This window comes from Tamandua tetradactyla, chromosome 21, assembly GCF_023851605.1.
Source record: "Tamandua tetradactyla isolate mTamTet1 chromosome 21, mTamTet1.pri, whole genome shotgun sequence".
Taxonomy (NCBI): Eukaryota; Metazoa; Chordata; class Mammalia; order Pilosa; family Myrmecophagidae; genus Tamandua; species Tamandua tetradactyla.
In genome coordinates, this window is record NC_135347.1 from 31,675,880 (window position 1) to 31,747,968 (window position 72,089).

Sequence of the window (72,089 nt, forward strand, 5' to 3'; positions counted from 1 at the left end):
ACTTTTTCTCAGAACTATGAAAGCATTGCTTCCTTGTCATTGAATTTACCATATTGCTGTTAAGTTTGGTGCCATTTTAATTGCTCTTTTCTTTCCTATGGGACATGTTTTCTTTTACCCATATGAAACATTTTAGAATCTTGTCTTCATTACCAATATTTTGAAATTTCATGCTAATGTATCTTGGTAAAAATTTTCTCATCCATTGTACTGGACACTTATTTGGCTCTTGCAATGTAGAAAATCATACCCTAGGTTCTAAATATTTTTATGTTATATCTTTGTTAATTTTCCTCCCATTCTATTCTCTGTTCTCTTTCTCTGAAATTCCTATTATATGGATATTGGACTTTTCAGACCAATTCTCTAATTATTTTTCTGTACTATTTTCTATTTATTTTTGTGCTGGTTTGAATGATGCATGTACCCTAGAAAAGCCATATTTTAATCCTAATCCCATTTTCTTCTAAAAGCCGTTTCTTCTAATCCCTATTCAGCATTGTATGTTTGAAGGTGTAATTAGGCCATCTCCCTGGAGATGTGATTTAATCAAGAGTGGTTGTTAAACTGGATTAAGTGGAGGCATGTCTCCATCCATTTGGGTGGGTCTTGATTAGTTTCTGAAGCCCTATAAAAGAGGAAACATTTTGGAGAACACGAGATTCAGAGAGAGCAGAGCAGAACAACCTAGCCACGACAAGCAGGGTCCACCAGCCAGCGACCTTTGGAGATGAAGAAGGAAAATGCCTGCCAAGGAGCTTCATGAAATGGGAAGCCAGGAGAAGAAGCTAGCAGATGACCTGTGTTCACCATGTGCCTTTCCAGATGAAAGAGGAACCCTGGCCATGTTCACCATGTGCCTTTCCAGCTGAGAGAGAAAACCTGACCGTGTTCAAGAGACCCTGAACTTCATCGGCCTTCTTGAACCAAGGTATCTTTCCCTGCATGTCTTTGATGGGACATTGCTATAGACTTGCTTTGATTGGGACATTTTCTCAGCCTTAGAACTGTAAACCAGCAACTTACTAAATTTCCCTTTTTAAAAGCCATTCTGTTTCTGGTATATTGCATTCCGGCAGCTAGCAAGCTAGTACAATTTTGTTCTATTTTCTGGGAGATTTCTTTAACTTAATATCCAAACTTTTCTTTTTATATAAGCTATCACATTTATAATTTCAAAGATCTTATTTCTTGAAAAACCCTTTTTAATATGTCTGTTCTTATTCCATGTATGCAAAATCATCCTTTGCTAATCAGAGGTAAGTAATAATAGGATTAATTTACTAATATTTTATTCTCCATTTATACTGTCTAGACTACTAAAATTTTTTATCTGTTATTATATCTACTTTTAATTGTTGATCCTTGGTTATCCATTAATAGTTAAGAACAAGACTGAGTGTGAACTCTGTTTGGCTTGGATAGGGTTTGGGAAATGGCCTTGAGTGTAGGTGATTACCAAGGAGCCAGCTGTTTAGCTGGGATATCAGCAACTCCTGGTCATTCTTTCTCTTTAAATAATCCATTTCCTCACAGAAATGAATCTCTTCCCCAGAAGCAATCTCCTCTCCAAGAGCTATGAACCCGGGTGCCAGAATTTTAAGTACAGAGTGAAAGAAGGCAAATGTATGCTTTTTATAAGGACATAATTCCTTTATTTAACATGACACCCCAATCTCTGTTGTGCTTTTCGGTCTTTGAATCCCTCTGATTCTGCCTCTGCAGAGGACAACCTTCCTTTCTTCTTTTGGGATGAGGAAGGGTAATTACCTGACTGTAGGTGGTTAGGGAGAAAATTGATTTCTTCTTATATAGACTTTCTACTGGCTTTTATTGGTATTTGAATGCTTTGAGCCTTTATGAGATACTGCAATAAAAACTTTCTTCAACTATTTTAATTCTGTTACTTTAGCTGTCATTTTTTTACATCCCAAGGTTGATATCTCTTCTTTAAATTGGTATCCCCCACTTATTTTATTAAAGAAAAAAAAAAAAAACAGCACTTACTATGAGCCAGAGATTGTTTCAAGTGTTTTACAAATACTAAATTCCTCAAACAATTTTATGGGATAAGCATTATTATTATCTCCATTTTACAGAGGGGGAAAGTGATGCTGAAAACAGTTTAGGAAATTGCCCTATCACAAAGATTGCAAATGGCAAAGCCAGGATAAAAAATTCAGCCAATTGGTCCCAGAGTCTGAGTTCTTAACTACTGCTCTAAGATGTCTCTTAATGGACACAATTCAGCATTGCTAACGTATGCCCTTGTCCTCCATTTATATACGCCAAAAAGAAGCAAACTCTTCTTATAAATTGCTCTTCACCTCATAAACTTTGCTTGTTCATCCCTTTACTGATCACTCCATCATATTTAATCCAAAATATTTCTAGTCCTTTAAAATAGAGTAAGAATGTTCTGAAATAGGTTATTATATATTTAACATCTAGTTCTGCTGTATATAGATATCACCCAACAACAAGTCAGTTGCATCAAAAGATGATACTTACTTCACACTAGTTCATCTATTTGTGACCTTAAGAATTTCTTTGACCTCAAATTCAACCCAAAGTATTAATTGGTTGTTAAACAAGGTAGTGCGCCATCGCCATGAATTAATAGAAAAGGCCTTAAAAAATACCACGAAGTTCTGCACTGCCCAGAATATGCTTGTTGTTAGGACCACATTTTAAATATTTTAATGTAATAAAGGGTGGCCAGGCTAGTAAGAAGTTACTGGAAATTCTTCAAAAGCTGAAACTCGGGGCATTTTCATCCTTAGGGCAAAGCAGGGGGTACTGGGAGAGAAGCCTGCCTGGGAAAAGTCCAAAATTAGCACCTCTGCATTCAATCAGCCATTGCTGCAGGGCTGCCCTGGCCCCTAGGCAAGTAATTCTACTCAGAACCATCATGGGAAAAGAACTTTAAGGAGAATGTGCTTTCCTCAGGCAAAGATCATCTGAAAAAGGATCACAGATTTTTTTCTGTTCTTGTAGAGCACCTCATATTGATATGAAGCAAGACCAGAATATATTTGGTAACCATACGAGATTGGCTTTGAACAAAAAAGTCTTGCCAATTATTTTAGCATAAATTATGTCAGTCATGTTTTATAACACTAAAATTTAAAGACATTTGCATTATGACATCACACAAAGAAATTCATCTTATAACGTTCTAAAAACAATCATTTGGGATTTTGATTGGAATTGTATTATAATGAATAATTGAGAGAGGAAACCTTTACAATCTTGAACCTTCTCATCTAAGAATTTGAAAACTAAAAATATGAATAGCTTTTCATTCCCTTTCTGCAAAATCATTTCCTCAATCAAAACTAAAATAGCATGAGGAAGACTTAAAATGGTTCTGGGAAGAAGTGAATTGGATAGGTAGTAAAGAAATAGCATAAATTAATGATTCCTTTCCACCTGGCAGAGCCATAATCATTTAGATAGTTAAGCAGCCATAAATCTCAATTTCTCAAGACTATTTTCAGCTTTTGTCAGAAGAAATTGAGTATTATTCCCAAGAAGCACGTTTAAGATACTTGATATAAGATGAAAGATATTTGATGATGTTAATAGAAGTTGGTATTCTTTTAAATGTAGAAATTTTTTATACAGGAAACTTTTCAATAGTGTAAATTACTTGGAGTATTTTTATACTTTTTGAAGATAATTCAGCAAATTTCCATTAGAAAGCAAGCTCCCAACATCATAATATTTTGCAATATAGGCATCAACTCTTTAGAAATTATAACAAATTATAATATTATTAATATTACAATATTCATATTATATATAATATATAACTTGTAATATTATGAATATTATATGAAATTAACTATATAATGCCCCTTAAATACTTTCCTTTCTCTTTTTCCCTCCCCTTTCTTTTTCTCTCCCAAGAATTAAACTTCAAGCTAATTTGATATTTCTTAATTCCATGCATATTTTATATTATAACTATATTTGTTACTTTTTAAAAACTTTATAGAAATTTTATTATATATATTCTATATATTATATTATATATAGAATATATATATTCTATATATTATATTATATATAGAATATATATATTCTACTACTCACTTTTGTTCAACTACAAGAAGTGTCTGGATTGAGATCTGTAACTCTAGTTAAATCATTTTCTTTATTGTTTAGTTCCATTGACTGAATATAACAAAATTTAGAGTAAGATTTCTCAGTCTTGGCACTATTGACGGTTTGCCCAGATAATTTTTTGTTGGGGAGAGGGTGCAGGGGCTGTCCTATGCATTGTAGGATGTTGATATACATTTAGATTATTTTAATGTATTCGTTATTGCAGGCAATATTGCAATAAACATTCTTACATATGCCTTCTTGTTTTTGTTTGTAAATAGCTGGAATGAAATATACCAAAACATAATGGCCTTGAAAAGGGGGATTTTATTAACTTACAAGTTTATAGTTCTAAGACCATGTAAATGTCCAAATTAAGGCAAGGCTATAAAAATGTCCAAACTAAGGTATCCATGGAAAGATAACTTGACTCAAGAAGGCCAGCTTTCTTTCTAAGCTCTTCAACAACTTCCCCAAGGGGTGTTTTTTTAATGCATTTCCAAAGGTCTCTGGCTGTATGGGCTCTGATAGTTCTGACCTTTTTCCAAAATTGTTCCCTCTGAAAGGTTCCAGTAAATAACCCCACCTTGAATGAGTGGAGACACATTGCCATGGAAACCATCTAATGAAAAGTTACCTCTTACAATTGGGTGGGTCACATCTCCATATAAACAATCAAAATGGTCCCACCCAGCAATATTGAATAAAGATTGAAGAACTTGACTTTTCCGGGATATACAACAGATTCAAACCACCATACATTGTACACATCAACATAAGTTTCTCTAGGGCAGCATTTTTCAACCTTGACACTATTGACATTTTGGAAAGATAATTCTTTTTTGTAGGATATCAGAAAGCAGAGTCTCTCCTATGCATTGCAGGGTGTTTAATAGCACCCTTATTTCTACCCACTAGAAACTAGTAGCAAACATTGTTAGAGGTCTCCGCACACTACTAAATGCCCTGTAGTTGAGAACCACTGCTTTAGAGTATACTCATTTAACTTGATTGCTGTTTCATAGACTATACGTATCTTCAACTTAACTAAATTATTACCAAATTGCTTTGAAAATGGTTGTAAAAATTTCCTTGCCACCATCAGTGTATGATATTTTCACTTCTAGATTTTTATTATGAAATATTTCTAACATAGAAAAAAAGACATATAATACAGATAAAAGATGTCAGTAATAATAATAATAATAAACACTATGTATCTAAAAACCAGTTTAAGGAACAGAACATCATAACAACTTTAAAGCCTGTGTCATCTCTGATTATATCATTCTTCCTCACTTCTCTTTTATCCAAAAATAACCACTTTCCTGATTTTTAAATTAATAATTTCCTTCCTTTTCAAACAATACACTAGCCCATATCTAAATACCATGTTGCATTTCATTATTTCATTTATATTTCAGTGCTGCATACATAGAATCATACTTCTAAAACATGATTGTTTTGTTATGTTTTTGTTTAACTTCATAATTTTGTTCAGCATTATGATTGTGAGTTCTATCAGTTCATGCAGATAACTGTAATTCATACATGAAGAAAATGTTCCATTATGTCCAGAATACCAGTAAAGCAAAAATTCAACTATACTCATTGTGGTATTTGTATATAATTCTAAGGTTTCTAAATCAAGTCTCCAAATAAAACAAAACAGACCTGCAGAAAATTAATCTAACCATTGATCTAACTTAGTTAATAAATATGGTCTTTAATGATCCCTCAGTTAAATAATGATCCTTCAGTCAAATTATTTTAGAAATAAGCTTTCAAGAAACAGAGCAATTAAATGGCCAGGTGGTTTACAAAGGCATTTAGTTGCATCATCTGTAATTTTCAATTCTTTATTCTGGCTCTTTCAAATCATCAAGCCACCTCTGCTTTAAGGCTCTCAGAATGAAACAGATGTGTCTTCTACTCCTTTTCCTGTCCTTCTCTTTGACCCAGTATACGGGATTGTGCTTTACACATAACAGAGTGAAAATAAAATGTTTCAATATATTTGGAGATAATGTCCTATTTAAGTATGACTAATATTAAAGCTGGCAAATTATTTTAATCTTAGTTGATGATTCAAGGAAAATCAGCGGGAAATGGCATTTAAATCAAGAATGCACTTGGATTCATCTTCTGCCGAAATATAAGACCTAAGTATATGCCTTCTCCTTGAATGTCATGAGTGTATTCATCAATTGTCAGTTCCTTCATGGACGATAGATACAAGACTCCCAGGAGGCAAATGGCTCCTTCAGAATAGCAGTTATAAAGATATGCTACTATAAAAGACAACGTGCAAAGGAAGAAAGGGAAATTGATATGTTTATGATCTCTCAGAGGTGGAAGAAAATAACTTGATAATGATAACGTAATAAGGTATTAGTCTGTGCACTTCTCTCACTCAATGCCAACCAATTGAGGAGCAGTTACAAAACTGACAATTACATGCATATCTGGTAAGGAATGTTATTAAACCTGACATTTTAAAAGTGTATTTCCCTTTCCTCTGAAAAGCACATACAAATGAAAAGGGATTTGAGACTTCTCATTGAACTAAATAAAGTGAGATAAGAGTTAGGCGACTCATCTACAATATATAGGAAAATTGCATGATCGATGCATTTCTAATCTGTATGATATTAAAAAAAAACAGAGCTACTTTTATGATGTTCAGTGGCTTCTTTATTCATTCAGACAGGAATTTTATAATTAATTTGTAGTCTAAAGTGAACTTCTTAATCCACACTAGCTATGACCAGGAACAGATAGCATGGTATCCCTTTTAGTTGTACTGCACAACTGAAAAAGGGATCTCAAAGGCAAAAAGATTGGCTTTAACTAACATAAAAGAATGCACTTCCAGACTGTTTATGTGGAGAGAGCCCATAATTAAATACATAGCTGTCTCAGCATCTTTATACTGTTTTACCAAGATTGAGATTATCAGTTCCATAGATCTTTTCTCCCTCCTCTATTTTCCATTGAACATATATGGATTTTTATTCACTAACTTTCAAAACTTAACTATAAAGCTACAATAATCAGGACAGTTTGGTAGTGGGATATTTGCATATATATACATTAATGGGATATAATCGAGAGTCCAAAACCTTTACATTTATGGTCAGTTTTTCAAAAAGGGTCAGTTATTGGGGGAAGGAATAATTTTTTCAACAAATGGTGTTGGGACAAGTGGATATCCACACACCAAAGAATGAAGTTGCACCCCTACCTCACACCATACACAGAAATGAACTCAAAATGGTTCATGGACTTAAATGTAATGGCTAAAACTCCAAAAGTCTTAGAAGAAAGCATAGAAGTAAATCTTTGCACTGTAGTAAGGCAATGTTTTTTTGAGAAATGACACCAAAACCTAGGTATCATTTAATCCTCAGACAGATATTATTGAATCCCCATTTGTTATATGCAAAGTTACTTACCCAAGACATTTAGCTAGTTAATTACAGAATTAAAAAGAATTCCCCAAAATCAAAGAATACACACACACACACACACACACACACACACACACACACACACATTTTTTTTGTGGGGGTGGGGTAGTGCCTGGACTGGGAATCTGATCAGGGTCTCCCACATAGAAGGCGAGCATTCTACCACTGAACTACCTGTGCATCCTGTACACACACACACACTTTTATTTGTTTGTCTGTTTGTTTGCTTACATGAATAGGCACCAGGAATCAAACCTGGGTCTCCGGTATGGCAGGTAAGAACTCTGCCTGCTTAGACACTGTGGCCCACCCCACACACACTTTTATCAGCATATACCATGCTAATATAGGTTTGCACATGCGATTCACCATCTGGAATGCCCTTTATTGAGCTGAAGAGATACTACTTATCGTTCCTGATGCAGTTTATGTTTTACCACTCTGGAAAGTATTTACCCTCGCTTGGTTAGTTGGTCACACCTTATTGTTTATTCCTACAGCACTTATTTAATTACTGTCGCACTAATTTCATTATATTAAGATTTTTATTTGTCTTTTTCCTCCACTAGACAGTGAGCATTTGGAGTGTATGGTATATGGCTTGTGATGACTTTTGCCTCTCAGTGCCTAACATACAATAGCAATACAATAAACTTTTGTTGAATATTCACTGAATTTTTTGTTGGAAAAGTGCAGCATTTTAATGACAATTCTTTCCTAATGTATGGTTCTCTCAGATTACCATGCATTAAGAGGTGGAAGAGAATGAAAAGACAAAGTTCATTTTGTACACATCCACATAATTAGAACACTGCTAAACTATAAGAATGCGTATATGTATTAATCTTAAGTAGAATAATGACTGCTAGAGCTCAGAGGCAAAACCCATATGAAGAAAATATTTTCACTTATGTTTTCCTTTAGTTATTATTAGAATTTTCATGGAAATATGTTTCAAAAATAGGAAGATGAAAATTTTTCTTTAAATTTTTGATATTTCAACCCTTAGTTTGTAAATATTTTTGAAATTATTGTGAGAAAACTAGTAAAAAATTTAAAAGCTTTACAAAAATGTTCTCTTTCTGAATCAGCTAAGATAAAGATTTAAGAGCAAACTGAATAAGGTACCAAGTCTTTCGACTTGAAAGCAAAGCTCACCAAAATATTTTTGCACATAAATTTTGTGATAATATTATATTGATAAATTTTAAGGCTTGCTAGGTAAAATTTCCATTTCTGAAAAAGTAAGATCCAAGTTTTACATGCAAAAACAGACACAGGAGTATGCACACACACACACACACACACAAACATTTATTCAGCTTGAATTATAAAAGAATGTGATATTTAGGGTAAGAGGGCCAAAGGACATTTCAAGCCATCATACTCCATAAAAAAATCTGTCGAACACCAAAGAATGAACCTATTAAAATTGTAGGTAATTTCCTCCTTCCTCACAGTAGAGACCAGATGGCTATGTGAGGTACAGTGTATTAAACCAAACACACATGGAAGGAATTGCCAAACACATCCAACTGGAACTAAATGGGATATTGTTGCACTATACAACAGAATTCAACATCGCTTCTCACTGCTTAAGCCAAAACATCCCTGTTAATTTATTTCTATAATGGAGTCTGGCAATCCTTCCTGGTAGTGATTTAGAATGTTACCCATAAATTTTCTTGCTTCTCAATGCTATTTTGCAGGTCTGGGACTCTTTATACTTTGATTCCCATGTTGATTCAAGTTATCAATCATGTATTATTTGATTGAAAAATGAAGACCTTGTAACTTTGTTCCTTTGCTTTACTGTGAAAATGATGGCAAGGCTTTCGAAATTTGGAAAAGAAGCAATTTCACTGGCTAGTATTCACCCACAAAGAAAACGTGATTAGCATTACCAGAAGTAAACAAAATCCTTATGCTAAAGCCTCATCAGCTTGGAAATGCTTGTAACCCCTTTGCAATAAATTTGTCAAAAGAAGGACCTCAAAGATGAATTCCTTGAGCTCCTATTTATTTACAATATTCTAATAACTTCCACTCCTAAAACCTAAAATTCCACTTAGTCTCTCACTTCTTGCCCCTTGAAACTAACACCATTTTGCTACCTTTCTCTTTATAGACTGATACCTGGATGATATTCTAGAATTTCTTAGCAAGTGACCAGGCTATAAAACTCTGGCCTTTGTCATCTAAATCAAGAAGGAATCATTCATCTAAATGGGTAGTTGTTGTTTTTTTTTTATGCCTTCTGTTATATGAATGTTTGAAGGGTGGAGATAGAGAATGTTTCAGTTTTGACAATTTTACCAAAATAACGTCACACTGTGGATATTCCTTTAGGATCCCAACAGTACCAAAATGAAGAACGTAAGGTCTGAAATACTTTTCTGTCACCTTTTCAATATAGTCAAGAAGCAGAAGGTTGCTCTTAGCCTCTTTGAAAAGTTACCTTTCTGATGAAAACTGATAATGCATATTAGAGCTGGAAGTAGGGGGCAACTTTCCTCCACAGAATATAATTTAGGATTTAGTTTAATACCTCTATTTGTTGACATCTAGACCATCGGACCTTACTCAGTGATTCAGACGAAAGGCTAAAAGGGCAATCGAAAAATGATACAGGAAAAATAGAACAGAAGCAGATAAAGAAAATAAAGAAGGGCAACTGAAAGAAGAATAGCATGTCTCACACCAGGCAGCTGCTTAACTGGTACTGTGTCACAGCTGCTCAAAAACGCTGGGTTCTTTATTCTCTTTCTCTGTTGTTTTGTCTTCCTGGAATCATAATACCATCTAATGCTTAAAGCTGTTTCTTGTTTTATCAGCTTAGTAGATCTTGACTTTCTACAGTTTAAACTTAAGAAAGAAACTTTCCTATATATCTAACTTTCCTCCTCTGCATCCACCATAAAATTTTGTCAGCTATAGCATTTCTTTGTCCCTGAAAAGTTTATATTATTTATATTTTTCCTTAACTCTAATTAAATCTTCTGTGTTTTTTCTATAACTTTAGTTACAAAATTTCAAAGCTAATCAATAGTGATTTAAGTGATGATTATATAACAATTTTCCTTTCCATAACTATTTAATGTATTGAACGCCTAGAGAGAAATGGAAGTGTGAATCATTATGCTTATATTACTCAAATGAGGTTCGCTTCAAATGAAAATGTCACTGAATTACTTTCGTGACTATTTTCATTTAAATAACAGACAATGCCAAGCCATAGTTGCATTGGTTAGGTGTTTTGATCATTATTTTCTTGTAAGGGCTTGTTTTTTTTTTCTCTCTCTCTCTCTTTCTTCTCATTGACTTATAACTTTACAATAACACTAAGATCCACTGTGGAAGTTTGCAGCTCCTATATACCCCAGAAAAGATGATGTTTTTAAAATCCATTAATGTGGATGCAGACCTATTGCAGGAAGGACCTTTTGATTAGTTTATAATCCACTGAAGTGTGAACACCTCATTCAAGATGAGGCTTAATCCTCTTACTGGAGTCCTTTATAAGAGGATAAAACACATACAAAGGCTTGGAGAGATGAAATTAAGAGACACTCACAGAGAAGAACACCAGAGAAGCTGGGAGAGGGACACACTAAAGCCAGAAGCTGAAAGCAATGAATCCTGGGAGAGAAGGACCAACAGATGTCACCATCTTCTTGGCCACGTGGCAGAGGAGTCCCAGATGCCGGCAGCCTGTCTTCAGGGTCCAGATTTTGTCCTCTTAATGCCTTGAGTTGAACATTTTCATAGCCTAAGACCTATAAATTGTAAGTTAATAAATCCCTATTGTAAAATGCAACCCATTTCTTGTATATTTCATTTCGACAGCTTTAGCAAACCAAAACAATATGTATCCTCTTAATCATACCATCTATTGCTGAAAACTATATTTTTTTCTTAAAAATGCCCCTCTTTTATCTCTCTGATGTTGGTTTCACGCTACATCTCCTTGCTATGAGTGTATTCCTTATTAAATTTCTTGACAATATTCTCAATGGCATTTAAGAAATAAGGTGATTTCTTAGGAAATGTGTGCCAAAATTCTGAAGGAGTTATTGCCTCATTTGAGATTCACTCCAGATGACCTCTTCCCAACCTTTTCACATCTTCTACTTCTTGCTACTGGAATTCCTTTGATAACAAACATCTCACTTGAACAAAGGTATAGCTAGGATGGTTCAAAATTGGTTCTCTTGCATTTTGTGTCCTCAGTGTGCAAATACATTACTGCTTGTGGGTGTGTGTGCATGTGTGTGAATTAGAATTCTAAATCCCAGTTCTGGCAACAGATGAGAGCTGCCTAAGTCCTAATGAGGGCCACTACACTGCATCAGTATCTGCATATTAGAGGTGTGCAATTTACTTATACATGAAACCATAGGGAGACGGATGGGAATGGCAGAAACAGCATATGCACTAATCATATCTACTATGAGTCTTTGGCTAAAAGCCCTGGATCTTGCTCCTTTGAAAGTCCTCATAATCCACAGTGATGGCCTAATCATCTGTCAGGAACAGAGAATTCGTACCTACAAGGCAGCTAACGGACCATCACAAACTTCCCCTAGTGGTTAAAGTATTGTGCTCCTCTTTCCACATTCTAAAGGGATATGTGTAGGTGTGGTGTGTATATTAATATGGAGGTTTTGTTTAGACAAATTATATGGCTTCATATTGATTAATCTTTTGTTATTTGCATAATTTTATAATAAATATAACTAATTTGAAAAGTTCCATTTCCGGTTCCGCTTATTAGGCCAATGTCAGCAGACTAAATGTACCACGGGTTACTTAGACACCACGCGTATTTTTGACAAACTACTAAAGCCTAAAGAAGGAAGGTTGCTGTAGTGGACATCATGGTGCACCACCCGGAACATTCATGTGGAATAAAGACCTTATTTCCCCAGCAGCTGGAAGAAGAGCCACAGGCAGTCCTCCCTGTCAGCCATCTGTAGAAATGCACTCAACCAAGAAAAAAACTTTTGTGTGCAAAATCCTTTCTCTTTCCAGGGGCAGCCTGCCCAATGACTGATCAGTGCAGGGCTGTAAAGACTCAGTCCCTTAAATGCAATCAGGACAGTTCTGATCTGCCATTCTAGCTCCAGATCTCCAGAACTGACCCTTTGAAGGGCTTGAAACCATACCAATATCTCTGTCTGTTCAATCATGCTTCCTTCCTTTCCCTTAAATGGGTGTCATTCCTAATGACACTCCCTCACAAATGTCCTGGATCCTAATATGAATCTTAGAATCTGCTTCTAAAGAGATCCAACCTGCAACAGATGCTCTTGCCCTCTGTCCTGCAGTCACTCCGTACTACCTTTCTCTCTAATCAAATTGGTACAGAGAGTATATCAGCAAATTTGCTTCACAAACTGATATTCAACCTAGAAATAAGATATGGTCTCCCCTTCTTGAAGGTATTCTTAATCTCTATTGCTGATTTTCTTGAAACCTCTTTTACTTGGCTTGGCAAGATAGTGAAAATCTTCCCTTTCTTCATGCCATCTAATTTATACTTTACAGTTGTAATTTTCATGCTCACTCATTCCTCCAAAATCACAATATAACAGACAATTTCTCCAAGGTGAATTCTCACTTCACTACACTCCAGGGGGGGCACCAGGAGAACCCATGATCTGGCAGTTTAGTAATCTCATGGAAGCACAAATTTCCTATTTCCATTTTGGAAGTATCTTCATTTTATAACAGTGCTTTGCTTGCTACCCTCCTTCACTTGTATAATTACTTTTTTGAGATTCACAGAAAAATCGTGCAGAAAATAGAGTTCCATATATACCTCCTGTGCCAGTTTTAAGCTGTTGTGTACCCCAGAGAAGCAAAGTTCTTTAATCCTCATTCAGTATTGCCGGGTGGGAGCTTTTTCATTGTTTCCATGGAGATGTGACCCTCCCAATTGTGAGTGGTAACTTTTGATTAGATAGTTTCCATGAAGATGTATCTCTACCCATTCAAGGTGGACTTGTTTACTGGAGCCCTCTATAAGCCGGGAGAGAAAGCTAGCAGACATCACCATGTGCCTTTCCAGATGAAAGAGAAATCCTGAAATTCATCATCATTCTTGAACCAAGGTATCCCTCCCGGAATGCCTTAATTTGAACATTTTTCACACTCCTAAAACTGCAAACTTGCAACTTAATAAATTCCCCTTTTTAAAAGCCACTCCACTTCTGGTATATTACATTCCAGCAGCTAGCAAACTAGAACACCCCTCATTATTAACACCTTGCATGAGATGGTACATTTATTGCAATTGATGAAGTAATATTATTATAATTGTGCTATTAACTGTGGTCCATTATTTACAGTAGGAATCATTATTTGTGATGTTTTAATGTTATTTTTTATGTTAATTTTTATGCTAGTAACATATATACTCCTTAAAATTTCCCCTTCTAACCACATTTAAATATATCATTCAGTGCTTTAATTATATTCACAATGCTGTGCTACCACCAACACAATCTGTTACCAAAATTTACCATCACCTGAAATAGAAAGGCTGTACAATTTAAGTTTTAATTCCCCATTCCCTACTCCCACCCTGGTCCCTAGAAACCTATGTTCTACTTTCTGACTCTATGTGTTTGCTTACTCTAAGTATTTCTTATCAGTGAGACCATACATTATTTGTCATTTTTAGCTGCATTATTTCACCCAACATGATGCCTTCAAGGTTCGGCAATGTTTTCACATGTATCAAACTTCATTCCTTTTTACAGATGAAAAGTATTTCATTGTGTATCTACACCATATTTTGTTTATCCATTCATTGGCTGATGGACACTAAGTTTGTTCCTGTCATGGTTAGGGACAGGTGTCAACTTGGCCAAGTTGTGGTACCTGTTTATCTGATTGGGCAAGCGCTGGCCTGTCTGTTGCAATGAGGACATTTCATAGGATTAGGTTATGATCACGTCAGCTACATCCACAGCTGATTCCATTTGTAATCAGCCAAAGGGGAGTGTCTTCTGCAATTAGTGATGCTAAATGTAATCATGGGAAGCCTTTTAAGGAGGACTCAGAGGAGACAGGTTGCATTCCTGCTTTGGCTGGTGAGCCTCTCCTGTGGAGTTCATCCAGGCCATCCATCGGAGTCATCGGCTTCGCAGCCTGCCCTGTGGATTTTGGACTCTGCGTTCCTACGGTCACGTGAGACACTTTCATAAATTTTATATTTGCAAGTGTTCCCCGTTGATTCTGTTTCTCTAGAGAACCCTAACTAATACAGTTTCCATCTTTTGGCAATTGTGAATAGACCATTTGTTTAAGAGATTATTCTTTCTCAATTGAGTGGACTTGGCAGCCTTGTCAAAAATCAAATGGTCATACAGGTGATGGTCTACTTCTGAACTTTCAATTCATTTCCATTGGTCAAAATGTCTGTCCCTGTGCCAGTCCCATATTAGTTGAACCACTGTAGCTTTGTATTAAATTTTAAAATCAGAAAATATGAGTCCTCCAAATGTGTTCTTTGGTAAGATCGCTTTGGGTACTCTGAGCTCCTTACCTTTTCACCGAATCTTAAATTTGATGATTGGCTTTTCCATTTCTGCAAGAAGGCTGATAAATTTTTATTGGGATTTCATTAAATCTGTAAATTGTTTTGTGTAGAATTTGCATCTTGACAGTATTTAGTTTACCAATCCACCATCTCGTGATGTTCTTTCATTTATTTAGGTTTTCTCTGATTTTGTTTTATTTTATAAATTTATTTATTTATTTATCTAAGCAATTTTGGAGTTTTTCATGTACAAGCCCTTTACACCTTTAGTTAGATTTATACTAGACATTTGATTCATTTAATTTCTGTTGCAGATGGAATGTTTTTCTTGATTTCTTCTTCAAATTGTTCATTAATATTGTACAGGAACACTACTAATTTGTGTATGTTGATTTTACTCTGCCACTTTGTTGGATTTGTTTCTTAATTCTAGTAACTTTGCTGTGAATTATTGAGAGTTTTCTGTATATAAGATCATGTAATCTGTAAATAAGAAAAGCTTCACTTTTTCCTTTCCAACTAGATGCCTTTTCTTTCTTTCTTTTGTTTAATTGCTCTGATTAGAATTCTCAGTACAATGCTGAAAAAATTGGGATGGTGCTAGGAGCATATTTGTCTTGTTCCTGATCTTTAAAAGGAAATTTTTCAACTTTTGCCGTTGAGTATGATGTTGGTGGTGGGTTTTTCATATATGCTCTTATCACATTGAGAAATTTTCCTTCTATTCCTGGTTTTCTAAGTGGTTTTTTCAAGAAAGGTGATGGAGTTTTTCAAAATGCCTTTTTCTGCATCAATTATGATAATAATGTGTTATTTCCCTTCATTCTGTTCATGGGCCATATTACATTATTCTCTTATGTTGAATCACTCTTCTCTACCTGGAATATAACCATACTGCATAATTCTTTCAATGTACTATTGGATTCAGTTTGCCAGTATTTTACTGAGGACTTTTGCATCCATATTCTAAGGATTACTGGTCTTTGAATTTTAGTTTCTGTGACATCTTTCTCTGGCTTTCATATGAGGTTGATGTTGGCCTTAGAGAATGAGTTAGGGAGTATTCTGTGCTCTTCAGTATTTTGGAAGAATTTGAGTAAGATTGGTAATAATTTTTGGGGTGTTTGGTAAAAATCATCCATAAATGCATCTGGTGATGGGCTTTTCTTTTAGGAGGTGTTTTACTACTGATTCAATTGCTTTACTAGTTATTGATCTGTTGAAGTCTTCTATCTCTTCTAGAGTCAATGTAGATACCTTATTTTTCCCAGAAACTTTTCCATTTCATCTATGTTACCTAATTTTTGGTGTACAGTTGTTCATAATCTCCTCTTATGATCCTATTTACATATGTTGGGTTGCTAGTAATATCCCTCCTTTAATTTCTGATTTTAGTTATTTATATTCTCTTTTTGTTTTTTTTTTTGTCAATTTAGCTAAATGCTTGTTCATTTTTTTGAACTTTCCAAAAATACAACTTTTGATTTGATTGATTCTCTCTATTGTTTTTATTCTCTGTTTTACTTATCTCCTCCCTTATGATGATGTCCTCTTTTCTGCTCATTTTAGACTTAGTTTGCTCTTCTTTTTTCTAGATTCACTAATTGTGAAGTTAGGCATCTGATGTGAGATCTTCCCTCTATTTAAATGTAATCATTTAGAGCTATAAATTTGCCTTTTCTGTATCCCATAAGTTTTGGCATTATGTATTTTCATGTTCATTTGCCTCAGGATATATCGTAATTCCCCTTGTGATTTCTTCTTTGACCCATTGGTTATTTAAGAGTACATTGTTTAATTTCCACATATTTGTGGATTTTCCATTTTTCTCTCTATTGATTTTTAGTTTCATTTCTTTGTGATAGGAGAAGATCCATTGTATGATTTCAGTAATTTTTAATTTGTAAGTTATGTCATAAAACGTAACTTGTTTTATGATATAAGATATGGTCTATTCTGAAGAATGATCCATGCACACAAGAAAAGAATGTGTATTCTGCTACTATTAGGGGAACAATCTATATATGTCTGTTAAGTATAGTTAGGTTAGAGTTTCATTAAACTCTTCTATTTCCTTATTGATCATCTCTCTAGATGTTCTAGCCCTTATTAAAAGTGGCATATTGCAGTTTCTGACTATTAATGTACAACTGTCTATTTCTCCCTTTCAATCTGTCCATATATGCTTCATATATTTTGGAACTTTTCCATTAGGGACATGTATTAGTAAGGGATTTCTAGGGAAACAGAACCAAGAGGAGAGATCTGTAAATATGAGATTTTATGAAAGTGTCTTACATATCTGTGGGAATGCATGAGTCGAAATTCCATACAGCAGACTGCAAACTAGCAACTCTGGTGAACGTTTTTGATTAATTCTCCAGGAGAGCTGGCTGGCTGAAGTAGAGATAAAAGTTCTCTCTTCTGACTGCTGAAGTCATCACCTCTCGCTCAAAAGTCTTCAACTGATTGGATTACCTCATTGTGGAAGACACTCTCCTTAATTGACCATAGATGTAATCAGCCATAGATGCAATCAAGTGACTGATTATTTAAGTCTGAAATGTCCTTGAAGTTAACAGTGCCTGTTTGACCAGACACCTGACACATGAGCCCAACCATCGCAGGGCATATATATTTATAATCTTGTGTCTTTGTGTTGAATTGACCCCTTTATGAGGGTATAATGACCTTCTTTGTCCTTTGTTCATCTGATATTAGTATAGCTGTCATAGCTTTCTTTCAGTTACCACTTATACGGTATATTTTTTTCAATCTTTTACAGTCAACCTACTTATTTAGAATTTAGAAGTGAGTCTCCTATAAATAGTATATACTTGAGTCATGCTTTTTTGATTCATTCTGCCAATCTCTGCCTTTTGACTGGCTAGGTTAACCCATTTATATTAAACTAACTACTGATAATGCAGGAACTTCTGCCATTTTGTTATTTTGCTTTTACATGTCTTATACCTTTTTCTGATGCTCAACTCTTCCATTAATGCCCACTTTCATATTTATTTGATTTTTTTTGTTTTGTACCATCTGGAGTCCCTTCTCATTTCTTTCTAAACATATATTTGATATATTTTCTTGTAGTTACCATGAGGTTTAAGTTTAACATTCTAAAGCAATAATATTCAATTTTATTTGATACCAACTTAACTTTAACAGTAAAAATTTATACTGTTCCCATACCCTTCTGTCCCACCACATTTTTATACTTATTACAAATTATATCTTTGTACATTATGAAGTTGGAATGGTAAATAGCTTTACTAAACATTTTTATTTACTTAAACTCCCATCTTAACCAGGAAACTACAAAGAAGAAATAAGAATCAACTGAGACAGGCTGATATGCCAAAGATCTCTTAAGGTGCTGAAGCCCTTGCAATAATAAAATGAATCAAACTGATGCCAGCATATGTGCTGATCTTCCCAGATAGACCCTGCTTGTATGAGTTGCTAGTTAATGGACTATGACCCAAAGATACCCTGCTGCAGATAACTCATGTTCCCCCTTTTAGGTCACATAGCTCACACTTCATTCACAGCTGACATCTTCACCCCTCTCCATTCATCTACAGCCTCCCTTTGTCCCAAAGGGACATATAAACTGCCTCCGTGAACCCAGGCCTTTATGGGTTTGGTTTTTTGTTCAATTGTTTTGTTTTTTTAGTTCTTCATGTTTATTTTGGACCCAGCCCTTTAGAACAGCTATTTATTTTTGGTGCTGCTCCAGCATGAAGAACACTTTAGCTCAATAAACTTCTTCATTTTGGTTTTCAGTCTGTTCATTCTCTTTACAGTATAGCAATGATGTATGTCAAAAAAAATAGATTTATCATTAATTTATGCAAATGCATTTGATCACTGTAAGAAATAAAAAGTGGAGTCACATAACAAAATATACAACAGTACCAACTTTTATAGTCATCCTTATGACTATATCTCTTTACCAGAGATATTTCTTCATGCCACTTTGATCTGTTCACTAGTGTCTTATTCACACCCTTTTCTTTTTTTTTTACTTTCTGTTCCTTGCCTGAATCATTTCAATTGTATTGCTTTCAAGATCACGGATCCTTTCTTGGGCCAGGGAATTTTGCATTTTAGTTATTATACTGTTGCAACCCTCCAGAGAATTTTACATTTTAGTTATTATGGACTTCAACGCCATTATTTCTATTTGGTTCCTATTGAGAATCTCAAAGTGATTCCCATTTTATTCATTCATTGTTCTCCTTATAACCTTAATTTTTTCTCCACCTTTCCCTTTATTTCCTTGAACTTACTGAGGATCATTTTAGTTTGTCCAATACCTAGTCCTCTTCATTGATGGTTTTTGTATGTTTATCTTGTTCCTTTGGTGGGCCATCAATTCTGTTTCCTTGTTTGTCTTTTTGCTGTACACTGTACATTTTAATATTTTTTAAGTTTTTTCTCTGGGATTTAGTCCCTGAGCTGTGTGTTCCTTAACTTTATATTTCACTAGTGATATGACAGAGTGTTTTTTGAGTGCCAGGAGTTAAGCAAAACAAACAAACCAAAGCAAAGACACTTTTCACAACCTTTAGAAATTGTTTCGACTTTGGCTGTTGATCACCTTCAGAGCTTAGCTCTCCAATAAAGATCAGCTCTAGGTGAATGCAAAGTGCAGGGTCCTCTCTGTCATATCTGAGCTTGCCTGGAGCCATGGAAGCTACTTCCTTTCTTGAGCTTGTGCTTGCTCATGGCCCTAGGAATTCCCCCATACACAATTCATAGGTATTTGAATGTTCCTTCTATTCCTCCTACAATATACTTTCAATGGGTGTTCCATTGCATGATTTAATGAAAGTAAATTATCCCAGGCTGCCTCAACTCAAACTGCCTCTGCCATCTGCAAGCTGCTTCTCTGCTCCCAGGACAAACTCTGGGAGGGCAAGATCAAGACAAGTTTTCCTGCTCAGTCTTTCAGACTTTCACCCAACAGGTTACCACTGATATACAGAAACCCCAGGATGTGCATAGGAGTTACCTGCTCCCTCTAAAACTGGGCGAGGGACACACCACATTGAGGAGTCGGGGGCGGTGGTGGGGAGAGCTAACCAGGAGCTTCTCCCATGGCTTTGGAAATTACCATTTTTTTTATTTGGCACTTGCCTAGTTACTGCAGCCCTTTAACTGTTTTCCATAGTTTTGAAGAATCATACAGATTTTAAGATTCCTCTGCGGCTTTTGCCTGCAGGGGTTGGAACAATGGCCACCCGTAGATCCGGCTCCCAGCCATCTGAAGTAGCTGATCAAAACCAGTGCTCAGTGATGACAGCATATACCCTGGAGTTTGGAAGAATAGGACTTTCTGTCCTACCATGAAATCAGTAAGGTATACTAGGAGCCCTAGCTGCAGTCTCCACAGCTGCTTGCCAAGAGGCTGAGGGGCGGGGAGGGTAAAATTCTCCAGTATTTACTGTAATTTACTAGCCTCTTCCTCTGGTTCTTCCTTGGATGACTTAGTGTTCCACTAGACTTTGGAGTTTCAATAGAATTGATTCAGACAGTTCCAACTGGTTCAATTGTTGTTTGGGATAAGGGACTACTTCCTGGAGCTTCTTACTCTGCCATCTTCCCACAAGCCTCCCCTCACTTAGTTCAGTGGGATGGGGCACCCCCTATTTCTCCCTCAGAGCATTCCTTCTTTGCCATTAAGAAAAATTTGGACATGAAAATTATTTGGAGAATATCAATTAATTTCATTTATCTGTCATACCCTTATTTTATATACACAAATATTCTTTATCTGACTGCTCTACTATCCATATTCCTGATAAGTCCTGTTGTTTTGTCACTCTGTCCCATGCTTTGTGCTCCCTTTTGCATGCATAAATAAATTTTAAAAAATAGTTCTACCATATTTAACAATGCAAATGTGAAATGCTACCGGGCTCTGCTTTTGGAGTTATTTTTCTAATTTAGTGACTATGTTGAGTCATCTTTTTAAATTAAAAGGCCCTGTTGTAATTATGGCTCGACATTATAAGATGGCTGGTGACAGTCAGGCATGCCTTTTCCCCCCATGGACCAATGTCCTCTATTCAAAGTTAAATGACCCCCACTCTCATTAAGAACATAAAGCAACTATTTAAGCTAACCCTCTAGTCTATGAAACTTAGGTCGTTTATATGTCACTGAGCCCCATGAATCTATGCGCAAGTAGTTTTTGTGGAAGTGACTGCAATGATTTGGCTTGTTTAGCTGTATGACATATACCTCAAACAATAAAAGCCCCTCCTTTACCTCCCTAATCACCAGGTAGAAGTCCATCCATTACCTATAAAATGCATGCTTTAATTTTAGACAAATATAATGAACTATAATAGCCTATCTTCCTATAGCTTCAAACTAGAGATTTATGATCTCTCTAAATAGCACCATCTAATTAAAGGAATTTTATCTTTGTTTCAAAAATATCTTTTTCGCTTAAATTTTTTATCATGTCTTCAGTGTTCTTCCTTTTTCAAAGTTCGTTTCAATGATAGTAGTCTTTAATCTTAAAATTCCTTCGTAAAATTGCTCCACCTTACTTATTAGATTCCAAGGTTTTTGTAACCATCAATAAAATGTGTCTCAGTAGGAAGCAGTCAAATAGACAAGATAAGCATTTCTTAATTGGTTGAGAAACTTTTGAGGCTTATCATTTATCATTCTCAGTTAACAAAACATTTCAGAAATATTCCCTTCAGGTCAAAGGGCAAACTTAATATAATAGCTAACCAAATGTTTATATAATTAGAGTTTCTAGTATTTTAGTTGCATGAGATATGAGTAGCACTTGCTAAAACATAACCCACTAAGAAAGGAAAAGAATTGAGAAAATGACTGTGCTGGTTTTGTTATGTGCCCCAGAAAAGCCTTGTTTCCTTTCCTACTCAAATCTTGTGAGGGCAGACCTATTGTTTAGGGTGAAAATGTTGACTGGATTGTTTTCACGGAGAATATGACACACCCAGTTGTGGGTGTGACTTTTAATTGAATTGTTTTCATGGAGATGTGACGCACCCAACTTTGGGTGTGGCCTTTTGATTACAAGGAGATGTGACTCCACCCATTTAAGGTACTTCTTGATTAGTTTACTGGGGTCCTTGCAAAGGGGTAACATTTTGAAGAGAGAGCAGAGCCCAGAGTTACAGACAGATGCACAGACCTGGAAAACAGTTGCTTCAGAGTCGAGAGAGATACAGACATTTGGAGATGCTTAGAGGGTTGACAGAGAGAGCAGATGTTGCCATGTGTCTTCCCATGAGATGTTAAGCAATCCAGAGCCCAGAGTTTTTCCCTGTAGCAGCTAAGTGAAGGCTCATGGATGCTTAGAGAGGAAATCACTGGAATCAGAAGCTGAAAGCAGTGGAATCAGGAACAAGAACGAGCAGGCTCCAGCCACATGTCTTACCATGTGACTGACATCATCCTTTCTTGAGTCAAGGTTATCTATCTCTGGATGCCTTAGTCTGGACATTTTTATGGTCTTAGAACTGTAAACGTGTAACTTAATAAATTCCCTTTATAAAATAGCCAACCCATTTCTGGTATATTGCATTCTGGCAGCTTTATCAAACCGATACAGTAACCTTGGCACAAAAGCAAAAGTGAGAATGGAGGCTTTTGACAGTGCAAAATAATACAATTGCTAGTAGGCTAAAGTTCAGGAGGAAGAAGCTATGGCTATGTTTTTTTTAAAAGACAGTTGATTGCATTTTCACATTATTGGATAAAGACTCTGGTTTTAGGTATGTGGCTCCGGATTTATGAAAAATAATAAAATAGTTATGTAGAATACTATACAAGTAATTTGAATTTATTTTGGAAGCTGTTTTGTTTTTTGCTTTAAGATGATTGTCAATGATGAAAATCTCAAAAGGCATGTGGAGCAATCTTGCAAAGGAAAACACCAGTCAGGACGGTGGGACAGAATAAAAGAGAATCATTTTTGGAAGTTAAGTTTAATGCAACTAGCAACAGCCTAGTGAATTTAATAGAAATATGCATGAATGGAGGGCTTTAAGTCAAATAACCCTCAAGAATGTTCTAAAGTTTATTAAAATAAACCTAAGGCAAGAAAGAAACAAAAATTTCTTATTCCTCTTTGCACGTTACCCCACATTCCCATCCTTGTCTTCAATGATAATTTCAGGTGGCTTTTGAAGATGTTCCTCTCTCTGAGGAACTTGAACCCCGTAAAATCATCTGTCTTAAAAATGCCATGGTAATTTTTATGAGACTTGCAAAGAAATGCATGTTAAAACCTCAAGTATTCTTCAGAAGGTTGAGCCATCCATTTTTGTCCTCCTAATTACCCAGTTACAGATTCACTTGTCTCTGCAGACCGACAGGATTTAAAGGACAGTTCTGCAGGCTTTCGACACTAACAGCTGTCACAGGATCAGCACAAGCTCTACACACCAGCCAGGCACACACCAAAGGCAGGTCGAGAACTAGGTTTGACAGATCGAACATTTTGTTTCTTATGACTAATTGTTTCTTCTTCAATTTCTTTTGACTGGCTAGTCCCACTGAAGTACGTGCTAATTTGAAACAAATGATCTGATTAAAAATTGCATTGAGAAAATTAGATTAGACCACAAAGATGCACAGGATTATTATGCCTTGTCTCTAATTTTTGCCATCAGTCTAATTTGTTTAACATTGCTCAAAATTCACTCTGATCCAGGCTTTACAGATTTTATTTCTGCTACATAGTAAATAATGATAAAAACTTAAATTTTGAAAATAATTATGTAAAAGAAACCTCAAATACATATGGTGATGAATTGGAACTATCTTTCCACTATGGATTAATATTTACATTAAACAACATTTACGTTTAAGAATATTTACACTTAAGACAAATCTGAAATGTCACTTGTTACAAGCCTCATAGAAATAAATCAATACTTCTAAATTACCTTGTGACAAATAAAAGACAAGCAAAAGTTTACTTTAAAATAATAGTCAAAAAAGATCAAAATACTATTATCTATTAGTAATTATATATTCTTAAATGAGCAAATTTTAGCTATTGAAGCATCACTTATTTTATATATTATTTTACTAATAGATGTCATGTCTGATAATTTGTAGCATGGATAACTGAAAAAAAATGAAAAGAAGTGTTCTGACTTATGGAAAATATTTTGCTTAATTCCTTTAAGCATTATCACATGTTATTTCCCAGTTATTTCATCCATTATCCTAAACTTATTTCCCTTTATTTAGTGGTCTAGTTATTTCAGTCTAACCTATAACTTTAATGCCATCCATTCCATGGTTGGAATAACTAGAATTAATTCCATGATTAGATATAATATCAGCAACTGTGGGGAAAAGTACTCTCTACATTTTTCATATACTAAACTATAGCATATTCTAGCATTCTACTAGTCAATAATATATCACAACATGGCCATTTTGCCTCAAAATTGATTAAATAATGACATCATATATCAAATGGCAAGGTGTTTTTTATATTTAAGATGCTGTAGAATTTTCCAAAATATAATAAATACATATCCAAGGTATAAAATGAGTTACACGTAAGTATTTAGTAGCCATTGTAAGTTCATATATCCAAATTTCAGAGGTAGAGCCTATGTTTCTGAGACAAATTCAAATGTTTTTAGCCCTGGGTTAAAAAATAATTTGTACTAAGACAAGAAAGCTTTATATGAAATATATTTGATCCTACAGGACATTTTTTTTTTTTTTTTACATAGGCTGGAACTGGGAATTGATGTGGTAGGCGAGAATTCTGCCAGTGAGCCACTGCCACACGGAGGCCTTTTTAACAGGTCAAGGTAATACTTAGAAAACCAGAGTGATACAATTATCAGCCTCCTGTCATAAGCAGTTCCTCAAAAACTGAATAAAGAGTTCCTTTCTAATTATGGAATACAAAGATTTTCCAAGTTGGCATTCTAGTATTAATGGTGCAGTCTTCAAAGACTCTATCTTCCCAAAATAGCATGCCCCTGACCATAGCCTGATCCTTTTCAATGGATTCTGGTCTCTTCTGAACACCTCCTTAAGCAGCTTAGATTGTGAAGGGTATAAGCAAACTTCAATTTTGAAATCATGTAAATAAGTAAATTATCAGTGCAATCTTAATTCTTAACACTTGCTTGATCCAACAGAATACATCAATCATATTTTCATGATAATTCCTCTCTTCCCTGCCCTCCTCCATATGCCTCCAGTGTTTTATCCCAATCTCAAGAATTTTTGCTCTGTTAACCTTCCCAGAATATATACATATATATAAAAAATATATGTGTGTGTATATATATGTACACACATATATATTTTTCTTGTGACATATAGCATATATACTAAAAAGCAATAAATTCTCAAGTACTTTTTAACAAGTAGTTATAGAACAGATTTTAAAGTTTGGTATGGGTTATAGTTCCATGATTTTTCATTTTTTCTTCTAGCTGCTCTAAAACACTGAAGAACAACAGAAATATCAATATAATGATTCAGAAGTCATACTCATTTTTAAAATCCTATTGTCTCTGTTATACTCCTCCTTCTCTTTAAATACAAAATATATATTTTTTTAACCTAGAAGCTTTGCACTTGTTTCCCAATTACAGTTACCAACCAAAATCACATTTTCCCAAATATGAAAGCCTGACAAGGAATTGCTTTGAATTAAGTCTCCTGTAGAGGGCAAAGAACAGGGATACATACAATAAGGGCTCCTCTTTCCTCTCTGATGCAATTCCATCTTCTCTGTAACACACCTTTTTCTCTGTCTACAGAAACTCTCTAGGGCACCTCATCCCGCTTTCCAAGGTTTCTTAGATGCTGCATTACTTGTAAGCTGATGTATTATTTTTAGCTGTTTTCTTAGCTCTATAATCTTTATCCAAATATTCTCCTGTCTTAATTAATTTCTCTGAAAGCTTTCCATTTTATATAATTCCACAGTTTACAGTGAGTTTTAGGTCAAGTTTAAACTCCCTTTACTAATTAATGGTTTTAGAATTACATTACCTATTTCAAACTTCAAAAATAAGAAATATTTAATCCATAATAAACGTATCAGAGACAAACAAGAATAATGAGTTCTTAAAAAAAAAACAAGAATAATAAGGCTATATTTGCTCAAATATGAGCAGTCAGTAAAACATGAACCAAATATTTACATACATAACAAAAATATAATATTTATTATTATAGCATTACCATTAACATGGTAATGCTTTCTTGTTGCACACCTGTCAAGGATTGTTTTAGCTTCTTGACTGCTGAAATGAATACCATGCAATCGGTTGACTTAAACGATGGGAATTTATTGGCTCACAGTTTTGAGGTTAGGAGAAGTCCAGACTCAAGTTGTCATCAAGGTGATGTCTTCTCCCAGACTCCTGTGTTGTTCTGAGGCTGGCGCCAGGTGAACCTTGGCCCTTAGCTTTCCTGTCATGAGAATGTACATGCCGGTGTCTCTTAGCTTCTCTTCTGAGTTCCACTGACTTTCAGCTTCTGGCTGTTCCCAGTGGCTTCCTCTCCATGCATCTTAATTTCATTCTAGTTATAAAGGATTCCAGTAAATAGAATTAGGAACAATCTTGATTCAGTTGATCACCTCAATTGAATGGTTGAGAGCAAAAACATGTTTTTCCAGGGTACACAGCCCCAAGCCAACTAGGAACAGCCACTCTACTGGATTATTTTCAGGGTCTATTTAATTTAATCTTTACCCACAACTCCTATCAAATGTGTACTCATATAATAAAGTCCACAGAGATTAATTTATTTAAAAATACAGAGAATGACAAAGGTAAGGTAAGGTTCACTAGAAGGATAGTATAAAGCTGCTTTCTAGTCTCTTTTTATTACTTTCCTCTAATATAATCTCAGCTGATATAGTCATTACTATTCTGCTTGAAAAGTTATAGTGTCAAGGAAGTCACTATGTAATAAAATAGACAATTTCAGTTTTGAAAGTTATTTGCTTTTTTTAAAACTATACATATTAAGTTTAAATCTGCATTCCCATAACTTTCATCCATCCATCTTTGTTCCTTTCAGTCTAAACCAAACAGACTAATCCTAGTCTTGCTTTGCTCACATGGTTGATTCCCTTTCACTAATTTGTTGAACAGACAAGACATATTCTGATCAAACGTATTTTATTATCAAAAAACAACTCACAGGTTTATTTTCCATTCCTCTGATATTCTATCTCTGCTTGTAACATAAAATTTAATTACTTTAAGCCCACATACAAGAATTTGCCTTTAATATTGCTCAAAATAAACTTCATGATCTGGGATGTTAATTCTAAGCCAATTCAGCTACTTTGTATAATACTCTCATCTGGTGCTTTAATCCAGAGCAGTGTCTCTCGCACACAAACATTCTATCACTTTATATAATGTAGGAAATAATAATCTGGGAAATGTATGTGTGTGTATTTACTTTAGATTTTCACTACAACTCACCTTCCCTTTAATCACCATTCAAGAGATACGTTAACATGTATTCTGGTCATGGATAGAACATACTGATAGAGAGTGCTGATGTTAAAAATTTTTAGAGATCCAAGTAGATACAATTATCAGTTGGTTGGGCTCCATTCTCTGGAAGGGAAACTGCCAAAGGCAAAAGCAGACTGTGTCATATAGGACAAGTGGATTAAGTTGGTTCCCATGTCAAAGATCCAAATTTGAACCTTGGGCTAAGGAGTGAACCCATTTGTACAAACACACATGGGCTCAGACATTGAAATCAGGGCCTATGAAGCTGTTTCAGAGCTGAGCAAATAGCAAGGAAGAACTAAAGCTTCATGCCAGGGTGGTAAATTGGAGCAATCAAAATGCCTTCCCTTTACATCAAAATGCTTTTAATGCTTTAGGGCATGGAAGATTGTGAAAGAGCAAAGTGTCCAAAAGTGAAGATACAGACATATAAAATAAACTTGGCAGCTCTTTTGTACCGAATTGAACATAAACTTCATAGAATATGTGCAATGATCAGATAAGGCCGCTCTGTGACTGTGATGGAACAAGACAAGAATAAGTCTATTCTGTGACCATGTCTGAAACAACATGGAGAAGATACTCCAGAACCACAAAATTAACTGCACATTTCTTCTTCCAACTGTTAGTAACTACTGCTTCATTAATGTTGATAGCTCTAGTCCTGCTTTTACATCCCCACCTCCATGAAAAAATTATCAAGAAACCCATCAAAAATCCTAGCAGCATCTGATCCAGAACTTGCCTTTGCACCCTCAAACCATCATTAAATATAATCTTACACAGTTCCAAATGCCTTAATAAGCCGTTAACAACTCCCTCTTACTGAGATACTCCATCATTCCTCTAGGGTAGATTCTCCTTTGTAACAGCTGGCTAAGTAAACATCACTTTGTTTGACTGCAGTTGTGTTCCTGTTGGTCTTTTACCAGTGGACTTCAGTAAAGAAAGGGGAAGGACACAGGTCAGAAAACCGAGCTGGGCTCAACCTTCACAGTCTGACGTCAGAGTCTAAGAATGCTTTAAGAATCCTGCGGAGGTGGACTGAATACATTTGATTACTGCTTCCACCACTGACCAACTGGGTGGACTTGGACAACTTGTTTACACTTGGATGCTCTTGTTTCTTTGCCTGTAAAATGATAGCAATAGTAACTGTCTTTGGTAAGGTTTTTGTGAGGAGTGAATGAGATAATACCTATAAAGTAAATGAGTTAATACATAAGAGCTTTAAAAATCATTGCTGCAATTATTAGTCTGATGATCGTTATTATGATGAAGCTATTATGCTCAATAGGATTATTAAGTACCGACAAAGCAAAGACAACAAGCTATTCTGAGGTTCCAGTTTGAATTTCAAAGCTAACATATTCAGTAAGTGGAAAAGTAGGACTTTGGTTCAAACACCAACCATGTTGTCAGTTAGTTAGCATCACCTGCTTATAGCACAGAAACTAAATGAAAAACTGCCCAATGGTACTGTTTCTTAAAAGATAAATTGACATCGAGCTATGAAACATACCCAATTTATACTTTAGTCAGTGTTTGGGGTACAGAGAAAACATAATGCAGTATCTCTTGGCACTGGACATTGAAGTCATCTCTAATTCTGTTTGCAGAGGCTAAACGGTTCTGATTTCCAGTATGAAACATCATTTCATAAACCCTGTGTTTGCTCTACACACTTATTTTAGCTGCCTAAGCTCCATTTGGAATTCTATATATTAAGCAGAGTCATCTTAAACTGCAAAAGAGCAAAAGAAATGCTCTTAAACTAAAGGCATTTTAATGCTACAAAATAACTTTCCTTTTCAATCTACTCTAATCCTAAGAATCAACAATTCCCAGAGTCCATTTAACAACGATTTGATTGCACTTTAGCATCTCTGTGGCTGCTGTTGGATTCATCTGGCCTCAACTGAGATTTGAAGAAATGAAATCAAAGCATGGGTTGGAGCATGAAAATTGTAAAAATTCTCAGAGTCCATAATATTACCAATGAACTGAAGGCCCATAACATCACTGATGTCCTCTGCTGAAAATCTGTTCCTTTTGCTTTGTTACAAGGTCTGCCTCCTTGACTCACTTTCTGTCTTTTACTTTTGGGTTTTCCTTTTCCTGAGATTTTAAAAGTGTCTGTTACTCTTTCTCTTTGCAGCTAATCTAATTAATACCCTTTCAATTCTGCACTTCAACTCCTTTTGTCATTAAATTCCCCCTTTTTTTCTATAAGCAATAATATTTTGCATTGTTTTTCAATTCATTCTCAGGCATCTGTCCATTCTTCGCCTGACTCTCACTCGCTGATGATCCTGCTCTTTTCAGTTTCTTACCCATGAACATGGGCATCGCTGTGAGAAGCAGATGTCAGCGGATCAGAGAGCTTTAGACCGGCAGAGCTGTCTAGGCAGTAACTTTCTAGGTCAAAATGGAGAAGTAAATTAGCCATACCAGAAACTGAGGTTAATAACAGCTTCCTTTGTAACTGCACTGACACAAGGGAGAATTACAATTACCATTTACAAAAGAAAGTCATTTCTACTATTAAGGAAACCCCATTCTACTGCTAAGATCCATACTGTAGATCTATAGTAGTGGGCTTGTCCGTAATTGAGTCTGCCTAAGAGAGAAAAAAAGAATGCCCATGAGAACGACCATTACATGCAATGAAGAGCTGGATTTCTCATGCAAATATCCCTGCTTTCTCTTGTGTTAGACCTGACAAGCAATCTGTGTGCAAAGTGAAAATTACAATTACTACTATTACTAAGAATAATATAGTAGAATTTAAGACTAGTGCTCAAAGTTCCACAAGTATTTTACTTCTTAATTTTCATAACAACTCTAGAAGAGGAGTATTTATTATTCAAATGTATTATTATACAATTTACCTACGATAAAATCAAGGTTTCAAGAAGCTGAGTAATTTACCTAAAGTCACACAGATTTTAGATGTGAAAAACCACTTCTGTTTGTCTGCACATACGAAGATATTAACTTGTGATTTGCACTCTCTTCAAAAAAATTTGCTATTCACATACACACAAACACATGCATAAAGTATATAGACAGTATTGCAAATAAATCTGAACAATTCTAACAAAACTTTTCTTTTAGATGGATGGAAAATGAGACTTCTATCCAGTTAGGTGAAATGAATATGCTACATATTATAATTAAGTAGCGAATTTCCTAACTATCTGCTATTGGATCAATAAATAGCAATCAATAAATATTGGAAGCTCTGTTGAATATATCTACTATGTGGGCCCATCTCTTAGCAGCGTCATGCCTTCTTTTACACTGAGCCGTAAAATGACATAAAATATACAAATCAGTATTTGCACTCTAATTTAGTGTATGGGTCTCAAGTCAACTAATTTTAAAAATTAGTTGAAAGAGCCTAAAATTATCCCTCTGAAGTTATACTGATGAAAAATAAAATTTGAATTTGTATAAAGTCAGATTATAGTTTGTGCTTTTTAAAATATATATATTTCAATATGTTTTATCCAGTGGTCAATTGAACTCATTCTAGCTTTTAAAATGATAAAATTCAGATGCAAAACCATCAAATGATCTGCATGAATCTACTGTAAATGATCTTAATAGTCAAGTCTGTAAAGCTAAATGTCACATGCAGACACAATATTTGCCTTTTCACTTTTGTAATGAGAATATTTTGGGGTAAAAATAAATTATATTTACAGAATGAATTACTAGATTTTGGCATTATTTTTCCCAATTCTGAACTGAGTTTATAGTGTTTGCATTTGGTTTGAAGTTACCATTGATCTGATCTTCATGCTAAATAAAATTCTCTCGAAAAGACTAGTGAAATACAACAATGTTAATTAACACTGGTTTTTAGAAAATCATGTATTGCGGTCTTTTTGTGGTTGTTCTTTGCTTTTAGTTTCTTTTTTTAATTTTAGTCACATGACCATTAAAATTAAGATATGTTTCTACTAGAAATCATGTCTGTAACAGAGATGATTACTGAAACTGTTTTATAAAAATTAAAATTATTTTCTTTCAAAGAGTTTTAGTCATTATCTCATGTTTTCTTGACCACACAAAATTCAGAAATTTCATCTCCATTTTAGAAAATATTTGAATGATTTCAGTTAGGAAGCAGGATAAAGACAAGATATAAATTGCTGCTTTTTCATTAACACTGATAAGACGAAGTCTGCTGGAGAGCTCAGATAAAACTGTTAATTTGACTTTCATATAATGTGTGGTTTCTTTTTTAAAAATAATTCTACACACTACAATGAAATTTTTTAAAGAAATAAAATAACTGCGAAGGGGGTAAAATTATTATCATTTTCAAATGATTATTAGAAAATCAAGGCAATCTAAAATAACTGAAAAACTAGAAGAGTTCAGTAGGGAACGTACACAAACAATAACTTTTAGAATATAAAGTAGCAATAAAATTAATACACAAAAGCAATGATAAATAGATGTTAACAAAGCTAAGAAATGTGTGGAAACTTAATAAATTTTAAAAAGACATGAAAAAATACCAAAGGTATGAAGAAAGACTAACTATTGTATATGTAAATTTCCCATAAACTATCCAAAAATATTATAATCCCAATTAAAATATAACTTTTGTCAGAACATGACAAGCAATTAGACACTAAATTTGAAAGAAATAAGAAAGTTAGTCATAAGAGTTCTAAACAATAATAGCATTTAGGAAAAAATAGCCCCAACTAATAATAAAATATAGTGTTGAATTAAGGTAAGTAAAATAACGTAGCATGATGCAAGAATAGACAAGCAGATCATTGAAACAAAATAAAAAATTCTAAAATATGGATTTGGTATATGATAGAGATGCCAAATAATCATTAAGAAAAAATAGATTTTTAAAAAATACTATATTGAAATGATGAAAAATAAAAACAGATCTCTACCTCATTTCCTATTTTTTTAAAGTTACTCATGAAAGTATTATTGTGAAATAATGTAAAACTACTAAAAGAAAAATTGCATAGCCTTAAAAACTAAACCTGGAGACAAAATTTATGGCCTGAGAAAGCATAAATCTTAAAGTCACAGAAGAAAGGTTGGCTACATTTACTGAAGTGAAGTGTCATCTTACATGGGGTTTAAGGCATAGAGACAGCCCATTCATTCATCCCTTTATTTCACCTATTATTCATTGGATAAATATGCATTAGGCATGCAATATGTTCCAGGTACATTTCAAATTTGAGGGACAAAGCAGTGAGCACATTAGGAAAAATCCCCTAATAAATTACATATCTTATGTAATTTATTTTTCAATAAGAAGAGACAGGAAAAAAAAGTGGGCATATAATGTCAGATGTTCATAAATGCTGTCAAAGAAAATTAAACAGGACAAAAATGGTACAATAACTATTTGTTGAACAAATGCAGGAGATTAAGAGTATATACTATTATCAAGAGTATGAAGAAAAATGTATTCCTGTATATTGTTGGTGGGAATAACCATTAGTAAAATCTCTTTGAAGAGAAATTCACCAAAACGTCAAATGTGCATACCTTTTGACTCAGTTGACTCAATAATTCTGCTTTGAGGTGTTACCCTACCCACAAATTTGTGCACAATTCAAAGATGTGTACAAGATTGTTTGTACAGTTGTTCATATTAGGAGGGGAAAAAAAGACCTATAAACAATGTCAATGTTTTTCAGTAGGCAACTGATTAAGTAGAATACGGCACTTTCACAGAAGACTATTACATCTGTATAAAAGAACAAAGTAGTTTGTTTGCTTTTCTGAAAACTCTACAAGATGTAATGCAAATGATAGAATCGTTTGTATTGTTTTATCCCACTGATATAATCCATATGTTTGTGTATATGCCTGAAAACTTTCTGAAAGGATAAATGAGGTTAATTCTGGGGAATTGGGTGGATATCTTGAGAGTGAAGTTGGACACATTTTTCATTGAACTGCTGAAATTTTTACTATCCTCATTGTTATTTGCATAAAAATAAAGAGAAAAAGTTAAGCATAAGGCAAATTGTTCATTTGTTCAAAAATCTAAAATTACTTCATGATATGTTGCACAAAATTAGTAATCAAAATAAAAAAATTTGTCCTATGAGGAAGGCCAGTATAAATAAAGTAAGTCAACAAATTCTCTGTAGATTCTAATTATTTTGGCTCAGTGACTATATTAAGCACATTAAAGCAAAATCAGAAAATTACTATTTCAAATTGTGATTTAAAAAAACAGGAAGACTGACTATAAATAAATAAGTGTCATTTTTAAATAATACAGCAGATTCTGGATATGACACTGATTTATAACATGCTTTATGTCTGGGACGTAACTTGTGTGTAGCATTCACTAGGCCTCTGTTGCATTACTAATACTCTTATTAGAGATTGTGATTCACTCCATCCACAAATTTGGAGTTACTAAGATGCTCATATGCCCCACACTTTATGAATCTACTGTTTGGCAGACTCTCGCCATAAGGTTGTATTTATAAAGCTATTGTCAAATTCTGGGCAGCGGTGGCTCAGTGGCAGAGTTCTCACCTGCCATGCTGGAGACCCGGGTTCGATCCCCAGTTCCTGCCCATGTAAATAATAATAATAATAATAACAATGACAATAAAAGCTATTGTCAATTCTTACTCTGGTAAGAATAGCTGTTGTGGTAGTGAAAAGGTATTCACCTAAAATGACAGTGGTTCATAGTCCATAGTAATCTACATGGACACACGAAACAAATGCTTTAAATTGTGCAGACAAAATATATGATTTTCCCACTGCTGTAGTACAAGTTGATAAATAATCAGGAAGTTCAGTGAGTTAGAATTGGTAGAGCTGACACTGTTCTCGTTCAGTGCTCTGGCACTATAATAGCTGATTTTATTGGAAATAGTAATAAAAGCTATATGAGAAAACATAAACTATTTTTCACTTCCAGCCTAATCAATTTCTGATAAAGCAATGCAAATGCTGTGTGTTCGTTTTATTTATTCAGGATACCCCATGAGAAGCTATTACCTGAATTTAGGGAGACGCTTAAAGACAGAATATTATCTGATAATGTCAAGATGCTGATAAAGAATCTTATATTAAAAAGTAAATAATATGTAGCTGATTTTAACATCTTATGGATGAGCCTCATTTGAAGGAATTTTTTCATATGGAATTTTTACCCAAATTGATCAGTCATTTCTACATAAATTGCTTCACAAGTATAGGAAGCATGATTATTTTATGAATTGTAACATCTCAACATGAAAAAAAAAACCAATAGTATGATATTAGATTTACTATTGAATATTTTTGTTAACAAAATTCTCACAGAAATACAGCCATACAGTAGACTCCTAAATGCCAGGAAATCTGACATGCAGGTTAAATATTCCTTGCGATAAAAACTGCTAAACTATCCTCTGCATAATTTTTCACACTGAGCTATAATACAGAAAATGATTTGTTAATAGGATAGGTAAGTCCTACTAAATCATGTATTACCTCCTGTAGCTGACAGTTTTGAGCTGCTGGGTCAGCCCAGAACTATCCCTTTTGCTCTTACTTTGTAAACATGTTTCCTTTTGTTTATATAAATGCATTTTTGAATCTTGTACACATATAATATTCAATAATATTCCTTTAAAATAATTCCCACAAAATTATTCATACAGTATCACGCTACAATCAAATATACAAATATGCAGCCTCTTTGCCTTATCCATGCTGGAGCCACAGACTCCAAGCTTGGCAGAGAGAGAAAAGAAACCGGAACTGTGAAAGGCCATCCAGTTACAGAAACTGTTCATCAGGAAAGTGCATTGGAATTCTGGGCAGAGTGCCAGCAGATGGCAATCTCAAGCAAGGGCTAGGCAGAGGCTGTAAGAAATTGGGAGTGGGATAGATTATAATCTAACTGAAGGAATAAAATTGCAAAGGTGATCATGCGAAACCAGAATTCTAGGAATCTTTGCATTTATATTAGGTTTCCAGCCTTTAACCAGAGTTAGGATGCAGTATTCCAGGCCTCCCACGGAGGAGACTTTCCAGAATTTAGGAGGTGCTTAAGGATGTCAGGAAAGTACACTGCAATCAGAAAAGGATCTCAGTGTGGATTAGAAGTTGAGGTATTCATCCAGGTAACTGACAAGACTTCTGTGTGAGGCTGAAGGCTTGGTTCAACCTCTGTCTTTGCTGCTTGACTGCACTAACCTGGAAGAATAAGGATTGTAATCCTTTATTCTCTGAAGCATCTCTTCCTACCTTGTAGAATAAAAAACAACTTTTATTTCTTACCTTTCTTTCAAATCTGCAGCATTTAAGGAAAGATTCCATAACTGTAATTAAATTGTTTGTATATGTCCCATGGTGCTTCTAACAGAGCTTCACAAAGAAAATAAATCTTTTAAATAAATGTTTATTAATATTTTTCAACCTTACTCTATCAACAAACTTATGTTAAACCAGTTTAATATAGATAACAGAGACAATGGATTTCTTAATATCATACTATGGAAAGCGCTATTATTTTAGTGACATGTAGCATGAAAACTTTTTCTTAAAAGATCCCAAATTAATTCTGCCAGGGATTCTCAATTTATTTAAATACTGAATTGGAATATTGACCAGAAGACCTACTACACAACATTTTAATTCAGTGCTGTTTCAGTCCTTTACTGTCACTAATGCATTAATGTTTCCATTGGTGAATACCGAAAAAAGTGGTAGCTATGAAATTGTGTAATGGATATAACAGACATGGCAGTTGAAGGTAGAAGCCACCCCTGAATAAATAAACATTTGCATAAAGCATCAAGACAAATATACTTATCTGGAGCAAAGTACAATGAACAATTCTCCTTATGATTTATGGGATTCCACTGGGGAAAAAAAAAGTATTTCTTCATGATACAGAAAATATTTTACTAGTAAGCAAGGGGCTAATTGAAGGAACATGGTCAAGGGTGGTAGGTTCTAGATTAGATGGTGCTGCCTTTTTAAACATCTATTTGTAATATATTTGGGGGCATTTTGATTTTCCTTCAAGTCTGAATTTCTCTCAGTGGAGAACAGATCCTCCTGGGCCTTTAAAAATGATTTAATTCTTAATACCAAAAGCTCAGCAGTCTTAAACAGTTCTGCAACACAAACCACAGCATATGGGTTGGGACTGAAAGTACTGCGGTGAGAAATCAGAATTCTAGAGAGATGGTCTTTGGTGTGGAGAAAGGCTGTAAAATGATGATCATTGTAAATGATGAGTTAATAACATCCTTTTTCAACTGTCCATGTCACTCTCTCATGTGTAGGTGGTTCCTTTTAGAAATAAAGATGCTGTGGCAAGTTAAGCAATAAGAATCCTGTGATTTTACAGGAGGTAATAAATCTAAACTTGTGTTTTAATATCCAGATTTAACAGCTAGTACAGTAATGGAAATTGCTTTTGTTGCCTTGAAGCCTATTTTAGTGACAATTTATAAGGTCATTCAGGGCATATAAATTTCAGCAGGTCATGCATATTGACTGAATGGTGTCAGGCTGACCCATACAAAGGCGACTTTAGTTCTGTAAGAGACCATGTGAAAAATCTTCAAAATATACCAGACCAATTCTCAGCCTCAGAGAGGTTGCAGGCGATCCCTGGTTAGCACAACGGAGGAAGAACACAACGTAGGTGTTTAATCAGCAGTGCAATGCATGGATAAGAGAGCTTTATTTAAGAATCATTACACTCATCACTCCAGTATAGAAAGGTGCCTAGCTATTTCACAACCAATTTTAGCTGGAAATTTTAAATCTCTTCACAAGTAAAAGAATAAGAAAAGTTTCAAACAGGATGCTGTCATTACTTCATAGAGTACAAAGATCACATTTACCAATAGGGAGAGTTGATGATCCCCCTAAGAATAAGCTGCCACTGGCAAACTGAAAATGTTCCAGTTTGGGAACAGAACTTATATTCTACAGCATCCTTATACACGGAAGGAAGACTACAGACCTCTACTCTTTTGGTTACGTATTTTGGATTTCTTGAAAATGCCCATACCCATCTGTTTTATCTACCTTGCACAAAGAATTATAGCTAACAATGACACTAGAAAGAAAGTAAAATTCCAAAGCAATTGGATAATTCATTGCACTAAGATCATTCATTTATTCATTCATTCACTAAATAAGTATTGAAGCCCTATGAATGCCAGATATTTTTCTAAGTACCCAGAATACAGTAGTAAAAAAAAAAAAAGCAAAGAAAAAACACAGTAAACAAAGAGAAAAATAAATCTGCTTTCACAAAATTTACCCTAGTGCATATTGACATTTTACAAACAATTAAATATTAAAATTACAGTATATTATTGGTGAACAACATATGAAAAAAACAGTAGTTGTAAAGGAAGTTTGGGGTACAATTACAATAGGATGATCAAAGAATACCTTATTAATATGTTACTATTCAAGGAAAGATCGGAAGGCATGAGCAGAATAAGTCATGGGTGCATATAGACGATTCCAGGCTGTGAAAAAGCAAGTGAAAAGCTGTGAGGTGAAAATGTGAACAGTATGTTTTAGGAATAGCAAAAAGGCCAGTGTATCTGTAGGGGAGGAATCAGGAAGAACATAGAAAAAGATGAGGTCAGGGAGGTAATGGGCGTGGCAGTGTATGGGGGAAGATTATGAAGGACACTGTGAACCATTACAAGGATTCTGATCCTGCTCTGGGTAAGATGGGAAGTTACTGGGAGGCATGGAGCAGAGAAATAAGTGACTTCTCTTATATTTTTAAAGGCTCTCTCTGGCTGCCGCATTGAGCTAGTTTGTAGAAGGATGTATTAGATTCCTGAAGCTGCTGTAACAAATAACCACAAACTTGGTAGCTTAAAACAATAGTCATTTATTTTCTCACAATTCTGAAAGACAGAAGACTGAAATCAGGATATCAGTGGGGTCACTCTCCTCCAAAGGCTCTAGGGGAGAAACTTTCATACTTTACAGTTCCTGGTGGCTCCTCAGCTTGTGGTAGCATAAATCTAATTCCCTTCAGTCTCCACATGGCCCTCATCCTCATATGCTTCTGTTGTATTCTCCGCCCTCCTTATGTAGACATCAGTCATATTGGATTAAAGCCAACCTTAGTCCAGTATGATCTGATCTGAAAAAATTATACCTGCAAAGACTCTGTTACCAAATAGAGTCACATGCAAGGGTACTGTAGGTTAGAACTTAAACAGATTTGTGGAGATGGGGGGCATAATTCAACAGACTACAGAGAACAAAGGGCAGAGCAAAGAGGACAGTGAAGTTTTTTCAATAATACGGGCAAAAGATGATGGGCTTGTACCAAAGTGGTTTCAGTAGAGATGGTTAGAGTTGTCAAATTTTGCTACTTTAACACCTGACCTAACAGGTTTGCAGTTAAATTAGGTGTGCAGTGTGAAAGAAAGAGGAAACGCAAGAAGGACTGCAAGGTTTTGGGCCTTAAGAATTTGAAGTCTGCAATCACCCATCACTTAAGATGGGAAATCTATAGGCGGATCATATTTAGCAAATGAATATCAGAAGTTTGGCTTTGGATGTTTGAGATGCTTATTAAATAAGCAAGGTGATGCATCAAAAAAAAAAAAGAAAAAACTGTGTATACATATTTGGTTATTGTAATACAAATCTGAGTTGGGGAAAAACATTTTGGAGTCACCAAATGTATAGTTCAAATTTAAAGCTATGAGAAAGGATAAAACTAAGGAGAGTGTATAGAGAGAGAACAGAAGTTCATGAATGGACCATGAGATGCATTAACATTAAGAATTTGAGGAGGTATCAGAAAAGAGGAGGTACCAAGTGAAGTAGGATAAATAAAAAGAGAATATGGAATTAAGGCCAGTAAGGGGAGAAGATACTTAAAGAAGAAATGCTCAAGTTTGGCAAATTATTCTGATAGATCAAGCAAAACAAGAACAGGGAATTGAACTTTGAAGATAACAATGTAAAGATAGTTGGTGACTGCAACAAGAACTGTTTCAAAATGTTGGTGTAATACAAATATTGTAGAAATTATAAGAGGAGAGGAGTTGGGAAAATGAATAGAACCTCATTTTTTTTTCAGGTGGTTTTTTCATAACCAAACACAGAAATGGAGCAGTAGCCATAAAGGGATGCCCAATTAAGAAAGAATTTTGGACTTCTGGTTGATCAAGATGGTGTCATAAGATACTCCAGGATAGCATTCCCTCCACAGAATCTTGGAATAACTATAACAAAAGCTGGCAGACCCATCTTCCTCAAAATTCTGGAAAACAACAAAAAGTTTGCAGTAACTGGGTGAGTCCCAAATCAAGAACACACAACTTTTAAAATAGTAGAAGCTTATGGTGCATTTGGTGATGTCTCCCCAACTCCTTCCCTGTGAAGGAACCAGCCTGGGCTCCCACTGTGGGTCCCTAGCCCTGTTCCAGAGGGAGCAGAGTAACCCTTACATGCATGCTGTATGTCAGTGCCAACCTATTGAGTGGCAACCTGAAAGACTGAACCAAAAAATTCTTCTCTCACTCATACTCCCAATACTTGCCCTTTGGGCAAAAGTAGCTTACAGATGCCAAAGCAGTGTAAGAAACAACTAAATCAAAGTGTCCTGGAGAAAAGGATTACCAACTTTAAGATAAACCATACAGTACCTAGGTAGAGAAGACTTGAATTCCTGCAAAGTAATTTCTAAGGCCACAAAAGAGTACAAACCCAGGACATGACATGGGCTCTGAAAAGTTATTAAGGACACAACACTTCACTTTTGCCTCTTCTGCCTAGGCTGATCTTGATAGAGGAGCTAAACTCTAAAAGGGATCAGCAGCCAATGCAGAGAAAATTTGCAAAGATTGTGAGAGGTGTTTTTTTTTTTTCATTAGTTCATTTGTTTTTCTTAATTATTGGTGCTGAAGTAAATGTCTGCATATCACTAGCTTAATAAAATTTAAGGAACAGCAGATCAGGAACAAAATCCCAGAGTTAACACTCTGTAATATTAAAATATTCAGTGTGAAACAAAAGATTACAGGACAAACAAAGAAACTATAAACAATTGTCCATTCAAAGGAACAAAAAGAAAAGTTCAGAAATTATCAACAAAGACCAGACTTTTGGACATAATGAGCAGATTTTAAAAAAATGATCTTCAGTGTGCTCAAGGAGATAAGGAAAAGACAGAGCAAAAACTAAAGCATATCAGGAAAACAATGAATAAACAACATGAGAATCTCAATAAAGTGGCAGAAATTTTTAAAAAGGAACAAATAGAAATTCTGGAACTGAAGCTGATAACTCCTAAAATGAATCATTTTCTAAAGTGTTTCAGCAGCATATTGGAGCTGGTGGAAGAATGAAACCATGAAGCTGAAGATAAGACAATTTAAATGGTCCAGGCTGATGGAGCAGAAAGTATAAAGAATGGTAAAATGTTCATAGAGTTTCAGAGTTGTTGCCTGCCATGCTGGAGACCCAGGTTCAATTTCTGGAGCTTGCCCATGCAAAAAATATAAAGTTAATAGAGCTTATGAAATCGTGGAACTCTATCTAGCATAAAAACATATACATTTTAGGAATCCCATGTGGAGAAGAAAGAGATACAGCAACAGAAGGAATATTCAAATTAATAATGACAGAAAATATCCCAAATTTAATGAAAGACATGAATATATCATTCCAGAAGCCGAACAAACTGTCACTGGACAAAGGATGTGGATTCTTCTGCTCGACGTGCTCAAGAACCAATTTCTGAGACACCAGGGTTTCAAGAGAGAGATAGAGTTTTTAGTAGGTGCATAAAAGGAGAGCAGATGGCCTATTGGCCCAAAATCTGTCTCCTTTAACTGCAGTATGTAAGGCAATGGCAGAATGAGGTATAGGTGACTTGTAGGTTAAAGTCTAAGTTACTACACATGTCAGGCAGGCCCTTGGGTTATCAAGATTACTTTGGATTTGGGTTTGGCTTAGTTCTGGGCTGACCCAACGCCCTTCATTAATAAATATTAGGGGCTGTCTTTAGCAATTACAGGACTCTAAAATTGGATAATTGTGTACAAATGAAAGTCACAAGGTCTTTACAATCATGGGGGCAGAAGATAAGGGCTATATAATCATTATCAGAGATCAAGGCAGCTGGATTACAATTTAGAAATTTCAGGTATTCCCTCTGTCTATTATGATAACATCTAAAAGCAAAAAGGAATATCTATATAATGATTCAGCAATCAAAGTCATCTCTTAAATACTGATTTCTTGGTTACAAAACTACAACCAGCATGAACTGGAAGAGAACCACGCCCCAACACAGAGTAGTCAAAATGTTGAATGTTGCAAAAGATGAGGAAAGAGAGGGGCAGAAAGAATATACAAAGAAATAATGACAGTAAACTTTCCAAACCCCAGCAAAAAAACATGACTATGCACATCCAAGAAGACCAACAACCCAAACAGGATAAACTTGAAACCAACATGCACCAACACACATTGGTCAAACTGTCAAATGCAATGGATGAGGAGAGAGTTCTGAAAAATGCAAGAGAAAAGCAATGTGGTTTGTACACGCAAATCTTAATAAGATTAAGTGATCACTTCTCATCAGAAACCATGGAGGCAAGAAGGCAGTGAGATGAAATACTTGAAGTGCTGAAAGAAAATATTTTCTAATGGAGAATTTTATGTCAGCGAGAGGTTCCTAATGAAAAACATTTTAAATGGTAATGGGTATATGGGAAATCTGAATTTTCTGTATGATCTTTCTATAAACCTACAAATTCTCCAATTAAAAAAGCACACATTAAGGTACCATTTCACACCCACTTGGTGGTTACTATTAAAACACAGAAACTAAAAATCTTTGGAAAAGATGTGAAGAAACTGGAATACTTGTTCATTGTTGATGGGAATGTAAAATGGTGCAGCCACTGTGGAAAACAGTTTGTCAGTTCCTTAGAAGCTTAAATATAGAACTATCATGTGACCTGGCAATCCCATTTTTAGATGTTATCGAAAAAATTTAAAGTAGGAACTGGAACAGATATCTGTATACCAATGTTCATAATTGCATTATTCACAACTGCCAAAAGTAAGAAATAACAAAAGTGTTTTAGTCTCCTGGCTATTAAAATAAATGCCATATGATGGGTTAGCTTAATGACAGGAATTTATTGGTTCATGGTCTCAGAGGCTAGAAGGTTTCTTTCCTTAGAGATTGGTATGTTCTAGCTGGCTGGCAACCTTTGAGGTTCATTGGCTTCTCCACTGTATGACAATGCACATGACAGCATCTTCTCCTTTCTCTTCTGGGTTCTGTTGACATCAAGCTTCTGACTGATCCCCATGGCTTCCTCAGTTTATAAAGGACTACAGTGATACAGTTTTAAAGTCCAGCGTGATTCAGTTGGGCCCATCTTACCTAAGTAAACTTATTAAAAGCTCCTATTTATAATGAATTTTCAACCCACAGGAATGCATTAAGATTAAAACATGTTACTCTCAGATGCATAACTAAGCCACCCCTCTAGGTCCATCGATAGATGGATGAATGAACAAAATGTGGTAAATGCAGTCAATGGAAAATTCAGCTGTCAAAAGGAATGAAGTTCTGGGTGGTGCAACAGTGACTCAGTAGCAGAGTTCTCACCTGCCATGTCGGAGACCCAGGTTCGATTCCAGGAGCCTACCCACGCAAAAAAAAAAAAAAAGGAATGACGTTGTGATATAGCTGACAATATGACAATATAGATGAACATTTAAGACATCAAGTTAAGTGAAGTGAGCCAGACACAAAAGGAAAACTAATGTGTGATCTCACTGATATGAAATAATTAGAATAAGCAAATTCATGGAGTCAGAAAGTAGAATAGGAATATGGTTAGACAATGGTGAAGTCATGCTTCATTTGTACAGAGTTTCTGTTTGGGGTGATGAAAAGTTTTGGTAAGGGATGATGGTGATGGTTGCACAACATGAATGTGATTAACACCACTGAATGATATATTTAAATGTGGTTAGAAGTGAAAAATTTTAAAGTCTCTCTCTCTCTTTCTCTCTCTCTCCACACGCATATATACATCAAAGGTGTACATATAATATTGTGCGCAGGTGATAGCTTTGTGTCAGACACTATTCTAGGATCTCGAACATAATAAATCATTTTATTTTCACAATCCCCCTATGAAATTGGTATTGTATTATTCCCATTAAAACAGATTAAAAAACAGAGGTGGAGTTTTGTTTCCTCATGCACAGTGAGGAAGTAGGAGAGCCAGGATTCAAATCCAGGCAGACTCATTGGAATCGTTTCACTCATCTGCTCATTTAGGTAGAAATACATGACAGTGCAAACGACTTCTCTGCTATGGTCCGACACACACCATTTTAAGCCCATTAGAAAACAAAGCTATTAGGAATAGTAAGAAAATGGAAAAGAGATAGTAGAAACACTTCATTGATTTTAAAGTGTTTCAACTACCAGTGATAAGGATTTATATAATTCAGAGCACCTCAGTGATGCATGCAGAAGTAAAACGGTGAATAAAAATATCAACATTTCTAGCATCATCAATCACTGCAAATGAGTCAGCAAGCTTGAGGTAATCCTTAACCAGCAATATTTCTAAAATTGGTCATTTAAATAAGGTAGAGAGTATAATTGAACTGGACAAACCTAATGATATTTATTTTACTATCTTCGAACAGAATTCTGAAGGAGATAAAGTCAAGATGAAATAAAACTGATTCTGTTCATCATCAAATAAAATTGCTCTCACCCTAAAATATTATTTAAACAAAATCATTTCAGCACAATGAACTAAGATTGTCACTATTATTTTAAAAGGTAAAATTGAGTTCATCTTTTTAAGCTTCCAGATACGCCCTTAAATAGAAAATTGGTATCTTATTATAAAGATGTAATATAACATTCAAGTTCTTTTTATATTCCATAAATAGCACATACTTGTCTTTTTCTCTCATCCTTTCTCACTTTGTCATCCAAGATTTTATGAAGACTGGGGTTTTTTAATAGAATGGGGGTAGGGTGGTTTGCTTTCTTCCAACTTCTCTCTCTGTTCTTCTGAAATTCCAGCAGAAACATGGGAGTCAAAGCTATTAAGTGACTGTGGTCATGGAGATAGCTGATAAAATTGCAGTGTAGTCACTATTCACCAGGGCGTGTATTAAGGAATTATTACAGAGAAAGTGTATAAGGGAGAGTGGTTTGAAAATGCTTAATGTTACTGGAAGCTTATGGGCCTACATGTGGAACAAGGTGACAATTTCAGCCTAAATTTCAGGATCCCCAGTGCTTAGAATGGAAACTATCTGGTTATGCCACCATTAAGCTATTTTATTACAACATTAAAATGAGTAATTTATGCATTTAAGTTTATGGGTAAAGAACTTAGCTACCAGCAGTAAATTATAGCAATAAAGTAGGATGCCTATGGAATGTTATTAGAATTCTAGAGCATTTGGAGAAAGTATGGTGCCTTACTCAAAGATCGCATCAATAATAGGTAAGGCAAATGTTAAAAGTAGTGATAAAAGGTGGTTTTTATAATGCATTTATAAAATAAGGAAATAACTATAGTATTACATCTGGAGTTGAGAAGTCTTTTAACAGTGATTTTAATAGAAGTTGGCACATTCAATTCAGGTACACACTAAGCCTGGACATAGATAATAGTTTCTGCATTGAAGATGTTCTTGGATGGCTGCATGATGTGGTGAGCCACCAAGCGATCCCTTGGAATACTCTGGCATATCCCACAGCAGCCTTGGCACATTCTCTCTGTCATTAATGACAGAGAGAATAATAATTATGCTTAATCTATGAGTATGGAACATTTTATATATTTTATATTCTAAATGGAAAATCAGAATCCAAGTTTCCTCTGAAGCCACTCTTCAAAGACATTTTCAGTACTTGAACAAAGATATATAATTTTGCATATGTTTTTGGCAATTCAATTATACATCATCAGCCATTTAGTAGGCTTAAAAACTCTCAAAAGATATTTTAAAAATACGTGAAAGACACTTTGCTCACTTTCAATTCTTAAAAAGAATAATAATAATTTCCTCCCAAGTCCGTGTGCATTTCTTTAGCTTCTGGATGGTGAGGAAAACTTGTCTGATCTTTGAGCACATACATTTGCTTAGATTTCTTTCTTAAAAAACTGATTACACAGGCAGAACTAGCTCAGGTTAACAACAAACCAGAAGCATCAAACATAAGAGAAAGAATATTTAAAATAATTTTACATTTTAATATATTTTTCTGAAATGATTTGGAAGAAATCAGAGCTCTCTTACACTTCCTTACACAATTTTTACAGCTCAGGACCACTCGTGCCTGGAATTAGGTGTGCCTAATTCACTATCCTCTCTTCGGTACTTGGGCCCCTGGGGGATTCCACCCAGACTGTGGTCCTCCTCAGCATCCCTGCCCTCCAGAGAGTCTATCCTGAGACTCTAGGTCTCCCTGATTGAAGGGGAGAGATGAGCGAAATAAAATTGCACTTAAAAAGACATTTTATTTTATTTCTTCACGACAGGTTGTTTGTTTGTTTTCATGTTTTTAGAGACATTACGTTCACTCAAATATGGTATTTCAATAGCCAAAAGAAAAATTTCAGAAGCCAGACTCTGTTTAGTGCCAGAAAAAGGAAACTGAATTGTGCATCTTCAGGAATGAGGCTTTAAAACCTTTATCCTAAAGGTAACTTACTACGCTCTCCGGGAGGCCATTGTCAAAAGACTTGTGGAATTTCTCTTTGCATTTTCCAGTGGCTTTGGTTACTCTGAAAGTAAATTTAATATTTTGATATAGCCAAACCATTTGGAAACAAGTCTCAAGATTGAGCATGGCATTAACTCACTGGGGTAAAAATCAAAGCATGCCTACGATGTAGCGAGATTAATTTTCTTGAGCTACACATGATATAGCTCAGAAGACAATTTTAAAACAGAACTTAATATAGACAGACAAAGAGAAAAGCAGAGAAAGAAAATAGTTTTTCTACACCACTAGCATCACTGAAAGAAGTATATTACCTCCAAAGAGGAAAACATTATTCTGAGCATATAAATTGTAACATGTTTATTTTTTATGAACCAGTATCATTACTGTATAAACAGACTCTCCATGATTTATATACATCTGAAGCTCCAGGAAGGGAATCTGCTTTCTCAGCAATTAAGGATTTTATCTATAAACTCAAACGACCTGGCACCCACCTACGAAGATATATATCTGGCAGTAAGCCATAGATTTATTGAGCCACAGTTTACTAAAAAATAAGGTTATAGTGTCTTCTTATTTAATAAATTTTTAATTTCAGGATGTTATTATGAAAAAATATATTTTTACTTACAAAGCGAGCATCAAAAAGGGTTACTAATTTCCATGATATTAGTTCATTGAGAGCAGATACTTCTGTTTGGTATTTTCAATAACAAAAGCAATAACTGTATTTACTACAAAAGCACAGAACAGTGAAAACTTCATTAATGGCTCTATTCCGCATGAATCTCTTAATCTAAATAATTAGACTGCGTGTTCTGTGGCTTTGGGATTTAAAAGTAATATTAATTGACCTAGAAATGTGTTAAAATGTTGAGTAAGAGTGTCCTCAGGCAAATGGCATCGTGGATAATTGTTACAAGTTAAATACATAAATATAAAGTAAAATGTGACACCCTAAAAAATAAAACAGGAAGGAAAACTGAGTTCTAAAAGCCAGTAATTTATTTTCACACCCAAGTGACTTTATTGAAAAGGTTTATGCCATTTCTGGTGATGATAAAAGTCCACGATGTTATTGAGGGATTTTAAAATATAGCAGGCAGAAGTGTCAAAACACAGGTCAGGAATGATCAATGATTAGTCCTAGGTCCTGTACAAAAGCCTACATAACGGCAGAGCAAAAATTAAATTTTTGAGATGTATGCTGTACTTGAATTCTGCTTTTTTTCACCTCCCCCAGCCCCATCTCATGGAATAAAAATATCCTGGGCAGCATCAGTTGAGATGACTCATTCATTAGTCAGTACATTTCCCAGACATCTAAGCTGGCAGCTGCCGCCATCACCTTTCCTCAGCCGTCCTGAAGGGGATCTGTCCGGCGCACCTGTTTGGTATTCTGAACAGAATGACCCTTGAAGAATTTCTATGTACTCCCGGAAGGCCATTTTTCATCCTCAATCCAAAGGACCTAAACTTTCTGGCAGAAATTTACTTTTATCTTTTCAGTCTACTGTGGACTACTGTAATTACCACAAATGTACAGGGCAGTAGAAAAAGTAGCCTTTGTCTTGTTTCCTTTGTATTTATTTACTTCCTTACTTTTCAACCTTCAGCCCAATTTAGCATTTCTTCTTCATTTGGCTGACAACTTATCTCTCTCCCCCATTTTCTCTCTCTCTTCTAGCTCTCTCTTAATTCCTTCTCTCTCTCTTTTTCCTTCTGTTGCTGGCAAGAATATTTACACTTTGATCAACAGCACTTACACACCTAAAAATCACCTCACTGATAGCACAGGGGAGAAGACTATTGCAGAAACAGAGATAAATAAGTAGCCTCATATATTTTCTACCAGTTAAAAGAGCAGCAGGAGACCAACTTCCTATCAACAAGCACCAACATTTCTTTAGTTAGAGCAGAAATCAAATTGAACACATCTATTAGTTCAGCTTCTGATGGATGAATAGGTGTCCCCAAGATTATTGAGGTAAAGTACTCCCAAACTCTAGTGAGCCACAACATTAAACAATTATTCCAGGGGCTGCATTTTATTTCCAAACCTCAATAAATATTGCAATTTATTTTATAAGTAAAATAACTCTGCTTTTGACAGTTCTGTTCTACAATGAGGGGAAACTGTATCTGCCCTGAGAATTCATATACAATTCATGTACACTGTGGCCATAAGCACAAGGAGGAAGCCAGCGGCCATGATCATGACTCAGAAACTAAAATGCATTTCCCAACTCGTGAAGAGGAAGAGGGAGAGCAAAAGAGAAGTGTATTAATAAATGCAAATTAGTGATAATGAACCACCCAGCATATCTGATTAGGATTGTACAGCTTGGAATTTAAGTCTCAACAATAATTTAATTTACTTTCTAATTTTGCCACCTATTTGGTTACAGTTATATTCCTTTGGAATAATATCCAACACGATCTTTTTTTTTTTGTATGCTCTATGTCAGGGTCACATTTCATTATTTCTCCAGGTGAGTATCCTGTTATTGCAGTACCATTTGCTGAATTCTTGTTTGTGTATTTTGCTTGTTTATTTGTTTTGGGGGAAGCGTATGCACCAGGAATTGAGCCTGGGTCTCCTGAATGGCAGGTGAGAATTCTACCACTGAACTACCCTTGCCCCCTGCCATTATGATCTTTTTATAATGTAATTTAATCTAGAAATCAATACATGGGGTAGGCTCTGTGTTGGACGCAAAGGTAGAGGTCACATAAAAGAGGTTTCTTATTAACAAGGGGTCTCCCAGGCTAAGGTGATACTATTCTCCTCACTCTCCTTGCGACCTTTACACAAGTATGAAATAATAAGCCTTTTCCCTTCCAGGGAATTCTGGGTGTCTTTCCAAGCAGTGATGATGAACAATATGCCCAACAAGACAATGGAGATACAATTACATAACTTATTTGTTATATTCATTTACTGAATAGTACTGTTTTAGTTTTCTAAAGCTGCCAGAATGCAACACAATAGAGATGGATCAGCTTCTGCTTCTCTTATTTTTTATTTTTTTGTGTTCATTGGATTGGTCTATAATAAGGGGACTTACTTAGTTACAAATTGACAGTTCTTCAGAGGAAAGGTAGCTAGCTTTCATCTCATTTTTTCTATCAATTTGGCACACAGCGACGTCTGCTGGGCTTTTCCCATGGCTTCTGGGTTCCCACAGCTTTCCCCAGGGTGATTCCTTTCTGCATCTCCAAACTTCTGGGCTGAGCTGTGAGTGCTGAGATGAGGTATGCTGAGCTGCTTGGGCTGTGCTGAATTGAGTTCCCTTCTGATCTCTCTCTCTTTCTCTCTCTCTCTCTCTCTCTCTCTTTTTTTTTTTTTTTTTTTTTTTTTTTTTTTTGGTATGGGCAGGCACCAGGAATCGAACCCAGGTCTCCAGCATGGCATGTGAGAACTCTGCCTGCTGAGTCACCATGGCCTGCCCTGACCTCTCTCTTTTAAGACTCCAGTTAATTAAATTAAATGTCACTTATTGTGGAAAGTACTCCCTTTAGCTGACTGCAGATGTAATCAGCCATAGATGAATTCCACATGCTGAATTTTCAAGTTCACAGAAACAAAACAGGGCATCATCACCTGGCCAACTTGATAACTGAACCTAATTACCACAACGACCATGTTGATTACATTGACTTAACTAATTATGTAGGAAGAGCAAATGACCAGGTACACCCTATAGCGTGTAAGTTCAAAGTACTCCTTTTTTAACAAAATTTATTTTATTTATTAAACATACCAACATACAAACATAAACATTCTTACCATATGATCATTCCATTCTACATATATAATAAGTAATTCACAATATCATCACATAGTTGTGTATTCATCATCGTAATCATTTCTTAGAACATTTGCATCTATTCAAAAAAAGAAATAAAAAGAAAACAAAAAAATTCATACATACCATACCCCTCATCTTTTCCTTTCATTCATCACTAGCATTTCAATCTACTAAATTTATTTTAACATTTGTTCCCCTTATTGTTTATTTATTTTTAATCCATATGTTTTATTCATCTGTCAATAAGGTAGCTAAAAGGAGCATCAGACACAAGGTTTTCACAATCACACAGTCACATTGCAAAAGCTATGTCATTATACAATCATCTTCAAGAAATATGGCTACTGGAATACAGCTCTACGTTTTCAGGCACTTCCCTCCAGCCTCTTCATTATACCTTAACTAAAAAGGTGGTATCTATATAATGCATAAAATAACCTCCACAATAACCTCTTGACTCTGTTTGGAATCTCTCAGCCACTGATACTTTATTTTGTCTCATTTCACTCTCTCCCCTTTTGGTTGAGAAGGTTTTCTCAATCCCTTGGTACTGAGTCCCAGATCATTCTAGGATTTCTGTCCCATGTTGCCAAGAACGTCCACACCCCTGAGAGTCATGTCCCACATAGAGAGGGGAAGGGCAGTGAGTTTGCTTGTCATGCTGGCTGAGAGAGAGAGGCCATATCTGAGCAACAAGAGAGGTTCTCTTGGGGGTGACTCTAAGGCCTAATTTTAATAGGCTTAGTCTATCCTTCGTGGGGTTAAGTTTCATATGAACAAACCCCAAGATTGGGGGCTCAGCCTATGGCTTTAGTTGTTCCCACTGCTTGTGAAAATATCAAGAATTCTCCACTTGGGGAAGTTGAATTTTCCCCTTTTCTCACCATTCCACCAAGGGGACTTTGCAAATACTTTTTTATTCACTGTTCAAATCACTGTGAGATTTATCAAGGCATCACTCTAGACAAACCTATAAAATCTCATGCCCTACTCAAGGTTCCACATACTTATGGTGTTCAATTAAGCTGTCCACATAAGTTATATTAGGAAACGCACTAGTCGAAATATAAATTTTGTACCAAATAAACATTTTTTGCTTTAGTGTCACACATAAGTTTTAAAATATTAATTACCATCTGTTTTCAACATCCTGTAGTATTGACATTCCTTTGTTCTTCCTCATGCAAAAACATTTTTAAATTTGCACATTTAGTCACTATCATTATACACTCTAGGCATTCCTAGATTATACTATCTCAGTCTTTATCGTGTATCTTTCCTTCTGACTTCATTTGTACCCCCAGCCCTCCTCCCTCTATCATTCTCACATTCAGCTTCATTCAGCATTCTAACATTATTGTATTACAGTTAGGTAGTATTGTGCTATTCATTTCTGAAGTTTTACAATCAGTTGCATTGCACAATCTGTATTCCTTCAGTTCCTTTTACCCAATATCTATCCTATTTCTATCTCCTGATGACCTCTGTTCTCAACTGAAATTCTCCAAGTTCATTCATTAATCTTAGTTCATATCAGTGAGACCATACAGTATTTGACTTTTGTTTCTGGCAAATCTTACTCAGTATAACGTCCTTAAGGTCCATCCATGTTTCCTTCAGATCATAAATCTTTCACCTTTTACAAAGTGATCCTCTTATCCATAGTCTACCCTTTCAAAGCAGCATTTTTTCCTGTGATACTAAACTTCTCAAATGCCACTCCAGAAGACCCTGCACGTGCACCAAAGTTTATCTAACAAAGTGAAGTAGACAATTGTCGGCCCACCTTTTAATTACTTTTTCCTTCATTTGACAATGGTTTTATTAATACAATACCATTACAATACATTAGGGTTCCTTTTGCCAGGGAAAATAAGAGTAGACTATGGGAAGTGGCAACTTTAAACAAAAGTTTAAGTTTTCTTTAACTTATTATTTCATAGTTCTTCATTGCCTTTAAATTTACTCTTTGGTAAAGAAAAAAAATGGAACTCATGCTACTCTTCTCTCTGTTTTCTCTTCTTGTGTTTTGTCTGACTCTTCCACACACTTATTTTTACCCTTTCTTTTACTCCATAAGATCTCACTCTAGCAACTCAAGTCCTGGCTGACCTGATATTGACCTGTGCATTTTTCCCCTTTAATTTACTAACCTTTGGATGTGTTTTCTTCCCTCTACAGAATAGATTTCCCTCCCTGATGGATATTTCCCTGCAGCCATTGCTTTTTGGCTCATGGAGTTTCGCTGGTCATCTTTTTGTTTCTGCTTCAAAGCATCACCTTCCTCATTCATTTCCTTGTCCTGCTTCTTGGGCCGCTTCAGGGGCTGCTTCTTGCCCCTTTCGTGGGGATACTTGGCGCCCGCCGTCCCTTCCCCACACCCTGCCACCCAAAGCCAATACATGCAGTTTCATCAAGACAGTTACGCAGCATTTTGATTGTGAAATGATTTTACAAATTTTAGTTGGGAAATATCCATCACGGCGTGGCTGGAGCAGGTCTGCCACCTGCCCGGAGTAAGTGAGCTGCGCGGTCTGGACAGAACCATGTCCGCTGCGCCGACCGGCCCTAGCCCGCCTCGGATTCAAAGCTGAAAGAATGGATTAGGACTAGGGCTGCGCGTGGAAACAAGCGCCCAGCCTCCCGGGCAGTTCAGCTGTCCCTTCAGTAGGAATGTTGCTGAAATGGAAACAGAAATTCATTTACCTTAGACACGGATTCATAGACCTCCAGTGGGATTAAGAAAACTGGCAGAAAGTAAACTGCTCCTGTGTCTGAGGCCATGGTGACCCGTGCTTCCATTCCTGATTAAACCCCTGGAGTCCCTGCCGCAACATTTTTTGCCACCTACAGCTAGAATGAAGTTTTGTCTTGTAGTCTCTTGTACGTTGAAGAAGAAACTTTTGTAGAAAAAAGGAAACCACACAATGGCTCATTTCTTGTTAATTCTCACTCAGCCATTCCTACCTTAACTGTGAGATCAGAGTAAGCCCCGTTCAGAATCCTTCCACAATCTGCTTTTCAATCTCTGCTCTGCTTCAAATTCTGTACCTCTTGGAATTAAGCCAACACATTTGGGGAAAATAAAAACTAAATATATTAAAAGACTAATGAGTAGACCATGTTTTTATTTATTTGTTTTACAATCTGTGAGGTACATTTTTGTTTGCTTCCTAAGGATCAGCTTTGAAAAAGGAAAGAATGAATTGGGACATACTAAGATCGTGGAAGAACAGATTTGTTGAGTCACTTTTCTCTTAGTTCCCCCAACATGTGACCAATGCCACACATACCCTCCCAAGAGACAGCTGCTGATTTTTTTTTTTTTTAACATAGACAAATGTCGGGAATCGAACCCAGGTCTCCGGCATGGCAAACGAGAACTCTGCCACTGAGGCACCGTGGCCTGCCCTGATGAATTTTTTAGTGCTACAAATTGCATCAGCTCCCAACTCTACCTCTAGGGACAATCACAGATCAGTTGAGCTTATGTCACAATCTACAATTCATCTTTGATAGCAAAATGCTTCATTAATTAAAAAAAGGAAAAATATCATTGCTTGTGAATAACTAATTGCCTTTTGTAGAAAATTAACTTCTGTAAATTAAAGGGAAGATAAATATTATAGTGGTTAAGAGCATAGACTTAAGCTGAAGCCAGATCTTGGTTTTAATTACAGTTCTAATATTCACTCACCAAGAAAACCGATGCGTTCATTAGTTTCTGAGCCTCAGTTGTATCATCTTCAAAGTGAGGATGATAAGCTAGCTACGTCACAGGACTCTTGCACAGGTTAAATAAGAAATCAAATAAAGCAGTTAGCACATAGTCTATTTAGTGTTCAATCAATTCTATTTTTATTGAAAACTTGGTACGTATAAACTTTCACAAAGTGAAACATTAATAATTAGTTGATAGCCAAAGAAAAAGTTATTTACTGAGTCTGTATTTATGGAAGCCTTTACTATGCCTAGTGTTATAGTAATTCTAAACTATAAAAGAAAGTGTAAGCAGCAGCTCAAATTTTACCTGGTTCAATTAAATGAACTCTTCAGCAAATGGCAAGAATAGAATTGTTTTTTTCTTATTTTGGTATACCTGGAGCCTTAGAATCGTAATATGGTGGCTCAAAATGAAGTCAAGAGAAAGATGCAACACTTGTAACTCTATTTCAAATCCAAATTGTCCAAACTCATCTTTCTTTCTTATCAAAACACCTTTTCTCTTTTCTATGTGAATTGAAACATTTTAATTGCTACTAATAAACCCTCATGTAACTATTGAAAAGCAAGTACCCAGCCCCTACCATCATACTTGCATGCCCATGATTAATTGCCTCTCTAACTGACACTCTCAAGGTATGATATAGATATTGTTTCTCCGGAGAAAGTGCTAAAGTAAGGAGTCTCTTCATTCATCCAATTAACAAATGTTTATTCTTTCCTTTATTTCTTGAAAGTAAAACCATGAAAATCCAAAATGTAATCATTCTGTAGATTTTCAGATTTCTAAATACTATCTTGCTTAGAGATTTATTAAAGCATTGATAAAAATGTCTATTTCTAGATAAAGAATTATTTTTCTTTCCTTCTTTCTTTCATTTGTTCATTCATTCTTTCTTTCTTTTGTTCATTCATTCCTTCTTTCTTCTCTCTTTTTTCCTTCTTTCCTCTCTCCCTTCCTTCCTTCCTTCTTTTCTTCTTTCCTTCCTTCTTTCCTAAATCAACAAAACAAAGAGAAGCACTAACATATACAAAGAGAAGTCTCCTCCTCCAATAAAACCTCACTTTACATGAGAATCAGAACTCACTGTTCCTGAGGATTTGAAAATGTTAGCCCTCTAATTCTCAAAAATTAAGTGAAAATGGTGCTACATAGAAATAGATGCTTGGGGTTGGTTCTGAGTATAAATATACCAAAAAATACAGTATGAAAAGGAGCAAACAAAATTAGAACTGGTGCCCCTACACTAAGGCCAACCAGTTTCAATAATAACATTATTTTAACTTGTGATGTGGGTACCTTCATATCTATTCACACCTAATTTATACCCTTTAATGAAACACATGTACTCCCCAACAGTTCATTTATATACATCATTTTGCTCATCACTTGTAGCACATTAAATTTGGCTCCATTACTATCTTTTCTATTGATGATAAAGATAAACTTTGATTTTCATAAAACACTTAGGCTTACTTTGTACACTGAATGAAAATTACATCCTAAAAGCTATCTTAAAAACTTTTTGTGATTAAAATGGAACATCTGATTCAGGAGGGATAAGGCGGATATCTTAATCCAGTGTTTGAAGAATGAAATAGAAGACCTTTAACACTTTTAAATGTAAAATATCTGTACAGATGAGGGATTATACCACAGTTAAGCTAATTATGGTCACTGAAGAAACCATCAGAACTATCCATTCTTTCCCTGACACAAAGTGTATTTTAATACTCCAGATGAATTACTGATGTTGTGTGTAGTGAAAGTGCTAAATAAATAATTCAATTAAAGTTTTTATTGCAAGTATTCTACAATAATATAATGTGATAATATAATAACAACCTAATTCTTATTTGTCTGCAGGTGACTAAGATTGTTAACTTGGTTCTGAAGGAATACACCATAAATATGAAAGCTTTGTTTTTAAAAAAAAAAAGTGATAGGTATATCCAAAAGAATTGAAAACAGGGACTCAGATATTTGCACACTGATGTTCATAGCAGCATTATCCACAAATGCCTACAGATAGAAGCAACCCAAACGTGATTAACTGATTAAAGAGCAAATGAAATTATATATATATATATATGTGTGTGTATATGATGGAATATTATTCTGCCATAAAAAGGAATGAAGTTTTGATTCATGTAACAACATGGATGGACCTTAAAAACATCATGTTGAGTGAAATATGCCAGATAGAAAAGGGTAAATGTTGTATGATCTCACTGATATGAATTAATTAGAATAAGAAAATTCATGAAGTCAAAATCTAAAATACAATTTACCCGGGGGGGATAGGGAATGGGATGTTAAAGCTTAATGAGGGAAATGTTTTGATAATGGATGGTGAGGATTGTAGCAGAACATTATGGACCTAATTAACAACACTGGAAATATATCTGGATATGATTAAAAGCAGAAATGTTAGATTGTATGCATAGTAACAGAATACAATTTTTTTTAACTGCATAGAACCATGCTACACAAACAGTGAACCCTAAGTAACTTAAACCATGCACAATAGTTAATAGTACAATTGTAAAATGTGCTAACAAATTGTCACAAATGTTCCACACCAATGCAAGGTGTTAATAATAGGGCGGGGTATGGGAGTCCTAGGTTTTATGCCTGATTTTTCTGTAAACCCACAACTCTTCTAATAAAGGAAAAAAAGAAAGAAAGTGATAAGGTGGAACAAAGCCCACCAAAGCTCCCAATCTTTCATAGTTACTAATGTTAGTGTCAAAGCAAGTGAAAGGAAAAGCTTTGTTGATTGTCCTCATCTATGCCATGAATGAACTAGCTACCTAAAGTTAGTGTAATTCTATAGAGGCTTCTCATAAAGTAGTAGCAATCTATTACAGACTCACCTAACAACTTATACATAGAAAGAGTGGTCCAAAAATCAGAACATTCTTCTGGATGAGTTCTAGCAACTGGTCCAAAATTCTTTTGAGTCACTGTCTCTATAGTACAGGCCAACTTTCAGGTCCATATTAGAATAGCTTCCTTTTTTTTTTGTATGCTGTATGGTGAGATCACATCACATTTCATTATTTTTCCATGTGAGTATCCCATTTGTGGAATTTTGTTTCTTGTTTGTTTTGCTTGTTTGTTTTTTGGGGAAGTACATGGACTAGGAATCAAACCCAGGTCTCCTGCATGGCAGGCGAGAATTCTACCACTGAACTACCTTCGCACCCCTTAGAATATCTTCGTTCACCTGAATCTTAAGCAGTGAAAGACAAATAAAGGTAAGTCCCTCATGTTCTTCAGGTAGCAATGTTTGGAGGATGGGACTGCCATTGGTTATATTATAATAGATAAAAGTAAGTCATAGGGAAGGAGCAATAATCACAAAAGCAGCGCCTTAGATATTCAAACTGATCTCACAATCATACTTCTTAAATGATGAGCTAAAAGCCACCCCGACTTCTCCAGCTCTCTTGGAACATGGAAAATGGGGGTTGTGATCTTTTAGGAGTCATCACAGGATTATGTCTCCTGAAAAACACATATATCCTGAGAGGAAGCAAACATCTACAGTTGGATCTTCCACAATGCAGCTTAGGGGAAATAAAAGTTGAGTCATTGAAGGTATTTATATCTTGCCATTTTTTCCACATATTCATTGATGTCATCTTTTAATTTTAAATGTCCAGTGCCAAAAAGTGCTGAATTTAGTAGTCGCACATGGTTAGGCTAAAGATTAAGTAAGCTGTAAATTATTAAGATAGTCCTCAGATGTTGTACAGCAAAAAATTACTTCAAGATTAAGAAATTTAAGAAAACGTTTGTCACAAATAAAGTAAAAAGGATAATTTCCATAATAAAGATTTCTTATAAATAACTTAGAAGTAGTAAAAAGAAGAACAAAGAGAAATATGGGCAAAAATATATGAACATGCAAGTTACATAAAAGGAAATACAAGTGGCTTAAAACTTTTGAAAAGACAGAGGGGCAGGCCATTGTGGCTCAGTGGCAGAGTTCTCGCCTACAATACTGGTGACCCAGGTTTGATTTCTGGTACCTACCCATGCAAAAAAAAAAAAAATTATGAAAAGATGGTGAGTAATTTTTCAGTCATTATACAGGCAAAACTGATGATAACCGTGATCAGTGAGCATAATTAGCATGTGGAGAAAATAATATTTTCATACATCTAATTTGAGGAAGGGGATATTAATGTGATCTTTCTGAGAAGACCATTTGAGGAAATCTAGCAAAAAAATAGAGTATATAGAAAGTTTGTCATTTTTTCCAACCACATTTACTGAATAATTACTTTTGTCCTATTGATTTCTCCTTTAGTGTTCATCATAAACAAAATTTTCATATGATACAAGTTCTCCTCTATATTCTGTCTTTATTCATATATTTTTAACTCACAACCTCATTGAATGCATCCTAAAGCTATACTTGAGGAAGATTTCCAAGATTTTACATCATTATGCAAAATTATGCTCATTGTATCATTTCTGTTACAATATATCTGGAAACAAGGGTTAAATTGCGTCTTTTTGAGATTATCATCAGTTTTGAAACCATAAATATTGTGCTTCTAATTTCATGATATTTCTTATTTCTCACTCTCTAAGTCTTTTCCTTGATGCTTCTTAACATCTCTATTGTCATTCCCTTGGTTTCTTTAGTTGAATTGCTATTCATTTCTCCTTCCGTGTTATTGCTGAGAAAATACTCAAACGTTAGCTTGGAGAAATTACTATTAATGGTTACTGTGACCCAGTGACACACCTATGACTTTAGAGCATATCACTTAGATGTTCTGTGCCTGTGGTTTCTCATTTTCTAAAACTTTTCATAATAACACTGACCTCCAGAGTTCCCTAAACAGGCTATGAAACTCATTACTCTTCTTAAAACATAGAACAGTTATTTTAGCTGAAAACTCAAATGCTTCCCATCCAAGGGCTTGCATCCTGTTATAGTCAAAGGGTGTTTTTTTTATGCTAAGAAATAAAGATTTTATTCCTTAATGTATTAAAATACATTATTTCGCTTTGTGTGTTTTTTTTTCTTTTTCAAAACAAACAAACAAAACCCAAGAGTTAGGATCCAAAAAGGTTAGAGTCATTATTATAGACAATGATATCATAGATTTCAGGACAAGAATTCAATTACGTTTTCTCTATATGACAATTGCTGTATAAAGGTTTGTTTGATGTTATTATGATTGAAAGAATGGGGGTGGAGCAAACTTTGAAGGATTGTGAGAGCTTTATCTTTGGAACAATACAAGGTAATCTGTTTGGGGACTTTCAATTGGAAGTCTAGTCTTACTGGATTTCACCACATATAAAGCGAGTTTTTTCCCCTTTGTTCAAGTTAAAAGAGAGCTCTTTCCACCTCACCCCCAATTAGCTTTTTCACTACTCCATTTCCAACACCTAGAAGAGTCACTGGTAGATATTCAGATAGCAGAATTTCTTCAATTCTAAATATTAAACACTTACTTAACTGCCATTTAATCACCTGTCAAAATCTACAGCTATAGATATTGGAGTTTCTTAGATTTTAAATACTAAACACTTTATTAAATACCATTTGATTAACTATCAAAACTGTGTAAGTTCTCAAAATATCAAATACAAAGTTATTACAAATATCAACTTTGCTATAGTAGTAACCTATGTTACTAAACATTTTCAAATCTTTTATTTCAGTAATTTATTTTATCTAATATTACTATGATCGCCTATGTTTTTTAAAATCATTTTTTGTTGTAAAATTTAACATACATATAAAAAGCAAAGAAAGAAATAATCAATAATTTTTGAAGCACACTTCACCAAGCAGCTACAGAACAGACCCCAGAGTTTGTCTTGGGTTAGAATTCCCTCATCTCAGATTTTTCCTTCTGGCTGCTCCAAAACATTGGAGGCTTTACCAGAATCATAATAATGAAATCACACAGTATCTGTCATTTTGTGTCTGACTAATTCCACTCGATATTATGTCCTCAAGGTTCATCCAGCTGTCATATCCTTCAGGACGTCATTTTTTCTAACTAATCTACTTTCAAGACTTGGAAAAGCTGGTTATCAAATTTGTTTGGAAGGGAAAGGGACCTCAAACAGCTGAAGATACCCTAAAAAAGAAGAGCAAAGTGGGAGATCTATCACTCCCTGACTTAAAAGTTTACTATAAAGTCACAGTGGTCAAAACAGCATGGCACTAGAACAAAGATAGAAGGATTGACCAATGGAATGGAATCAAGAGGGCAGAGATTGACCACCAAATTTACGGACATTTGATCTTCAATAAGGGCTCCAAATCCACTGAACTTAGACAGAACAGTTTTTTTCAATAAATGGGCATGGGACAACTGGATTTCAATAGCCAAAGAATGAAAGAGGGTCCCTATCTTACACCCTACACAAAAATTAATTCAAAATGGATTAAAGACCTAATTGTAAGAGCCAGAACCATAAAACTCCTGGAAGAAAATGTAGGGAAACATCTTCAAGATCTAGTAATAGGAGGTAGCGTCTTGAACTTTTCACCTAAAGCACAAGCTGTGAAACATAAAACAGACAAATGGGAACTCCTTAAGATCTAAAGTGTCTATGCATCAAAGGACCTTGTTAAAAACGGTAAAGGGGCAGTCAATTCAAAATATTTGAAATATTGGGATAAAATATTGGAAACCACATATTGAATAAAGTCTTGATATCCTGTGTATATAAATAAATTATTTACACAACAAAAGAACAACAATCCTATTAAAAAATGGCAGAATATATGAACAGGCACTTTTCTGAAGAGAAAATACAGATGGATAAAAAGCACATTAAGAGTTGCTCATCTTCATTGGCTGTAAAGGAGATGCAAATTAAGGTGACAATGTGATACCTCACACCTATAAGAATGGCTACTATTAAACAAATGAAAAACTGTAAATGTTGGAGAGGATGTAGAGAAATTGGAACATTTATTCACTGCTGGTAGGAATGTATAATGGTTGAGTAGCTATGAAGTCAAGTTTGGCGATTCCTCAGAAAAATATTGAGTTTCCCTATGACCCAGCAATACCAGTACTTGGTATATACCAAGAAGAATTGAGGGCAGTGAAATGAACAGATATTTGTACACTGATGTTCACAGCAGCACTATTCACAATTGTCAAGACATGGAAACAATCCAGGTGCCCATCAACAGATTAGTAGATAAACAAAATGTGGTATAAGCCTAAAATTTTTAAGTGTAATCTTAATTTCTTACATTTCTTCAAGATTGTACCAACAGATAAGGAAATATCTTCTAGATAAGATCTCCAGAGAGTTCAAAGAATAACAGAAGCCCTATTAACCAGTTACTCATTTTAGATACTCAAACTGAATAATATCTGTAAAACAAGGAATCCAAACACTCTCGATTCCACTGGGTCATATGACAAGAACACAGCTCCAAGTCAAACGACATGTGGTTCTGAAGAAATACAATGCTAGGTTTGGAGAAGTGACTAAATTTTGCTAGAGACAAAAACATATACATAACAATCTAGCTAAGGAAAAAAATAGCAGAAAAATCAATAAGAGCCCTTCATATAATACAAAATATACATGCATACTACCAGAATACATTCCATGGACAATTTTAAGCCTTCTTTGCAATTATAGCATTCTTACCTCCCCTTCAGGTATACAAACAACACTATTGACAATGACAGACTTCATCACTGAGCAGATGTGGCAGGGCCTTGTTGAAACCCATGTCCTGAAAAAATAAAGTTTTGAAATGGAAGGAGCCTTGGTTCCTAAAGTGCTGCTTTGAATGAAGTCACCCTTCCATCAGAAGCATTCCTTTTGGATTTTATGTGTGTGAGAAGAAAACTATCATATTTAACCCATTATCCATTTTGAAGTTTGTTTACTATAGCAGCTAGCATAATGTTAATTGTCCCTCTAAAGTAAAAGCTATCTTCCCAACCCTAGGCCTGGCAGGTGTATTGATTACTTTGAATTTCAAATTTGAAATATTTTGAGTTTTAATGTGGCTTTACACATCTGTAAAGGTTTTAACTCTTCATACATATGAGCTGATTTGCTTTTGATGAAGCACCTTAAAACTGAATGGGGAGAAGAAGGCAGCTATTTTTGACTTGTACTAGTCTAACTCTTGCAAGGGTTTCAGTTTTTCACATCATGGAACATAAAAATTCAAATAATGAAAAATTACTATGTGGTCTTCAAGATCTTGCTGTAGGTTTCTTAGACTTTATACTCAAAACACAAGCAATGAAAGAAAAAATAGATAAATGGGACCCCCTCAAAATTAAATACTATTGTGCTTCAAAGGACTTTGTCATGAAAGCAAAAAGGTAGCCTACTTTATGGAGAAAATATTTGGAAACCACATATCAGATAAGGGTTTGATAGCCAGAATATATAAAGAAATTTTACAATTCAACAATAAAAAGGCAAATAATCCAATTGAAAAATGGGCAAAAGACTTGAATAAACACTTTTCCAAAGAAGAAATACAAATGGCTAACAAAGCCCATGAAAAGATGTTCAACTTTATTGGCTGTCATGGTCAGGTTCCTGCGTCAACTTGGCCAGGTGGTGATGCCCATCATCTGGTCGGGCAAGCACTGGCCTGTCTATGAAGACTTTTCATGGAATTAAATAATGATCATGTTGGCTGCATCCACAGCTGATTGCATTTATAATCAGCAAAGGGGAATATCTTCTGTAATGAGTGATGCTTAATCTAATCACCAAAAGGCTTTTAAGCAAGATTCAGAAGAGACAGTCACTCTTCTTGCTTTAGGTGGTGAGCCTCTCCTGTGGAGTTCATCCAAATCCTTCATTGGAGTCACCAGCTTCACAGTCTGTCCTATGGGTTTTGGACATTTCCTTTCCTGCAGTTATCAACCCAGCCTCTCCTAAGAGTTCATTAAGGAACTTCATTAGAATTACCAGCTTTCAGCCTGCCCTACAGACCTTGGACACTTACATCCCCACCGTTGTCCAGCCAGTCTCTCTTGAGAATTCATTGCGTACCTTCATTGGAGTTACCAGCTTATGGCCTGCCCTACAGACTTTGGACTCTACATTTCCACGGTTCATGAGACACTTTTATAAATTTTATATCTATGGATATCTCCTGCTGATTCTGTTTCTCTAGAGAACCTTAGCTAACACATTAGCTATTCAGAAAATGCAAATCAAAATCACAATGAAATATCACTTCATACCAACTAAAATGGCTACTATCAATAAAATAGAAAACTACAAGTATAGGAGAGGATATGGAGAAATAGGAATACTTATTCACTGCTGGTGGGAATATAGAATGGTGCAGTCACTGTGGAAGATAGTTTAGTGGTTCCTCAGGAAACTAAGTACAAAATTGCCATATGATCCAACAATCCCACTATTAGGTAGTTATACTTAGAACCAATAGCAGGGATGCGAGCAGACATTTGCACTCTGATGTTCATAGCAGCATTATTCACAACTGCCAAAAAATGGAAACAACTCAAATTTCCATCAACTGCTGAGTGAAAAAACAAATTGGTATATATATCGGATGGAATATTATTCAGCTATAAAAAGAAATGAAGTCTTAATGCAGGCAACAACATGGATGACTCTTGAGGACATTACATTAAGATAAACCAGACACAAAAGGACAAATATTGTCTCAGTAATATGAACTAATTATAATGGACAAACTCATGGAGTTCAAATCTAGAGTATAGATTACAAGGTGTTAGAATGAGGGTAGAGAATGGGAAACGGAAGCTTAATTTGTATAGAATTTTCAATGAGATTGATTGTATATGTTTAGAAATGGATAGAGAAGACAGTAGCACATTACTGTGAGTGTAACTAACAGCACTGAATTATAGGAATGATTATGGTTGAAAGGAGAAGTTTAGGGTTGTTTTTGTCACTAGAAGGAAAACTAGAGGATAAAACATGGGACTTTATCACAACAGTGATCCCCGTTGTGGACAATGACTGTGGTTAACTGGACAAATCTAAGAATGTTATTACCTCAACTAGAACAAATATACATCACTATTAACAAGGTGTTAATAATAGGCTGGTTTATGGAAAAAGTACACCTAATTCAAACTATGGACTATAATTAGCAGTAATATAATAATCTTTCATCAGCTGTAACAAAGGCAATATACCCATGACAAGTGTTGATAATAGGGTATGGAATTTTTCTTTTTGGAACAAGGAGAATGTTTTCTAATTGATTGTAGTGACAAAGACACAACTTTGTGATCATACTGACAGCAACTAATTGTACACTTTGGATGAATTGTATGGCATGTGAATAAGACTGTTTAAAAAATCACTCTGTGTGTTTACTCAGCGGTGAATCGAGGCACCCATAGGCTATTCAACAATGGTATTACTAGGCACTGGGGTCTAGGTTTCAACTGTGTCACCAGCTGTTATAACTGTCCCACCATTTAAATTACAGTATATCATAAGTGGATTTCTACAATATGTTAACCAATGAAATGAGAAATTGTTTATTAAAATAATGTTAATCTCAATGGTATAGGAAAATAAATAGGAAAAAAGCAAAATGACTATTAATAAAAAAATACAATATTATGAGGGTCCCATTAAATTACAAAAGGTTAATTTGGCAAGCCCATTGCTATGCCAAGCCATGAGAAGCTCCTTCCTGAACCTACATGCTTTAACGTAGTACCTCATTTAATCCTCACAATTCTATGAAATGGGTCTATTATTGTTTCTTCCAAGTAAAGGTTTAGTGAGGTTAAGCTACCTGCTCAAAGTCATGCAATTATTAAGCAATAAAGCCTTGACTCAAGACTTTGTTAGTCTCTAAGACTATATATGTAATCATGCACATGCTACCTTCAGTGTGGCTGGACAATATATAAAGTATTAGTCAAAGTGAATGTTTGAATTTTTCTCTCATACCATCCTTTACTTTGATTCTGCACTCTTTTGTCCACTTAAGGTAAGATAGCCATTATGCCATATGTTAGCAGAACCAGAGAATAAAACAAATTTTTTATGTTAAAAGCAAGTAAAAGGGGGTGCAAGGGTATTTCAGTGGTAGAATTCTCACCTGTCATGTGGAAGACCAGGGTTTGATTCCCAGACTATGCATTTCCCAAAGCAAGCAAGCAAGCAAACAAACAAACAAAAATTCAAGAAATGGTGCTGCTATAACAGAATACTCACACAGAAAAAGAATGAAATGTGACCTCCACCCTATAGCATACAAAAAAAAAGAGGCAAGAAACAAAATAACTGAACCCCACATAAATATGGGGATCTACAGACAGACAAATCTCTGCCCATGTCCCTCTTCTTTGCCTCACAGTAAATGCCTACCTTATAGGTCCTGGCAAACAATGGAAGTAATGGTGGGGTGGGTGCATAAGCAAATGTACTGACTGAGTCAGGCTCAATTGGTCTCCATGTATCCAGACTCAGCATGAGAAGCAGCCACATATCTTCTCACATTGCCAGGATTCATACATAAAATGGAAAAGCAGAGAACTGGAAAGACTACCACAATCATGAGGAGATGGCTCCATTGTAAAAAAATGGCATAAACTGCACAGTCAGGCAAGAAAAGCACTTCAGCAGAAGCAAACCCACAGAAGCATCACCCAGGGACCAGCTGCCTCTCTCCATGCTATGTTTGGTTGTCTCTAGCTCTTCTGTTTTTAGGCGAGCCAAGGGAAGAAGAAAGAAGGGAACATACTGCTTACTAAATTTAAAATTCATATAAGCTGGAAAGCCCAGAATTGAGTAGCATTACATTTTCAGCCATCAGACAGTATTTTGATTTGCTAAAGCTGCCAGAATGCGATATACCAGAAATGGAATGGCTTTTTTAAAAAGAACTTAATAAGTTACAAGTTACAGTCAGGCACCAAACGAGGTTACCTTCACTCAAGAAAGGCTGATGGGAAAACATCTGGTTGGCATCTGCTGGCCCCTTGCTCCTGGGCTCCATTGCTTTCAGTCTCTTTTTCCTGTAGGGGGTATTCACTTGGCTTCTCCAGGGCTGGGTTTCATCTCTTGGTGTCCCTTGACTCTCTCCAGGTTCTGGCTTGTTTAACATTTTATGGGAAGGCATATGGTGACGGCTCCCGGGCCCTGCATTTCCAAATGTTGGGGTTGCATGTTGGGTCTCTTGGCAATGAAGCAACTGTCCTCCAAGCATCTGCATCTGAGGTTTCTCCAAAATATTTCCTTTTAATGGATTCCAGTAAACTAACCAAGACCTACCTTGAATGGGCCGTGTCACATCTCCATCTAATCAAAATTCCCATCCACAAATGGTGATATCGTATCTCTATAGAAACAGTCCAATCAAAATTTCAACCCTAAACCATAGGTCTGGCCCCACAAGATTGGAGCAGGATTAAAACATGGCTTTTCTGGAGAACATAATAGTTTCAAATTGCAAAAGGCAACATGGGGCTTAAAATAGGAATTAGGTTGGGATAGAAAAATATAGGTACAATATTTGCACGTGAAACTAATCACTTTATATACCCCTATATAAAAACTTTTGTGTTCTTAGGACACCTTTTCTCTCTTTTGTGCACACTTTCATCCACAACTGCAAGCTCTTAGGATCCTAATACATTTTCTTAAGAAATGGTAGATTAGGTAGAGAACATTTGAAATATAGCATAGGAAAGAAAAAGTAAAATATAGGGTACTCTTGCACTGACTGTATGTTACAAATAAAGAAGAATGACATTAAAATTAAGAATCAGACTCATTTTTTCATCCTTGAAACTTAAGTTCATTTCAGTCTTCTGAGTCCTGTAAAAAGTTTGTGAAATTAATGAAGTTTACAAATGATTTTACTGAGTAATTCCTTTTCTACCTACTTTATCAAATTTCTTCATTAAGAATTCTCTGGGAAAATTTTCAGGTTGTATAATGAGCAGAGGATATGAACTATGTAACTATAAAAGTTACAGTCATTCCCACCTAAATATAACCCCTGTCTTATCAGGAGAAAACCAATATTATGCAGAATGTTTAGGAGAGAGGGGAAGACACCAGATTTGAGTAGCTAGTAGATAGTGCCTGACCCACATTATCAGCAATGGAGAGTAACTCCCCAAGGAAGGTCTTAAACCATCTACTTAGAGCAATTCTGGGTGAATAAACAATTAATGATTATGCCAAGAAAAAACAGTTGTGTTTTCTGCTAATGAAATTAAGAAGCTGACAATAAACTACTTTACAAATCTCAAGGAACAGTCTTTTATTATGTGGATTGACTGTATTAATGCTTTCAGCTTTTTTTAATCTCCCTTGTTTAAACCAAGCAAGTTTTAAAAGAAAACACGGCATGGCTTACATCAATTTTCATCTCCAAGAGCAGTAAATTTTTAACAAATTTTTAAAAGAAATCAAAGAATTTACTCACTTCATCACATTCCAAGGCTGGGAACCTAATGCCTTTCTATAAAATCCTTAGTGAGTGTAATACTGAGTAATCATCTTGGATTTGAGACTTCTTTTTGAAGCTTAACATATTATTAGGGAACCAAGTTGCTGATGACTCAGACACCAACTTGAGTGGTAAGTTTCTATAATCTGTGGATTTATAAGAAGAGAAAAGTTATGTATTTATTTCACTCTAAGGCTAACCATTGATAAATTGTGCATATGGTTTTGCATGTTCTCTAAATTGTCCTTTTATGATCTAAAATGAGAAAAAATGCCATTATTTTACACTTTAAAGAAAATAAATGGTAGATAAAAGAAAATCCATTGTTAAAAGCACCAAACAATCATCTCAATAAGTTCAGCGAAGGTATCTGATCAATTTCAAAATGACGAGAATGGTTTACTCAGAAAACAGGAAACAGAAAGCCACTTCCTTAACAAATTTAAAATTTGCCTCTAAAAAAACTTACAGGAATCCAGCCTTAAACATAAAATTTTAGAAGTATTTCCTTTTGAGTTATGGCTAAGACAAGTGTTGCTCTGGTTTGTACCCTTGAAAAGCCATGTTTTAATCAAAATCCCATATCATAAAGGCAGAATAATCCTCATCCAATACTGTATATAATTAGATCATCTCCCTGGAGATGTAACCCAATCAAGAGAGGTTGTTAAACTGGAAAGGGAAGATGTGTCTCACCCATTTTGGTGGGTCTTGATTGGTTTACTGGAGTCCTATAAAAAAGGAAACATTTTGAAGAACGAGAGATTCTGAGAGAGCAGGACAACACAGCCACGAGAAGCAAAGTCCACCAGCCAGCAACCTTTGGAGATGAGGAAGCAAAATGCCTCCTGGGGAGCTTCATGAAACAGGAAGCTGGGCGAGAAAGCTAGCAGATGACACCATGTTCACCATGTGCTCTTCCAGCTGAGAACCCTTGACTGTGTTCACTATGTGCCTTCTCACTTGAGAGAGAAACCCTGAACTTCATCGGCCTTCTTGGACCAAGGTATCTTTCCCTGGATGCCTTAGATTGGACATTTCTAAAAATTTGTTTTAATTGGGAAATTTCTCAGCCTTAGAACTGTAAACTAGCAACTTATTAAATTCCCCTTTTTAAAAGCCATTCCTTTTCTGGTATATTGCAGTTCTGGCAGCTAGCAAGCTAGAACAAGTGTCAAACATTATTTTTTTCTATTTATCAGTATCAATGTAGGCTATCAAATTTAAATTAAAAAGTACAATGTATGAGAATTAATACAAGGCAAAATTTGACATTTTTTGCAGATAATATAAGTATCTACAGAGAAAGTACAAAGGAATTTAAAGACAAATTATTAGAACTCATAAGAAATTTCAGCAAGTGATTAATTAAAAAACAATATACATAGCCTAGAGCTAAGTATCTGCATAGGAAATTTCTAGGTCACTACTATTGCATTAATAATCTATTGTTCATTGACCAATCACTCCAAAATTTAGTGGCTTAAAAGAACAGCATGTATTATCTGACAGTTACTTTGAGTCAAGAATCCTGTTGCAACAACTAGATCCTTTGCCCCTAGGTCTCACCCAAAGGCAGAAGTTGAGGTGTTACCTGGGCTGCAGTTAGCTAAAGGCTTAAGTGTCAAAGGTTCTGCTCCAAGTTCAATTAACTGTGTGTTGGCAGCATGCAGATCCTCAATAGCTGTGGGCCAGAGGCCTTCCTTGGTCCATAATCACATGGGTCTCAGAATGATTTAGCTAGAGAACCAGAGAAAGAGTGCAAGAAAGAGAAAGGAGGACAACACAGACTTTTGTGTGTTTTTTTTATCATTGCTTTTTTATTATGAGTAGCTTGTAAGTATGCAGAAAATACAGACTTCACATATACATCCCTCCCTTCCCCCCGCACACACAGTTTTCCTTATTAACAATTTGCATTAGCATGGCACATTTGTTACAATTGATGAAACAATATGCTATAATTATACTATTAGTTACAGTCCTAAGTTTACATCAGAGTTCATTGTTTGTGTTGTACACTTCCATGTTTTGATTTTTTTTTTTAATTGGAGGAGTTGTAGATTTAAAGAAAAATTATGTATAAAATGCAAAGTTCCCATATACCATCCTATTATTAACATCTTGCATTAGTGTTGTACATTTGTCACAAATCATGAAAGAAAATTTTTATAAATGAATTATTGAGTGTATAGTCCATCATTTGCAATGGGGTTCACTGTTTGTGTTGTATAGTCCTATGTTGTTTTTATTGTGAAATATATACAAAAAAGCAATAAATTTCAAAATACAATGTAACAAGTAGTTATAGAACAGATTTCAGAGTTTGGCATGGGTTACAGTTTCATAATTTCGTTTTTTATTCTAGCTGCTCCAAGACACTGGAGACTAATTGAAATATCAATATAATGATTCAGTAGTCATACTCATTTGTTGAATCCTATCTTCTCTGTTATAATTCCTCTTTCTCCTTTGATCTTTCTCCAAATCTTTAGGGGTATTTGGACTATGCCCATTCTAACTTTTTTATGTTGGAAAAGATGTCGATTATATGGAATAGGAGGATGGAAATAGTTGATGTTCTTGAGAGGCTGGACCCTCTGGGTTTCAGGACTTATCTGGTCTAGGAACCCATTTGGAGGTTGTAGGTTTCTGGAAAATGATCATAGTGCATTGAACCTTTGTAGAATCTCAGATAGAGCCCTAAGTGTTCTTTAGGGTTGGCAGGAATGGTTTGGGTTAGGTTTTGGCAAACCTTGGTAAATAGTAATATCTAACTGAAGCTTGCATAAGAATAGCCTCCAGGATGGTCTCTGGATTCTATTTGAACTCTCTCAGTCACTGATAACTTATTTTGTTACATTTCTTTTATTCCGTTTGGTCAAACAGACATTGTTAATCCCATGGTGCCATGGCCAGGCTCATCCCTGGGGTTCCATTCCCACCTTGCCATGGAGACTTCCATCCCTGGATGTCATGTCCCATGTAGGGAGGAAGGGTAATGATTTTACTTGCAAGTTGGGCTTAGAGAGAGAGGGGCCACATCTGAGCAACAAAATAGCTCTTCTGAAAGTGACTCTTAAGCATAATTATAAGTAGGCTAAGCTTCTCCACCACATAAATAAGCCTGACAAGAGTAAGCTTCAAGATCAAGAGCTTGGCCTATTGACTTGTTTGGGACAGTATTAGGGGTTTCCCCAGCAGTAAAGCTGAATAGTTCCATATTTTTTCTCCCATCCCTCAAGGGACTTTGCCAATACTTTTTATTTATCTACTCAACGTACTCTGTGATTTATCCAGACATTACATTAAGCTATACAGAATTACAAGCCCTTATCCCCATTTTGGGCCCCATGTGTTGGGGTTATTTAAAGGATCTATCCAGACAGGTTTAATTAGATTATGTGCTACAGGAAATTTAGGTTTTGGACAAAATAACCCTCTCCTCCTTTGGTCTCATTGGGTAAGAGAAGTTCTAAAATACAATGTCTTCCTTACTCCTGTGTTCTAATTTACCTTAATCTCCACCTGATAATTGAAGCCTGATCCCTTTTTTAGTTTCTTTAATGGTTGTACGTGGTCATCACAGTCTTTTATAACCTAATCTTGGAAATGAAATCCCATCTTTTTTACCATAATCACTAGATTTGGCCCACACACAAGGGAACAGGATTGTATGAGGGCATGAAAAACAGGGATCACTCAAACCAGCTGTTAGTCTGATGGGATTAATGCTGACTACAGCAAGATTTTCAAAAGATTTTATACTTTCAAAAGAAGGTAGAAATACAAATTTTACATATATTATTTCCAGCTAAAATAATTATCAAAACCGATGCTTGAAAATGGCCAAAAAAAAAAACCTCTGAAAGATAAATGTGTACACAGCGGTTTGACCACTACATGTAATAAGCTGCCCTAGTCATAAAAAATAATACTGATTTAGGGTGATCTATGAACTGATGGTCAAGTTTAAAGATACTAACATTTAGTGATATGTTCTCTTTTAATATATCATTTAGCTTAATGAACTATGAGAATCTTCCCAGTAAACCTCTCATCCACATATGCAAATTGTTGACCACTTATTTTCTTTCTCAGAGGAGGTAAATGAATGAGTAAATAATAGGTGCAGATAGATTCCTACCATCCTATTGTTAGATAAAGAAATGGGGAAGTTTAACACTCAAAAAGAGTTCTCTTTCGAGACCTGCTAGGAGAAATCTGCTCATAAGAAATTGTGAATCAATTGGCTGCAAAGTGGTATTTCTTAATAAAGCAACACATTCTAATTGACATCTATGACATGGATTGAGTATAAATAGTGGCCTTAAACACAATTATATATGACATGATCTGCACTTTTAAGAAGCTTCCAATTTAGTAGGAAAAGACAAGACACACACAAAAAAGAAAAGTAAACTGTACATGATATATTCATTCACTTCAACCATATTGGTGTTACCAGTAAGTTTATTAGTACATTTTTCAAAAAAATGTGATTCTAAGGTGTCCAGGAACAAACATGGATATTAGAATCTGGTAAACTCAGGTAAATAAACTGTTCTGATGCTTAGTAAATTCATGAACTTGTACAAATTACTCAAACCCTCATTCTTTTCATCTGTAAAAGAAATCTAGTGGTGCCTCACTTGCACTGTTACTAGGATGATTACATTGAATGTGTGTG